At 41.4% G+C, this 72,089-nt stretch overlaps 1 protein-coding gene across 2 annotated transcripts; it reads right to left on the bottom strand.

Moving 5' to 3' along the window:
* Window positions 1-13,682: 13,682 nt before the first annotated feature.
* Btbd3 (BTB domain containing 3) lies at window positions 13,683-43,780 on the bottom strand. Of its 2 annotated transcripts, XM_087652176.1 has the most exons (5): window positions 43,653-43,780; window positions 21,825-22,110; window positions 21,249-21,339; window positions 20,594-20,712; window positions 13,683-17,669 (listed from the first exon to the last, which is right to left on the bottom strand). In XM_087652176.1, the coding sequence occupies exons 2-5, from the start codon at window positions 21,965-21,967 to the stop codon at window positions 16,637-16,639; spliced, it is 1,386 nt and encodes a 461-aa protein (XP_087508302.1). In that variant the 5' UTR covers window positions 21,968-22,110; window positions 43,653-43,780; the 3' UTR covers window positions 13,683-16,636.
* Between the last annotated feature and the right edge of the window lie 28,309 nt (window positions 43,781-72,089).

The raw sequence follows: 72,089 nt of genomic DNA, 5'->3' as shown, positions 1-72,089 counted from the left end.
TCCTGGTAGTGCCCTAAGGTTATGGACACTTCCCCCTGAACATCCTTTCAGATAAAGAATCAGATAGAGACCTGAAGAAAGGTTAAGCAAGCTTTAATGAAAGGGGAGTGCAGCAAGGGAGCAGAATATCATAGCAAGAGCAAGGCAGGTTAGACCAGGAAAAGAGTTAAAGCTTGTTATAACCAGTCTTCATCTCTTTATCCCCAGATGGTTTACTGAGGTGGACATAAAGACTGCCTACTGCCCTCGATGACATGAGGGGTGGGCACGCAAACTGTGCTTCAGCCCTTGGACCAGTCATGGAAGAAACAGTCAGATGTGTTCTATTACTGTTGGTCAGAACATTTCCATCGGTTAAGAGTTAGTGGCCACAAACTTAAGATGAATGTTTGCAATGTCCTTATCCTTATGAATTTATCTTTCGGTTTTATTTGGCTGGGACTTAGGACCGCATAGCTAGTTTGGTTTACTCTTCAACTTTGAGGCTAGTTTAGGGCCGCAAGCTACTGGTTTGCTTAGTTTTAACTAAGGAGCAATAAGCACCTGAAAGACAATTTGTCGAATTATTAGCACCTCAGAGTTTTACACTGCCTCTTTGAGAATCTGTCTTCTCTTTCAATCTTGAAAGCCGTGCTTGCCCAACACCCTCGTGTGCTTACTGGCTGTTGGCGGAGGTCTCAGCTCTGTTTACATCTTTTCATGGGAAAATTACCTCAGTCCTTTTGTGAGGAGAGCTGCTGGCTTTTCCAGAAGTGTGAATGTCCCCAAAACACAAATCACACGCTATGCTATCTTTTCTGACAGTTGGTAAAGTAACGCAGCGTCATGTTCAGGAAATCACAGAGCAGTTTGAGTCCAGTGACACAAGATTCATCCCTGCACACCCTATAGGGGGAGGGGGCTGCTAGAATATCTTACGGACGGAGGCTTGCACAGCGAACCTGAGAGCTTCGTGTTTTCTTCTATATGAGTCTCCAATATTGCCTGAAAATGCCCCAGATGTTTTATTTGGCAAACACTGCTACTCTTTGATACCTTGTTCTGGACTCTACAGATTCAGTGACTACCACAAATAAATGACAAGATTCAGACCTTTCCTTTCTTGTATTCTCTAGCATTCACTTGACTTGTCAGAGGTCGGTGTCTCCCGTTAAGCTCTTTGTAACTTCTCCATCAGCAACAGTTGCCTCTCATGCCTCACTGGCCCACATGGCTATTTCAGGATAGCCAGCATGGGCTCTTCTTTCTGATAATACTGCTTCATTGCCACCTTTATTTGTGCCCTCCCAAATGGCCAAAGGGCTCATTTGGTCAGTACCCAAGTCCGTCGTCAAACGCTGATATGAATGAAAAAAAAATTTCTTCACCCACGTGCATGTGGTGTGTGTGCATGCACGTTATTGTTATTGTTGTCATTGTTGTTGGACTTTCCTAGGAAGACTCTAATAGGAAAAAAGAAAGCATCTATTGGCCCTATGGGAAGAGCAGGAATCCATCAGTGTGGGAAGTCCTGAGTAGGTGTGTGGTTTGAACAGGAGCTAGCTATGTCAAAACCTGCCGCCAACCTGAGTGCAAATGTTGGTAGTGTGTGGTGAAAATGTCTACTGTTGTTCCCTTGTGCCTTCATATTGGCAAATTAATGTCGAAGTGCTGCTCTGCTAGAGATGTTCCCCCTACAGAGACTGCTCCCAATGAGATGACTAAAACCTTCCTCCTTGATTCAATTGTAACCCATAAACTCTGCCTCCTTCTTCAGATGTTTGAAGTAAACCCACCTCCCTGGTCAACTCAGCATATTTAATAACTAGGCTGGGCTTCTGGGTTGCCATGGCTTCTCCATCAGAGAGTTCAGTTTACTCAATTCCAGCTTTGCTGTGTCCACATTTCTTGAGGTTTTTTGTTTGTTTGTTTGTTTGCTTGCTTGCTTGCTTGCTTGGTTTTTAACATCTATCCTTTCTTTATTCCCTTGCCACCCCTAGTTAGGGTTCCCCTTGGAGCCATGCAAGACTGTGACATCACCTCAAATAGAGAAGGAGTTGGCAGATCAAAGCAAGAGTTCCTTCTCGTTCAGAGTGGCAAATAAAGAAGGCTCCTGGACTCTTTCCAGAAGCATGGGGTGACTCCAAAATGGCACTGTTGACAGGTGCCTAAGTCAGTCCCATTTCACTCTCTTAGGCACTGCAACATTTGTAAGATTTTGCATAACTAGGAAAAAGGGAGTGGTGTCTAGAATCTCGGGTGATAGGCTCAGTCTGTCTTCTCTCCATCCACAAGGAAATACCAAGTGCCATTTCCATAGTCACACACTGAACTATCTTGTATATATTGCTTATTTTGCTGTCATGACTGCAGACCAAGGTCTCCTATAAGTCATTACAGTGTCTGAACTTCAATATGGCTGCATTATATCAAGCCTAGGAGAAACATGCACTAAAATAAGTGTGTGTGTGTGTGTGTGTGTGTGTATTTGTGTATGTGTGGACATGTGTGCTCATGCATATTTGTGAGTGTGTGCCTGTGTGTGTGTGTGTGTGTTTGTGTGTGTGTGTGCTTGAGTGTGCATACTACTCCATTTTCTTTTCCTGACATACATATTTTGTATGTGATCACAGGTTTGCCGTTTTAGTTTTTCCAGTTCCGTGCATAACATTTGTTACTATTAAAGGACTGAGATGTGGAGCAATTATGTGTACACCCATTCACTGCACTGCCCTGTCCTGACCTAGGGATCCTGGTGTACATTTCTTGGGAGCTGAATGAAAAGCATTCTCTGGATGTCAGGGGAGTTGTTTCAGCTAAGACACACTGCCAAGAGAGTTTGCATTCAGGGAGAAGAGATGTGGAGAAATGCACAGACTAGAGATCTGTTTCTATTATGGAAAGAGCAGGATTTACTAATAGATTAGATATGGGCAGTGGTGAAAAAAGAGCCTTGCAACTGCATTCGGAATCATGGCATTTATTCAAAGTCTAAACAAAAGCAGGTACATTCTGATGATGGTGGTGGTTTGTTTTGTTGTTTGGTCCAGGAGTAGAAGTAATCAATAATTCCTCTGGAAATAGATTTTGAGATGACCATTTGGACACTCAAATGAAGTAGCAAGAGGCATCGGAATGCACTAAATTGAATCCAGAGTGCTGGGCTCAGCAGAAATGAAGGGGCTATTATTCGGCATTTCTCAAAATCCAGTGAATGGTGATGTCCTGGTTCTCGTCAGAATTCTGTGAATTAGTATTAACAGAGTAAAGATATATGATGATCTCTGTTTCCTGACATCTGATAACTCAGCTGGGGAGTGACTTGAATGGCTGGGGTAGGAACAGCTGGGCCTAGAGGATCCCCTTACAAGCTGTCTTCTCATTCATGCTCTAAAGGATGGACTCAGATCGCTATGCTCCAAGAATACATGTGACCACCTCCCCCATTCCCCCGGCCCGGTATATACAACTGTCTCACTGTAGTTGTCTACCCGATTGTCACTAATAGTTCTGGGAGTGTCTGAGGTCAACAGTGATCAAGACCTTTGATACAACCTTCCAAGTCATAGTGCATCACCATTACTTCTATTGGATACTGAGAACCAGCCAAGTTCAAAGGAGTAGGCAACGATCCTGCTTTATACTGACAGAACAGCAGATAATTCAAGATCATATTTAAAACTGACACATCTCCTTCATCATACTCTCTCAGTAGAAAGTAAGTTCTGTAACAAAGGGATTTTAGCCTGTCTTCATCACTGTTGTATCTCCATGCATAGACACTGTTCTTTAGATGAACAGAACATTCTAATGTTGGAATTGAACCATGTAAATTAGAGGTCAAAAAGTTTAAACTGGAGGCTGAGAAAGCTATTAGTATAATTCAGCCCAGGTCATAAGTTTTAGAACATGGGTGCACTGATATAAATACCTCATGTATTTATGAATATGCATATGAATGCATGAGGATAGTGGGAGTAAGGATGAGATGTCCATGGGTAGAGTGATCAAGGGCAGAAAATATGGGCATCTTAACTCAAGGAGAGAGTTTTTGTCCTTCCGCTTCCCTTTATTCTGTTTAGAGATTCCAGTATATTATCTGGTCTGCATTAGTGAGGGTGGATGGGTAGAGGGTCAGGTTTTGATTGCTGTTGTTTGTTTTGCTTTGTTTTACCATTTGATATTGTGGTTCAGTGATAATCCCTTCCAGAAATACTTTCACAGATATACCTAGAAATAACGTTTGACCACGTAATTGGGTATTCCTTAGCCTACTCAAGTTAATACAGGAAATTATCCACTACACTTTGGTACTAAGAAAGATGCATATCTATTGAAAAAGAGACATACAAGGGCTATAACATTGTGAATATTTATTAGGCATAAATAAGAAGTTTATAGGGCTTTAACAGTAACAAAGGAGAATGCAACAATATTTTCCTTACAGTGCCCCTAAGCCTCTTAATCAGGGAGGCAGGATCACCTAGAACCCATGTTTCAAATCTCTGCATCATGTAGTTTGTGGACTCAGCTTTCTTAGCCCAAAGGCATTAAGTTCCCTTACTCATAAGTACAGGCTATGCCACCAGGATGTTCTCACATAGATACCACAGATAGTTCTTGGGCTATAGTGGACCAATTCCAATGTATAAGTAGTGGAAACCATGAAGAAGTAAAGAGACATCTGCTTTTGTAGATAAAAGCGAGGGTGGAAACAAAATGGCTATGAGTTCGGCACATGGGCTTAGGATTCCCTGACCACATTCCTAGGTACAGAGCTCCATGGAATCAAGAGTTTGAAACTTGAACCTGACTTCTAGGCTGTTACAAAGAATGATTAACATAGAGTTTTGCTCAGCAGTTCTATTAACTTGAGTAAGACAGCCAGACGTATGATAGAGTAGTTTGTATGTTTAATTTAGAACTCATAATATTTACACATAGGGTGAACAGACAGGCATTTATATGGCTGTGCAGAGCACCGTAACTGTGAGGCACAGCTAAACAGAGTCTGTGGTGGAAGGCACAGAGCACTGCATTCAGAAAGCAGCGTATCTGAGACTCATCTCAAATGTTCATAAACCTTTGCTGCACTTGCAATTAAAATTTGCTAAAATTAGATTACGTTGCCACCAGGGGAACTGTGTGAATGCCCTAATGAAGTCATGATCTAAACTTCCAGGCTTCTCCTAAATATGATTAACAAAGATCAAGAATTTAGAATGCTTCTCTATTTAATTAGGAATTTTATGAACTGGGAACTCTCATTTAAGCAGTTGAGCATAAATATCAATCCATACATTTAGGATATTATTTAAGCTTTAAAATTCAAGAGTATGGAAATCTCGTCCACCTTACACAGTGCTGTAAATGTGGGCTTTCCTACCCATTCATAAGTTCCCCCAAGTTAATGACATCTTATACATAAATAAATGCCTAGGTCTAGCTTTCGCTCATTTCCACTAGGTCATATCTCAATTAACCCCGTAAAGTAGTCTAAGCTAAGCCATGTGACTGGTCACCTGGTCCTCAGTTTTATGTGACCATCTTCCTCTATGTCTGGGCAATTACTCTATCATCTGTGACTCAATCCCAGAATTCCTCTCTACCCTACTACTAGTCCTCCATCAGCTCATTGGCCAATCAGCATTTTATTGATAGGTCAATGCTTTTCCACAGTGCATAAAAGATTATCTCTAGATACTGCCACAGAAAAGTTGACCACAAGGCCCCTGGGTCTGCCCAAGAGTCTAAAACAAGCTAGGTTCACTCTGAAATTGTGTGTTCAGTTTAAGTGTTTAGAGCACATCCTTTTAGAATAACAAATTAAATGTAATGGACAAGTTACCTCCACCCAGGAAGTAAGTTCATCTAATTTATTAGCTCCAAGGACCTATGCCTTCCTCAATTTTAAATAATTTGTATAATGGAATTTCCAAATGCACAATGGTAGATTTTACAGGGAGGTCCATGTCCTTTTGAGGAAGTTCAGACTGTAAACCTTTGTTTGGTGGTAACACATCAGGCTTCAGGAGAATCTTCCTCTGCTATGGAAGCAAGCAGGGGGTGCATTTCTTAGTTTGTGTCTGTTTCTGTGTTTTTGTCTTGGTACCCGAATGGGAGTCATGGTTCTATCCTCCTGAATGATGGAAATGTGCTCACCTGATGGACACCTGTAGATAATAAAAAGCATTCCTCTCAGGTTTCCCAGTGCATGTTGGGTTACTTCTGTCCACTGATGACTGCACAAATGTTTTCATTGTTAACCAGAAAGAAAAGTGCTTGGGGAAGAAAGGGGACCAGAGGCATCAATTTTATACACTTTTGGGGTTAGCACAAAATGACAGGTCAGCAGACATTGGTCAAATGTGTTTCCCCCACAAAAGAATCCAAATGATTTTGGGAGCTGCTTATCATCAGGCATATGGTGCTGACAATGCAACTCTAATAATGACCAGTGAGTGACTGGATTCTGGTTATACACAGTGATATGCCTGTCTAACCAGGGCGCTGAGACAGGAGACTGGGAGACTATATGTCCCTCGTGTAATAGAAGTCATATATGACAAAACTCAGCAACTAGCCCATTCTGTTTATTTAGGTCCTAAGAAGCCATTTGATAGAGATCTGGTGACACTCACACCCTCCACAGAATAATTCTTAACCACTCTACCAACAGGGCTACTGTAGCCTTTTCGACCGATTTGACGATCTGGCCCTTCCTTATTCTTCTACCTCTGTGAAGTGGTCATCTGTTTTTGAGATATTCACGCTTTTTTACAAAAAAAAAGTTTCTTATTCTTACATTTTTGCTACTGAGTGAGGTGAGGGCCAAGCAGGACCTGGCATTAGCTGTCCAAGGTCAAAAATTAAGGCAGGCTTGAGCTGAAGTCATTGAGAAAAGAAGGAAAGTTATGATAGAAGGTGTGGGGACCCAAACGGACCTTTGGCTTCCTATGTGAAGCTGACGTCATCTAGTCTGGGGCAGAGCAAGTAAGAGTAATAAGGAGATTTCAAGTGTCTGCTGGCCTCAAGGGAGTGTCTAAGGCTGTCAGGAGCAAGACCTGGCTCTTCCTGTGAGCATGAAGCTCACGAAGCTCACGTATCTCAAGCAGTCTTCAGAGCAGGATTCTGTTGGAACCTGTCAGAAACGGCCTTATTTCTGGCCTCACCCATTGGCCCTGAATGGGTCATGGATTTGGCTTGCACTTTGGACTCCCTTGGAAGCCCAGAAGATAAAAGACACCAAGCAAATGCCCTGAAAAGGTCAACTGTAAGCAAAAGGCTTAGCAAACCCACAAGAAATCTTTACAGGCTTCGGGAGCCAGGGCAGGAAGACCTACTAGAACCATGTCCATTAATCTTCATAGTAGGGCTCTATGCCAGAGCCCTCCCTGCCCCAAGGAAGCTGAGCCTTCTCTTTCATCCTTCCAAAGGCTTCTCATTTAGGAGAAAAGTGTGCCATGCTGTCTAATCTCTCTTCCCCTCCCCCCTTTTCATTTTCCCAGTCATTTATCCTCCCCATTTTACTTTATGTTAGGATCCTGAAAACTCCCCTGTTTAGTTTTGGAACTTTGCTACATAATAGGCCAAAGAAATTTGCTTATATGGATGGATTTGAATATATGGATCTAGTCATTGTTTGGCTGTGAAGGTGGGCATTTCTTTTGAGCTCTGGGGGAGAGCTTAGTTTATTTGTATTGTCCTTTTGCACCATGCCTTCAAAATGAGACATTAAAGAATGATGAGGAAACCTACTGTAAATGTTTAATAAAATAAACAAGTAAATAAATCACACTTAAGTAGTTTTCTTGCCCGTCTAGTTAAGTTGTATATTGGAATATTAGAATAACCATTAGAGCTTAATATACTGGTCCATGCCCTTAATCCCAGCCTCTGCAGGCAGAGGTAAACCTTGTCTACATAGTGAGTTCCAGGAGAGCCAGAGATACATAGTGAGACCCTGCCTTAAGACAGACAGACAGACAAAATCCAATAAATCCTATTAGAATGGATGTAGCTTCCTCTGCTTGGCTGGATTGTTTTGAACCATTATCATTATGGGGAGGCATTTTCTTCCTATGTAGAGAAGATGGGTAAAATGGAAATGGGAGCTTTAACATTCTACAGCTAGGAAGAGATTTGACCTGGTGTTCAGCTGTAGTCCCAGTTCCTTTGTCACCAGTGAATAACTTTCAGGGGCCACTGGCTATGTAGTTCTTGTTCAGACCGAACGCTGTTGTCAACCAAACCAATACCCACAGTCCTGAACTTCTGATAAAGAGTGACAATACTAATTAAATATTAACAAGCTTTAACATCATTGTTCTATCTTGGTGTTGAACATGACCCTAAGCACTGAGCATTCCATGTTGGACACTGTGGGTCGCAGGGAGTCCTGAGGAAATCAAGACTTGAGTACGAGAAGCTGCAGATAAGCTATACAAGGCTTCTTGGTAAGTAGAGTCCCTAATGTATCCCTCCACAAGCCCACTCTTTACCCAGATCCTTCTTACAGCAACAATTGGGTGGGCTGTTAAGGAAAACAATACTTTTTTCCTTCTGACTGTCTTGAGTCAGAACTGAGGGTGTCTTCGTTATTCTGAACCTAGATGAAGCATAGGGACATCTAAGGTCTTTAGCGAGCAATGCCGTGACTAAAGATGGGCCGAGAAACACAACAAAACTCCTATGTGTCTTCACACCTTCTTATTTTGGCTTCTTGAATGAGACAGAACAGTGAGGTCCACAGGATTACAGTTGAAAGTCAAGTTGTGACTAGAAAAAAATACCTCTGAGGTGTTCATTGACTCCAGGTAAAGTAAGACTCTGAGCCTGATGGGAAACTTCACTTGGAGGGCAAGAATTGAGAAGGATCGCTTAGCAGAGCTACGTGGAGAGGAAAAGCTGCCACACTGGTATTTGGCAATTACTGTCAGGAGTGTGGTGGAGACTTCCTTTCCCCTATCATTTCTTCATGATTACATTACTGATTTCAATGCAAATAATGGCTCTGCAGGTAGAGCTATGTGAATCTAGTTCTAGGATCAGAAAGACCATAAAATTTGTTCGTAGGTCTATGTCAAAGCCAGGCAATGATGGTGCATGTTTTTAATCCCCAGTATTGGGGAGGCAGGGGCAGGTGAAACTGTGAAAGATCAGCCTGGTCTTTAGAGGGAGTTCTAGGATATACAGAAAAACCCTCCTCCTAAAACAAAGCAATACAAACAAGATGTAGATCAAATGCTGTGTCCGGTGACTGTACCCATGGCCCAACCAGTCACCCTATTCTGAATCCATGACCCTTGTCTTATATCTCTGAAGCATTCCTCAGTAAGGGGTAGGGCACTTAACTCCCCACATGTAGCTGACTGGCCTTTTGATGAGCTTTGATTAAGGGAATGCAGTAGAAGTGATGATTTCCAATGTGAGCCGAAGTCATGAGAGATAAAAAATGTGTCTTCCTGTTGTGGGTCATTTTCTTGAGCCATGAGAATTCCCTGAGACAAGAAACACAGCAGAGCTGCCTCAGCACAAGCAGCCCTCTTCAGAGGCTCTCCCCTTGTCAGGAGCTTTGCAATTCTGACCACTCCTCAGTACCATATAAATGAGACGCCCTCAGTCCACGTTCTACATACCAATCTCTGGCAAATGAATTACTTTGAGGATTCTTCTACAAGAGCAGAAATCCAATCCAAAAAAAAAAAAAGCAAAAATGTGGGGGGGGGGTAGGAGGAGGGGTGGGGAAGTAGGGGGCTCATTTCCATATGTCAGTACCCTGGGGAAAGAGGTCTTGGCACTGGCTGGCTGTAGTGTAGATGGAGAAGGAATGAACACACTCCTAGCTAAGGTAGACTTGATTTCCAACAACTGTGGGGCCAGGCTAGGGTCACCTGTGGTTACTTAAATGAATGTAACTCACCAATCAAAATTCCTGTCCCATTCATATCCCCTCAGTAAAGGTCACACCTGGTGCCAACAACAAACAATATCGATGCTGAAACCAGTTTTAGTCACAAAATACTTGCAGGAATCATATCCCAAATCCTCTAAGGCTGCAGTATAGTGAGAGGTTACTTTAACATTGAAATTAATAAAGAATTAAAAATAATACAAACCTTCAACATAGACTTGTGTTGGAAACGCCTCAAAAATCCTGAACTGCACCCCTGTCCAGCTTTTACAGTCATCCGAAGGATCCTAGCACAGAAGCCATCTGATGTGTCAGAACCATCCACACCATAATAAATCATTTCTGTATCTCATTAACATGATAAAATTAAAGTTCGTATTAGAAAGCTAATTAAAGTATGAGAATTCCTCAACAACACAGCCCACTGTAGCTTTACAAACCGGGTGGCTATGGAGTGTGAGGATTTAAAGGAACAGCACCAAGGCCTTTTCCAACTCTTCACACTTTCCTAGCTGCTTTACTCTTCATTTACATCATTCTCTCAAACCAACATTCTCCTGGCCTCCAGCCTGATCCAGTCTATCCTGCCCAGAGACCGATACCTAAAATACAAGTTTGCCTCGTCTATTCTGCAATCTTTTTGGTGTTATTACCATATTTTGTTTAAAAGTCAGATAAATGAGCCTGACACTTAGAATGCTTGCTTCCTGCTCCTGCTAGGTCAGTATCCTGTTCCAAACCCCACACAGGCTGTGGCTTTATTACATGGAGGCTTTCTGTTGGCACATTGGGATGTCTCAGTATTTTTGTTCTGGGATTTCTTCTGGACTCCACACTACAATTGACTATTTATGCTAGCAACCATCGTTTTCTTTTCCAGGCTAAAGCTGGTCTACATGCTAATGATCATCTGCTAGTTCCAGCCTTCCTCTCAGCTCTGCTGTTTTGTACTCACAAAGCCCTTTCTGGGTCAGTTATACTTGGTGCAATCTGCAGACAACGGCATTAGCATCGGGAGGAAGTTTGTTGGATATAGTCACTTGGGTTCCATTTTGGAGTGACATCAGAACTTCTGGGGAATGGGGCTCAGTCACCTATGATTCTTCTGTATCCAACATTAGACCATCCTTGACTTCAACCACAAGCTCCCAAAACGATATAGCACACATCTTCCTAGCCTGACTCCCTGTACCTCTGACTGCTTGTGATGAAGCAAAGGACCAATAAAAGATCAATGACTGAATGAGCGGTGGGTTAATCCTCTGAATGACTGCGTCTTGTTGGAGCCAGAAAGACATTGATCTCCAGTCCACTACTGTCTATATTCTTAGAAGTGGAATTTTTCTTTAAGAGTAAAGATTGATGACAACTTTCAATTTTGAATTAGTTAAGGGTTCATGCAGTTTCAACACTGTAATAAGAGATGCTGAAATGCTTTTAAGATTTATAGTTCAGGAAGCACAAAAATAAGAATTCTGTTAGATGCACAAAATGTCTCAAAAGAACATTCTCCGGCATTCTGCAGTGTAACAGAAGGTGGTACTCTCTACTTCAAGCTTTGGAATATTATTCATGTATCCTTAAATAGTCATTACCATTCTTTGATAGGAAGGAAAAATGCAAATTGTATAGCCCTAGTAAAGAGTGCCATATATCAAAATATCTCAGATTATTCTGGTTTCACACAAGTCTTCTTGTTAAAATTAACAAGACCACTCATATGATTTGTTTTTATTTAGCTTTTTTTGTCATAAGTTCTTTCTTGTAAAATAATACATGAAATAGTTGGCATAAAAGAAAGTCTATTAAATATAAAACTTCCTTCAAAGTAATAAAAACCCAAAATGTCCTAACTTATGTAATGTTTTATACCGCTATGGCCTTAGTGAAGGTTCTGCCTTACAGAAACCTTTAACAAACCACTCTGTTCATCACCAGCAGCTTAAAGAGATGTGTAATGAGTAGCTGTCCTACAGAGGGACCTAAAACACAGATGTGGCAGAGCTGTTCAACTTACCTTGATTTGGGGATTTTAGACTTAAGAGCATAAGACAGTCTGCTAGCAAAAAAAAAAAAATAAATAAAAAATAAAAAAAAAATAAAGAAAGAAAAGAAAAGAAATGCTTTCCACTGGATATTTTAGTTAACAGGCAACTAGACAGTAATCACAAAGACAGAGCCTGCATAGCCCTACCAGGAAGGTTCAGAAAAGGCAACAGAGGGGAGAAGTTGATGTGAAAGAAACAAGGACAAATGTCCTCAGATGCCCATGTCCTCAGCAGCCAGCATCCTGTGCCCAGCACTGCGGTATCCTTGATGGTGGTCTCATCTACTCTTACATTTTCACCTTACCCAGTGCTGGCAAATTTTCAACTGGGGAACTTTCCACCCGCCAATGTTAGTTATGGAAATAAATGCATAACCTGTTTTGAAAAATCATTTTCCAGAAGTGGTTTTATTGGAATATATATTCTAAAAGGTAGAGGGAAGGTTTTTTTTTTTTTTTGCTTCTTTTTTTCAGAGCTGGGGACCGAACCCAGGGCTAGGCAAGCGCTCTACCACTGAGCTAAATCCCCAACCCCATAGAGGGAAGTTTAAAACAAGAAAAACAATTGGTCTGCAAGTGGAAGAGACGCTGCGAAGACCACTGGAATGTAATACCTGGAAATCCAAAGGTGTGCTTAGCTTACTGAGCTGCTCAAAGACCCAGTAGATATTCATAGCCCACTAGCTTCTTTGGGCCCCTACATTTTAAACCATTTAGTTTACTTTCCAGTTTTCTCTCAAGTTTTGGTCCAAAGTCTTCCAAGGCAAGCAAGTCAACTTGGAGGGTGCAATTTAAGTGGCATGTTAATCTAGGGTCCCAACAATGGAGCTGGATCATTCCCAACAGTCTTGGGATAATGAAAACAAACATGCAGATTAACTTTAAATAGAAGCAAAGAAGAGATAAAAGCTGAGACTTTGGTGGATTAAAGATCTTTGCAATTCAGGTTGTAGCTGTGGTTAAGCTGATGAGGACAGGGGTGGGGGTGGGGTGTTTCCAGTTAAGACTAATTCCAGAAATCTTCTGAGCAACTAAATAGTAGAGACTGAACCTGGATAGGTGAAAGATTCATAATAAAGTCTACAGAAAAAGTATTGGAAGAGTACAAAGGAAAATACATCTATATATGCGTAACTGTATATATAATTATGAATGAGTATATGGCTGTTATGTGCAATGTATATGTGACACAGAGATATACTCCTGATTGTTATCCAAAAGTCCAAAAATAGTTGACAGTGGGAAGCAGAATGGGAAATGAACTGAGTATATAACAACTACACTAACATTCTTATTTGGCAGTTTGTTTATTTTATTTCTGGATCCAATTAAGACCTTGGCAAACAGCAATGCAGGACCCATCAGAAGCCAGATGCGGTTCAGTACAGCATTCTCTTAGTGCAGTGGGTACATAGAGAGAACTATGGTGACTATACCTGGGAATGCCAGTCAACCACGAGTTCCAAAACAGGAATATACACGCATCCATTCACTCTTATTTACTGAGCAGTCAGGTTTCAAACAATATAACTGATTAACACATGTATTGTTCTCCTATGTTTTTGCTTCAAATTTCACCTTTTTCTAGAAATGAAAGCTATTGAATGCTTTGCAAACTAATGTTCCTAGGAAACCACCATTGTAAATGCAGTGGCACTGAAAGTGACAAGTTTTTATTAATTCAAAAGTGACAAATAAGTTTTTATTAATTCAAGGGCAACAGAACTGCTGAAAAAGCAAATCTATGAACCAGTTTTACTTTATTTGCATTTAACATGATTATACACATTCATGTGTCTAACAAGATCTGCACTGTTACATTAAAAATACAGTACAATAACATTCAACATGAGGTACTTCATATTTATATGTTTTCCTTCATAAATAATGCTGTAAGCTGCTAAAATCAAGCACACTGATGCACGGTTGGCTACAGTGTCCTGAATTAGCTGAGCTTATTTAAACACCTTAAAAAAAAAAAGACAGTTCAGTGCAATAATTATGTAGAAATTAGACCATTTACTTAAATACTATCTTAAGATATGATTAAAGAATGTTGCATTAGAACTGCTAGCCTAGTTACCCTTATCCCCAGTATGAACAATGATGAAGACTGGCAGGTATGCTGGGCAAAGCATCTACAGCGTTTTCTGCTTAATGAAGTTGTGTTTATACACTAGAGCTGCCAGCCCTGTCAGAACAATGGTTTTTATTCTTACAAACTACAAAGTTCAAAATTACCAAAGAAAACCAAAGCAAGCGCATTATCTTTCATTTTGCTGAAAATGCATATAGGAGAATAGGTTCAGAACATAAACTTTCTTATTTTAGGTACAGCTGTTCAATCTTACCCACAGTTCTTGGCATAGGCCAACTCAGAAAGTGGATATATCTTTTTGGAAACATAATAATAATTAATATAAAGTTAAGTTCTTCCATCCTCAGTGAACTGCACTTGCCTAGCCACATGGAGGGCATCTCAATCACAGTAAGAGTGAGTTGGGGATAGACACTGCCCCTTTAAGGCTATCACACCCAGCTCAACTATCTCACAGGATGCAATCTGTGCTAAACAAAGTTCCTTCTCCTCTGGCTTAAAAGTAAGTGCCTTCCAGTCACTTTGCATGTACCATACCAATTTGTATGGTAGCTATGAGTTACTGAAATGTTTAACCATAATTGTAAAGCAAAAACCTTTGTTGAAGTAATTTAATCAACAATGTACCTTTATCTCATTGATGCTTTGCCAAAACTACAACCTGTCATCCCCTTTATTAGGAAGCAATTGAGAGATAATTTTGGAAAGTTGTCCTAGGAATATTCAATATTCATCTAGTCACCAATAACAGCTTTTGGTCACCTATGTTAACAGATGTATGTAATGGCAAAATGATTAAAACATTTCCCATAATCCAGTGCTCTCCTCCACCAGGGAAGCTGGCCAAAGGCCACAAGCCCATATCTGCAGGGGAAGAAATGGCCCAGAGGCCCAGTGAGTGGAAACAGTCACTCGCTGGGCCTTGCTGGCACCAACAGGGGTGTGGGGGTTATTTCTGACACACCCACTACTAGCCAGGCAGAGAGGAGGCAGTTCCTGAGTTGGCAAGCACACTTGCATGCACATACTGTGCAGGCACACACACACCCCAGGACTAGCCCCTGCTCCAGATAAGCTAACTTTGGCTCACAGAGCAGGAGAAGGAGGTGGCCAGGGACCACACTCTGGGTGGCGGGGAGCCATCTCAGGATCACGCTGAGCAGAAAAGCTGCTCAGAGACACATGGATATTTCAGTTTCAAGTGACTACACTGGATACTACCAGGGCCACAGGCACTAAGCCAACACGAGCCTTCATGGGAAAGGAGAAGTCATCTGTGAGCTTTTCCCTCTTGTCATATGTTACCATGGACAAATAAGAACTGCATGTGATGCTGATGAGGTGAATACTTGGTACGACCCAGTGTCACTCCGAACCATTTTTCAAAAACCCTGCAGTCATATATTGGCACTTTAAGATGGCCAGAGGCCAGGTTCTAGCAGTCCAGAAGCTTGTTCATAATCAACAAATAAGATCGTCTATGGTCAAAGATCAGATAAAGAATGTCTCGATTTAAAAGAAAGAGCATAAAGAGTACTTTATCACATTGACAAGTAGTGCTACAAAACCATTCCTCCATACCTCTAAAGAACTGTTTGGTCCTCTTTTAACAGGGGAGGGGGAGGAGAAACGGGAGTCCTGTGCAGTGAGACTTAAGAACAAGCCAGTAGTGCATGTGAGTGTATGTGTGTGTGTGTGGGGGGGGGGGAACTACCAGGCAAGAGTAGCTTTTCTGCACTGTGTATGCTTCTCACTGGTAAACTGAACTACTGGTTGTACAGGCATTTTCAGGCTTCCCTTTTACCCTCTGTAGAGTAAATTAACAAGTTTGCCATCTGTTTTTCTTTCTATCAACAATGACATTTTTCAGCTTCATCATTTCTGAAAGGAGGGCCTGCATCCTGGCCTCTTGTCTTCTAACCTGAAAGAGTTTAAGTCTGCTTTGTAGGAGAAGTCATGAGCTAAACAAACATCTAACTCCTTACATCAAGAGTGTGAACTGCTTAGTGGGCAGCACATATATGAACTTAAGATACAAGGACTAAAAAAGCAAGACCCAGAAGCAACAAATGTGAGAGAACAGAGTCAAACGTGATTGCTGGCCTACTGTTTACTTTCTAACCTTACTTGTTACAAAGCAAATATTCTTTCAAATTTGTACACTGAGGTTTACCTGTTTTCTGTTTTTGTCTTTATTTATTTATTGAAAGAAAAGGGTTCTGTTTAAAAATAATGATACTACTTTAGGATACATATTTTCATTCATTAAAGGAAATTCAAGTTGATCCAAAATCTTCTTCAGAGGTACGGAAGTAGGAGGTTGGTGGGCACTTGGAAAAGCACATGATCTCCCTAGGCGTACAGACGCAACTCGAAAACCACAAAGCCTGAGTAAGAACTTGGCTCTTCTAAGCATATAGTTAAAAGCGGAATGTTGCATTTTAGCCTGTACATAATTAAAAGGTTCAAAGACATAAGAAACTGCCTACTGCTTCATTCATTACAAATTACCTGTGCTGACCACATATCTGCAGATGAGCTAAGCGTCAGGCAAGGAGGGCCCATGTGGGCACCTCATGCTGCATAAGAGAAGAAAGGTTCAGGCATAGAATATGAGTTCGGGGATCTGCCCTCCCTGTACACCAGTGCCATTGGTGCTGTCTGAGGAGCACTGGAACTGGACAGTCACCTTGCCACACTGAACTTCCGTCATGCCTTCTTGTCCAAAGTAGCTGAGTTCATTGCCATCCAGCACTACACTGGCTGTGTAGAAGGTGTCTGGCTCAATCTGCACTGGATATTCAAACCACACAGGGAAGGTATTACTGGATCCATCTGAGAAGTACTTGCTCAAGTTCTGGCCCAGGACAACACCTTGCCGTTTGAGTTCAATCTTAGCGCTGTACTCTGCAGAGCCACAGCTCGAGCCGTACAGCCCAAAGCCTGCAATGAACACCCTCTTATCAACTGCAAACTGGATGCTGTCACAGCGACCCCGATAGCGCCACTGATTGCTCCGATAGGCACATGACTGGAATCGATGACATCGCTGGGGGACCAGGCCCTTGCGGGCTTTACTCACGAACTGCAGCTCTGGTTTTTTGGATGCGGTATACCAGAGGAAGATGTCATTGGTCTCATTGAGAGTTAATACCCCGGACTGTGCAGCACCATTTGCAAAGTCATCCAGGGCCATGGTGGGGATGCGGATCAAGTACAGGGCCTTTCCTAGGACCTTGCGTTTATTTTCAATGCTCAAGGCCAGATCTTGCCGCTGGCATTCTACTTCAGCCCAGTTCAGGGCTGCCTCAAAAACCACTATTTCTTTGGCATTCAGCGTTTCCCTGCGGAGGATACTTTCGAGTGTCTGGAAGTCGATGTCACAGAATCCCTCAGACTTGAGTGCTAACTCGGCTTGGGCATCAATCACCTCCCAGCAACGCTGTGTCAGGTCCGGCTCCTCAAACAGGCAGCTCTGAGAGAGGAGGACGCAGGCGTTCTTGGCGCTTAGGCTGGTCTCCAGGAAATTAACACAGGCTCTGGCAAGGTGAGGAACTATGTACTTTTTGGCAGCATACAGTGTGGCCAGCACTGTATCTGCAGCCAAGTCAATTTCATCACAATAGATGTATCTGAAAGAAAGTAGCCAACATGTAAGCGGATTTCCACAAAATGAGCATGTGAAGCAAGGAAGGAAGCCACTGCTTTTAAGCCTGTCCAAGAATATAATTTCATGTGACAGTTACCTCAAACATGTTAAAGAAGCATCTGAAATATATTCATAATATATTAATATTTCAGCTCAGCAGTAAGCTTATATAATTAAAGGGATTAACTCTCAGTTACTGTTCATCCTCTGTCCTATAAAGACAGATTCAGTTCATTTCAACAAAACAGGAGATCCTGCAATTATCTAAAAGACCACTGGATAGCAGAGGTAAGATCATGAAAACTTAGCAAAATTTTATTATACTGTATTAAATGTTAAAGAACTGATATTCCCAATCCCACAGCTTAAAGAAATTATTTATTTCTGTATGGATGTGTGCATGTTTGGACACTGGGATTACTCCTGGAGTCCAGAAGAGGGCCCTGGCTCCCTGGAAGGAGAGTTACAAGCAGTTCCGAGCCATCTGAGGATGCTGGGCCCTGAATCCTGGTCCTCTGACCCAGCTCTCTTCAGCCTCACCAAGACTTTAAAGTAAACATATAGTTTTATTCCACTTTCCATTTCAATAAAAACAAATGTCTTTTGAAACTATTAGGTCAAAATTAAAAATTCTAATGATTTGGGACTTTTCTAAAACACAAAATAAAACCTGATATTAAATATTTCTGAAGTGGTTCCAAGTTCAATAAATTACCACTTACAAACTTCAATACTACCTTTTCAGTGAATTCTACAAATCTTTTGGGTATTAAAGTTCTAAAGTTATTCCTCCTATTTTCAGAACTAAAGCAGACTTTACTTTCACTTGCCCATTAAAAGATAAAACTGAGAGCTTGTGTATCCACTGATTCTGTGCCTTAGTGAACTGCACCTATCTTAGGAGAGGAAATACTTCTTGCTGTTTGGGGGGAATGGTGGCAATTCCTCCAGACAGTCTGTGAAGGAGGAAACGACCCACTATCTTACAGGATAAAAGAGTTATCAGTGACAACTCTGCCTCTGAGCGACACTGAGAAAATTCATCTAAGCTTTTACGATAAAGCACAAAGTACTTTGTCTAATTTTTTGTAGTTTTTTTTTTAATTTCATGTTTGTAAAACAGACCTAACTTAAGAAATCAAGACTAGCTTTTGCAAGGAAAAGAAAATAAACACATAAGCACACATATACAAGCCAAAAAGTTTCCTCAGTAACAAACACTTGCTTCCAGGAAACTCTTCCCTATAGGCTAAGCCGGTTACACCGGCAAGACCACTCCACGACACAGCTGCAGTACAGTTGTGCTTTGCCTAAGGCCGGGAGCAGGAGAGCATCCAGAACATGGGTTGGATTTGTAACCTCACCCTGGAACTCAAGGGAGCTGCCACTCCTTTTCTGAGTACAGCTACTCCCCTAGGACGCAGGACGGGAGACCTCGGTTCCTACTGCTGTTAGCATAGCATACCGAAGAGGTAAATGGAACCTCACTCAAGCTCCGTTCTCTGCGCTTCACCTGATCTCGTGATTTTTAAATACTGTACTAACATGTCCTAGGTACTACATCTGTAAGAGAAGGTATTTGACAAATAATGCACCAAATGATTTGGGCAAGATGTAACATTCTGCCATTCTTGCTCCTGTTTCCTGACTAAACATGTGTCTAGGACACAACTTGACTTCAGTGAGGCCAAGATGCTAACTAGGGCTGCATTCCACCAACAACAGATGGCACTGTCACACACAGAGCTGACTTCACAGGCAGCGATGAAGGGCGAGAATCCAAGCAGGTAAAAGGGGTTCTCTCGGTGACTGTCTCTAATGGATTCTGAAGGTTAGAAAGTGGAGAAGCAGTTAATGCTGTCGTACTTCCCATGCTCCCTTGCCTTTAATCTCCCTGCTCCCCACTGGGAAAGTTCTAGTTCAATTAGGCTTCAAAGCCATTACGGGACCAAGGAATTATGTACTTAAAAACTCTGAAACTGACTATAACTTAGTTTTCGGTAAGCAGTAAATAATAAATAATAATTGTTTTAAAAATTATGAGAATATTGCCAAACTTTTTAACCCACTGGGCAAATTTTCTTCAAAAACATTTTCATTTATTCCAGTGAACTGAAATCCCCATATCAACATATAACCTTGAACAATTAAGAAAAACCTTATTAATACAACTTATAATTACTATGTTTAATCATTGTTTAGCATTAGACAGTGGTAAAGATGATTCTTGGTACCTGATTAACACGCATTAGAGTCTGCAAGGATCTATAAGATATGAAATTTTTTATGTAAGTATGTGACTGCCCTAATCTCTTTTACACTTTTATATAACTAATTTAAGAATGCTTGCATTAATCTACAGACTATAGGACACTACCACTTCAAAAATCTCTTCGTCAGCATAAGCATGTCCAATTCTGTGGGTGGAATATGTGTGCATGAAGATGGGACGGTAAGTTCCACTTCTGCGGCACTAGACAACTCAGAGGATGTGTCTTCCCAGTGTTGCTAGCTAAACAAGGTACAACATTTTATAACCATGAAGTAAAGGTTATTTCTCTGAAGACTTCTTAGCGTGTACTGCTTTCAGGAAGAGAACATCCCTATTAAATAGTGTTTATCCCAGAAAGCTATTTTTCTTTTAAAATGTCATTAAAAAGCAGTTCACTACCTGAGTTCTTCACCCCTAGGCTCTAGGCTAAGCAACGGCTCTCAATGCCTGCAGCATTCCATAGGACTTCCATAGAAAAACGAAGAGCGGTTTTCTCTAGGACCATTTCCAAGGCAAGCAGCACCCTCTCTCTTTAGAATCTTTGCTCTTACAGAAAACTTAGATCTGACTTAGAAGCCAGCAGTGCACAACTACAGCACAAGCAAACTCTTTCCGAACACACGAATAATGCTTACTTCAGCATGGCAAGGAAAGCAGCAGGCTCGACGTCTGGTATTCGGATCTCATCTTTGTCCTCAGCAAGTTCTCCATAAAACATTGCATGGAACACTGAGCTCCCAACAGCTAGGACGTACTGTGGAGAAAGGGGAATCTCATTTCATGCACTGAATTGAAAGCATTTTCAGCAGTCAATCCCCCAAAAAGCTAGCAAATCAAGGTTGGGGGGGATGCAACGTCCCTAACCCACATCTTTGAAACAGCCAGGTTATGGTGCATCCTGACAGGGGAGCCTAAGATTTTCACACAAAATGGGCTCTCTGTCAATATCCCAAAGCTTTGACATTAATATACACCCTCACCCCATTGTGAAATAAATAAAACCAGGACTATTTATCTGATTTCTATAGGAATAGTAAACAGAGGGCTTTCCAAACCTGCTACAACATTTCCTACCCCTGGAGAGTGAAGAGGGCATGTTTCTGGGTGAGACTTACAACCATGTAGAAGGAAACAAAGGCAAAATTATGTGTGGCCAAAGGCCTGCATTCTCTGTAATTGGGCGAAACATGCAGTGCCCGCCATCGGCAAGCTGCCCACAAGGAGCTCTGTGCTGACAGGGTCCCTCTATGTAAATCTCAGGACTAAACCGGTAATGCAGCTGTTGCTTACTTTGTGTCCTGGCAACCGCTGAGTCCCACCTGGTGGCCCAACCACAAAATGTACATCTGCCATCAAGTCATTATTGAACATCACCGCATTTCTACAAACAAGAGGCAATTCATTAATTCACAGCAGCCTGTATTCCTAACATCCCTTTCCCCAACACGCAAACTTACAGAAGCTAAGCAAAAACAGTCCCGTGTTCCACTTCCCAGCAAAAGAGCAAATAAAGGGTCCAGCACACCACTGTCTGAAATCACCCCAGACACACGGGGAGTGACTGAAGTTTTAAAAGTTATCTGAACTTTTCCATGGCTTAGGAGAAATGGAGGGTTTCTCGCCTCTGTGCTCCACAGATACAACCCTGCTGCTTAAATGTTACAGCTTGCAAAAATATTTATCTGAGAGGAAAACAGCTGTACTGTTTTGGAAAAGATACAAGACAGTTTTCCATTACCAGCAAAGCTTCTGGGAAAGAGGAAAGGGAGATTCGTGTTAAACTGCATTACAGGTCGCATAAAAGCAGAGACTTCAACACTGGCAAACTTTGAAAGTAAATAAGCCGGCGGCGGCAAGGGCCCTTACCTTTCTCTGATGGTGGGATAAAGACCCTGCCAGTTGGGGGCCGGGATGAGGTTGTTGTTACAGAGATTGTGCTGGTGCTGCAGCTGGACAGTGGTGCTGCTGGAGTTGGCTGGCTTCTTACGGGGGAATATATCAGCAGCCATCTTCTTCTTCTTTTTAGTCTTCAAGGTAATTATTTCATAACAAACTGGGGGCAACTTGCTGCTCCCACTGCTACCGCCGCTGCCGCCACCACTGCTGCTGTTTGCTTTCTTTGAACCTTTTTTGGACCTGTTCTTTACTGTCTCTGGAAGCATCAAGAAGAAGGTGAGACATTTCATGTTCTTTTCTTTATCATCTACCATGAGTACAGGATGTCTCTCTTTAGAGCTAGATACCGCAAATTTGCTGGAACATCAAGGCAAAGAGGCTAGCCGGAGCTAAGATGTTAACAGAAACCGACAAGCTGGTATTTTCCTGCTTTTCCCAGCCAGGCAAGGTGACCTTTTCACTATGTTGAAGAGAAACTGGCTTTTAAGTTTTATCCAGGACCGGATCTGTTAAATACATTCCCATCATGATTCCTGTTTTTCTTATTTGCGCATAAAAACGGCCGTTTTCTGGATCACCTGGAAAGCTTATGCTGAGCAAAGGAGGCAGACAGAGAACCGAGGCGCTTGCTTTCTGAATTAGGTTAGCAAGATGTGGCGAGCCCAGCGAGTCAGTGCGGCCAGCCGGCGAAGTTGTGTGGTGAATGGATCGGGAGAGGAGAGTAGGTATTACAGCCCTGCAGACGGAGTCAGACAGCCAGAGCTCCGAGCCAATAGCTGAAGCCACCAATCAGGATTGGACGAAGCCAAACAGTGACACCTATTGTAGCGTGCACAGCTCTGATATTAAAGGAGCAGCAGTTCCATTCTCTTTTCTACTGTATATTTAATTAAGATAAACAGCAAATGAAAGACATTTGCAAACAGGAAGGGAGGAGTTTATTTCTCTTTAGTACAGGAGCGTTTTCATTTCAACTAAAACAAGCAAAAGCCTTTAACAAAGAATGGGAACACATATGTCTAATCTCTTTCTGGCAAAAATCTTCCTCCTCGCAGCGTTTACTTGCAAGTGTTTTGAACAGATCTCCTAGACTATAAAGCCAAAGGGAATCAATGTTCTGAAACTGAACCAAATACTTTTAAGCATAGCTGGGGGAGGAGAGGGGTCTTGTTTCAGTCTCTCCGGACGCTTCTCTCCGGACGCTTTGCTAAGGCCCAGAATTTTGCTTGCTTCCGATGTTTTCTAGCTCTGCATTCATCTTGGACATGCGTCCCAGGTCACAAAACACTGTTAATTACAAGGAGCTTATAGCCACATGCTTAGCTGTACTGAAGCATGAGGCAAATTCTAGATATGAAAATAGCATTCAAATGAGATAAATCTGATAATCAGTTTTAGACCCTGTGATTCACTAAAGATACGTCAGACAGGACACTGCTCAGGACCTCCAAATCCAACTCAATGCCTAAGGCTAATGTAATCTTGTCATACAAATTTCACATAATCCATAAACTCTAACACAGCGCCAGCAGTAGGGCTACTTAAACCGATCAGAGCCTCCTATTAACTAGTTACAAGGCAAAAGGGTCCCCTGGCTTTAGATGAGAGTAAGGCTCCCCCAGAAGCTGCTAGTAAAACAAACAGCATGTATTGGAGCGTCCCAGTTTGTAAAGACAGACCAGTGACTAGAGTGACTCCCAACCCTGTCTATGGGCCTGCTCTGGTCTGTTCAAAGCAGAGAGGCTATCTGTTGCCCCTGGACCCCATCCCTCAGGGCCATAGCCCTGTATGCGATGTAGTCACCTGCATGGTGACTCCTCAGCAAATGAGAGCCTTGTTACTGTAACTAATGTGCAGTATTACATTCCAGGGACCAGTCTTTAAATCCATAGCACCCTAATCCTAAGGCATCCTTTGTGACGTCGTTATTAAACTCGTCTGAAAGCCACTGCAAGCACAGCATGCAAGAGAGACATGGACAAGGTTACCCATCCCCATTTCTGATGGAACCAAGTGGCTGCTTACTTATTACAAGTATTGTATTGTGAACAGCAAGGCTAAGACAGCACACACCAACACCCTTGCAGATCACCTTCAGCTGTACTTTCAGGATAATGGTAGACGTGTACAACCTGTAGGAAAGCATCTAGAAGGCTCAGGAGATGGTTTGGTTGGTAAGTAAATTACTTGCAATGCAAGAATGGAGACCTGTGTTTGGATCCCCAGCACAGGAAGGAAGGAAGGAAGGAAGGAAGGAAGGAAGGAAGGAAGGAAGGAAGGAAGGAAGGAAGGCAGGCAGGCAGGCAGGCAGGCAGGCAGGCAGGCAGGCAGGCAGGCAGGCAGGCAGGCAGGCAAACATGCACAGCACAGCACAGCACAGCACAGCACAGCACAGCACAGCACAGCACAGCACAGCACAGCACAGCACAGCACAGCACAGCACAGCACAGCACAGCACAGCACAGTACAGCACAGCAGCCTCTGCCCACAACCCTAACTCTAGCAGTAGGTAAAGAGGTTGCTAGTCAGTTAGCCTAGCTCATTGGTAAGCTACAGTTAAATCAATAGACTCTGTCTCAAAAAAATAACAGAGCAGTGGAAGACACTCAGTGTTAACCTCTGTCTCCCCACCACACACACACACACACACACACACACACACACACACACCAATATACATATATATATAAATCATTCACCACACAAACTTACACCATACAGATACAAACATCCACACCCACTATACTCACATACCACACCGCACACAAACACCCCACATATCACACACATAACGCACAAATCCCTATGCCTAACACACACACACACACACACACACACACACACACATTCACTTGCAGAGAGACAGTCTCTCACTTACACAGGACACTGAGGAAAAGGCACTAAGAAAACAAGCAGCTCCTGCATAAGCTACCCACCAGGAAGGTCAAAACAGAGGGTCTCTCTACTGGCTGCTACAGAAGGAAGTTCTCATTCATACCTGCTGCAAAGCCCTTATGATAGGAGGCATTTTTGAGCATAAATCCCAAACATATTTCTAACAAACCCAGTATCTGGGTCCTCAGGTCAGACTGATCAATTAAAATGGAAGAGGAAACCAGCTGATTTGAGGCAGTCATTATTAACTGGCAACTGAAGAAGACTAAACAAAAGAAACAGAACAAGGCTTTGAGGTCTTTATCATCTCACATACAGCACAATGCATGTCTCCAAAACTACGGCTTTCACACCACCAAGGAGAAGAGAGGAAGCGCATGGAGTAGTTTGAGAAAGGAAATTACATAAGGTTTTAGAAAACACTCTTTTGAAATTAAAGATCCCACGTATTTGGAAAAACCAAGCTTTGTAGAAAAACTTGAAAACCTCAAGGTAAGAGAAGGAGAACTAAGAACTACGGACTCCCTAGGGCAGCACTTGCTGCAGAAGGCCATTCCCTCTCATGGTCAGAGGCTGGTGAGATGGTGGTTAAAAGACCCACACACAGCTTCCTTTCCTGCTCTGGTGACAAGACAAGTCACACACTGCTGCTAAGCCTGCAGTCCCAAGGCCAGAAGCAGCCTGCCCCAGGAGCTCGTAGGGAAGTCGGACCCTAAGACTCTGGCTCACAACTGCAGTTTAACGAGAACCTGCCCACATCGTGTATGGTACTCAAGTTTGGGAAAGACTGCCCCAAAGGTACAGGTTCAGTGCCCAAGGACACAGTACATCATCAGATAGATGAGCAAACAACTTAGGATAACTTCATCTACTTTGAATCAAGAATTTAGCCTCTCCTATCTTGTTCTGAAATTCTTCTGTTCTGATTAATAGCGCCATTCTAGGATCCAGGTGAGCAGCCAGCCAAGTCAGAGAGCCTAGAGCATATGGTTCTCTGGAAAGGACGTTCTAGTCCAGATTCTCAGGGGTCAACAGCACGTTTCAAAAACACCAAGCAGATGAACCAGCCAACCCTTAACTAATCAACTCCTTAATTCCGTCTCAGAACCCTCACTGTGATTATTGGCAACACCAGCAAGCAAGAAAGTGCTCCATCTTGGCTCAGCACTTAACTGCCAGAGCATGGGAGGGGCTTCTGAAATCCACTCAGTCTTTAAGGGATCCAGTTTTCTCAGCTACACAGTGAGTTTGGGAGGGCATTTCTCCAACAGTGCTTAATCCAGTTAGAAACATATTTTATACTCTGACTTAGAGCAGAGCACACATATCAGAAGAGTTGAAAATGTTAAAGTTCAACTTGATTTTTTCTATTTTAGTCTTTATGTTTTGGTGTTGCTCTTGATATAGTCAATCCTCCTAATAACTGGTTTGAGAAACTGGATTATTTTGTGGGGTACCTAAAGCTTAATATCCAAGGCTCTTTCCACCAAAAATTTAAGACTAGAGAGTATCAAAAGGAAAAGATGGTTAGAACCCATGTCTAACAGTGTGCCTACGGAATCCACCGAACTGTATGCAAACTCACAGTGTGGGATGATGTTTCTGGAAAGACAGCAGCTTTCATCTGCCTTTCTGAGTAATACATAGGCCTGAACACAGGAAAACAGAGCCACCGCCCTTTAATACACTTCCTCATGCTGTGGTGACCCCAACCATACAAGTATTTTCATTGCTACTTCATAACTGTGATTTCCCTACTGTTGTGAATCTTCATGTAAAATCTGTGTTTTCCAATGGTCTCGGGCAACCCCTGTGAAAGGATTGCTTAATCCCCAAACGGGTCACCAGGGGCTGAGAACAACTACAGTAAAATGTCAAGGAAAAAAATAAAAAAACTAGTATGAATCTGAATATCTTGTTCTCTGCTTTTGTTTCTGCTTTGCTACATTAAATACATTACGCTTTATATAGATATAAATAGAATCTCATCTACTCATTCTCTAATCCAGAAACAGCACCAACAGTTTGGAAAACTCATTGAAAAGCCTTGTCACTACTAACATTTCCTCACTTGTTCCTATACTAAGCTTTTGGAGACATAGTTAATCTCCCTTAATGAGGCAACTAGGTCAAGAAGCCCTTCGACCTTTAAAGAAAGCATTTCCGAAATACACAGTGCAGAACCTGCACTGTACTAGATGCTGGGCACACAACAGGGAGGAGCAGAAAACCTGGGTCCAAAGGTTAGCTAATCGCAGTGGGTCTTTATTGATTTTATAATTGCTAGAAAGTAGAATCACCACTATCTATCTTCACTGGCTTGTGAATTAATGAGAAAATTATCAACAGAGCCTAGGCTCACTTACATCATCACCCTTTCTCCACAGAGGGTTCTCCTTACATGGGCATTTTGGGAAAGGGACTCTCGGAAGCCTGGAGAGCAGCAGTCTAACTGACAGGCCACTCCTCGTGTTACAGAAGTGTGACACAGACTGCAGGGCAGGTCTGCTTGCCATGTTCTGTCTGTCCCACTCAATCCGCTGTATCGCTCACAGCAACCACTCACCATACACGCTCCTGTTTGTATTTCTAATCTACTATAAAAGAAAAATATTATGTGCAGAGTTCACAAAGACAAAAGCCAAGAACATACTGGGTCCACACCCCTATTGGGGCACTTCAGGAAAGAAATGGACAGGATTGAGAAAGTCCTCTAATGGGAAGGAAGAGCCACGGGGAAGTTGCTGATATTCAGGAGGCTCTCCAGGTAAATCTAAGGTCAGAAAACCAGATACTCCAGGTTAACATGGGGTTCTGTGTCCCTCCACGACAACAACACTGGCAACTCTTGTTTAGCTTGTTCTAACTCTAGTCTCATTGTCTGGACTTGTACATGGCTTATTACAGGACATAAAATCCAAGGCAGTGTCACTCTGAACCCCGCGTCACAGGACATAACCAGAAAGCAGTTTAACCTGATGAGGTGCGCTAGAATGCTGCCTGCTATTTGCTTATTTGTCCTTTCAGTACCAAGCAAGCCTTAGGCTTGTCATATGGGAGGTTAGAGAGGTAAGTGACCAAATGCTGACAGTCCCTAAAGATGGCAGCAGCTGCCAGAAAACGTGCTATGTGCTTTCTAAATTTGGAGATAAATGAAGAGCATGTCTAGCATGTATAGTGAAAAGTAAAAGCCAGTAGCAAGTGACTTTAAGGTTGGTTACTTAGTATCTGAGAGCCCCATTCTCATCTGCCAAATAGAATAATTACACATGGCTCAGCCCTCTCACATTTACTGTGAAGTCAAAATTATATGTTTGTGAGTTAAAATGGTCTACACAAAGATAAGCTCTCACTATGAGTGGCAATTGGACTCAAGCAAAAAGCAAATTTATGATAACCTCAACCAAAACCTAAGGCTCTGGCTTCCCATCCGTGCAGCATCTCCAAGCAGCATCGCTGCTGACATTCCGTCTCTCCAGGTCTGGTCTGGACCTGTCTGTGATTCCAAGTTACTTTACAGCTTGCTCTGATTTTCAAGTGTGGGTAATCAAGATTCTGAACCATGAGTTTAGAACAGGGCCGCAGCAATTTCAGAATCCCAACTGTTATCGCCAAATCTATACTTGGAACCAACACCACAAGCCACAAACAATGAGGAGGCCAATGCTGGTTCATAGTGCCCTACTGTACCTACAACAAGGCCAGAAGCTGCAAGCAGGCATCTAGCCTCTTGATGGGCAATGCTCACACGGGCAATGCTCACACTAGCTACCTCTTACTGGACTCTCTCCATGAGCCACTCTGAACTCTAGCACAAAGTGACGATACTTAACACGAGGCTTTGGGCAAGGCATACGTCAGTGGTCTAAAGGATGAGTGAGGGAGGTGGATGGTCAGTTTTACCGTCACCTCCTTTACTGGAAAGAACTCCAGCTAACCTTGACATCAGACTGGAAGCATTCAAACTCAGAACACATCAATTTTCAGTGATAACCAATTCTTTAAAAAATCCTCTGGCTATTTTACATACCCAATAATTATAGCTGTGTAAGATACTGTCTTAGTACACACCTTGTTTAGAATGCTAAACAACTCATTTAAATCTCAAATTATTCATTCATACTTAAATGAGATGATCTTGAAAGGGTGTATTTAAGATTTATCAAGTGATACTCTATAGATAGTTATTTAAAGGAATATCATATTTTATAAAAGTTAAGATATTTTGATAAAAATATTTAGATATCTAAATATTTAGAGAAAGACATTTTATGTATTCTAAATGATCTTATAGATAATTTCCTCTCTAGGTTTCTAGGATTAAAAAAAAACAACAACCTATTTATGGGTTGGAGAAATGGTTCAGTGGCTAAGAGTACTTACTGCTCTTGAAGAGGACTGGAATTTAGTTCCCAGCACACATTTTGACTGGCTCCAGGAAATTTGATACCCTCTCTTGGCACTTATGGGCATATACATAGACATGTATTTACATACATATAGATACATCTGCACATGTAAGTAAAAATGTGACAGAAATAATTATTTACTTGCTACAGTTTCCTTTATATGTTAACGGTATGATTATGCATACATGTATATGCAATGTTTTACTAAGTTCTCCCACAAACATAAATAGATTTTAATCTGGACTGTAGTGATTCTAAGACAACACCTAACTTTTGTAACCACTAGGCCTTTCTTTCTTCTTGTACTATATAAAATAATTGTACCTTAAAGTCAGTGAAATAATTCAACTCAAATTTACACAACTCAAAAGAGAGAAAGCAATCTTTTCCTCTAGGTTGCTTAACTATTCCCTTACACAGACGAGAGGACGACGTAGAATTCTGGCTGACCTGCATTAGAACAACTGCACTTTCATCATGCAGGCATTTGATAAAGTATATCATCACAATTCTCAATCGAGAGTGCTACTATGACAACCGTTTATACGGTGGAAAATGTAGGTGGAAATCTTGAAGTGAAAACTTCCATTGCCAGCCTCGGCAAAGCAACCCACTCCCATTATTTTCCTCACTGCCCGGGTAAACATGTAAGGAAAAGAAATGAGGAGAGACCAGTAACTCTCTGGGTATAGCTGCTAGAGAGATTTATCAAATACTAACTCTAACAACCCTGTAAAGCAAAACGGGGAGGGGGTGTGTAAAACAAGTCCTGAAAAGATGTAGGAAGGATACATGGCTCAGAGGTTACGAGCACTGTCTGGTTTTCCAGAGGTACTGAGTTCAATTCCCAGCAACCACATGGTGGCTCATAACCACGAGTAATGAGATCTGGTGCCTCCCCTGGCCTGTAGGCACACATACAGGCAGAACCCTGTATACATAATATGTAAATAAATAAATCTTTAACAAAGATGCCGTGTATGGGCTGGAGAGATGGCTCAGTCTTTAAAGGCTAGGCTTCCAACCAAAGAGATATTGTGTATATTCAGACAAATAGAATAACATATTAACATGTCAATTTAAAAATGAGAAACATTATTATAATGACCATATACCCTCCCCATATGACTATTAAAATATACTTGAAAACAATGAAAGCAAAGAAAGTCTGGGCCCTGAGATCTCTTTGGAAGATCTCTGAAGGGAAGATGTTCTGAGCCAACAGGGAACTCTAATCCTACTGGGAAATGACCACAATGGAACAACTCCAGTCAACCATCACTGTGACCTTTTCCAGATTGTCGGTTTGCTTTAGATGAGAGAGAGGGAAAATTAATGTGCTTTGGTAAATTATAAAAAAAACCAAAACAACACATAAGTGTATCGTGGACTTAAGCCCTACCTGTATTATTAGAAGGAGAATCATCAAAACATCACAGTCAGATCAGATCAGGAAATCTGAAACACTCGTCAGTCACAAACTTAAACAGCAGACATCTTACTCTACTGGGAAAGTCACCCTGTTCCAGTGAGCACATGAAATGGGAAGAAAGAATCCAGATAAGTCCCAAACCACTTGATAGTTATTCTGCACCACTCTTGATTATTAGTGGGATACCAAATTTGTCAGACAAAATTCTACAGCACCCGTACCTCTTAATGAAAAACTCCTAAAAAGCAAGAACCCTAAACAAAATGCTACCCAAATACATGTTTGCTGCTCCCCTACCACTCAAGGCCTAGAAATAACCCTTCAATTTACCACTGTCTGCTCACACTAAAACACCAGATCGATAAAGATTACCAAGACCTTTTCAAGTTATTCTTTAATGTGCTTGAAGAGTATCTTAAGGATACTATAATTGGACTTGAACTTTTGTTCCAAAAACCTTATCTGCATATAGAGAGGAGCGGTTAATATTCTGTGTTTGGATTTACCACTATACACACATCCATAGGGAGTCAGCTAAGCAGTACTCAGTGAGGTTTCTTCCTTCATTTTTATAATACATATAATTAGAATGAAATACAATTTCCATCAATTGATTATGATACAAACCTGAAGGGTTGGATGCTCAGGAAAGTCTAAGAATAAGACTAGAAAAGAGCAGTAACTGAGATAACAGAGCACCTCCTCTCCTCAGCCTTTGTGCGCTCTCGCTCTCCTGTTCCCCCCCACCTCTCCTTCCCTCCCTCCCTCCCTCCCTATAATAGGGTCTTGCTACATGGGTCTGGCCAGCCGCAAACCCGAGCAATCCCTTTACCCTTTACCTCAGTCTCTGGGTACTAGGATCTGAAGTTTGCAACCCCATGCTTGGTTCTAACATTACCTTCTCTGAAAAATACACTTTCGAATGAAATTTAAAAAAAAGATATATGTTTTACCAAAATTATTAACAACATCCTCTTCCAAAAAAAAAAAAAAAAAAAAAAAAACTATGATGGGGATACAGTAAAAAATAACTTCCAGCAAAATCTCAGAGTAAAATCTCTAAATTCAAATTAAAAATGGCTTATGCTACTTTTGGTTAACTTTAAGATTTGTGTGTGTGTGTGTGTGTGTGTGTGTATGTGTGTGTGTATATGTGTGTGTGCATATGTGTGTGTATGTGTATATATGTGTGTGTATGTGTGTGTGCATGTGTGTGTATGTGTGTGTGTACATGTGTGTGTATGTGTGTGTGTGCATATGTGTGTGTATGTGTATATATGTGTGTGTATGTGTGTGTGCATATGTGTGTGCATATGTGTGTGTGTGTGTGTGTGTGTGTGTGTGTGTGTGTGTGTACACACCCATGTGTCTACATGAGTTTATGTGTACCAAATGCATGCCAGAAGACAGCACTGGATCTTCTGGCACTAGTGACAGACAGTAGTAAGCTATCATGGTGGCCAGGGGAACTGAACTCAGGTCTTCTGAAAAGGCGATGTGCACTCTCAACGGTTACAACATCTCCCCTGGCCCGGGGTTTTACTTCTGCAATGAAGACTGCAGTTCCTTAGGTGTGTTGTGAAAGCTGTTATGAAGGTACAGTGTACTGTGAATTTTTGTTTAACCTTAATGACATCAACACCAGCACCATTCAGAGAGCCTCCACTTGCCAGAGGAGATAAGGTGGCACAGGGAGAGCATTCCTCTGTCGCCCTTCTTCTTTTGCTCTTGTCAAATGAACAGATGCTGAGGAATGTCTGTATGTAACGTAGCTTATAATACTAAAACAAGAAAATAAAGTATTTGAAACAGAAGTTCAATTCCAATAATATGCTCAGAAGTTTCATTTTTGTGGTAAGGATACTTCCTAAGTGGTCAGTGTTTGTACTACCCACAGGTAAAAAAAATTAATCTAACTGCTCTTAAGATGTGTCTCTCTTTCAAAAGTGAAGACCTATTATTAAATGTGGGTTTCCCAATCTACGTCCCACAATACTCAGACACAAGCATGTGCTGTGGCCCTTCACTGCCACTGAAGTTAGCATACATCTTCTTCTGAGGGGGTGACTCTTAGCTTTTCTTAATCACACATTTTGACATAGTTTACAGCTGCACAGTCTCACAGGAGAGCCGTGTCAGTGTGGTGACAACTGGGATCAGAGCAAAGCCAACCTTAGGCTCTGAAGACAGAACAGAGTTTATGTCGAAGTCAGCTAGTTCTCTTTACACAGGCAGCTGTGGGCACGTCATGGAACCATATTTGCTTACACTCATGTCCTCTAGTAAAATTTAAAATAACATCAATCAGGGAGACAAAAAGAGAGATGTTTATTAAGTGGCAGGTGGCCAAATTTCAGCCGTACTGAGATGCTCATCATAAAAAAACTAGCACAACACGATGGGAATGGACTCTGCTGCACACCAGAGAGTACACAAATGTCTACACAGGCGAGAGAAACCCACCTCGCTTTCACAATCAGGAAAAAAGTCACAAGACTTAACAATGTGCTCTGGGTCTCTGTGAGTCCACTCTGACCCGAGTTCTTTACTTGTCCTCTTCTTTCTTCACAGTACAAATGGTCTGCGGCAACCTGTCGTTCTCGCAGCCCTCTTCCATAAGCTGATCAAAAACATCCGCCTTGGCATTTCTGCTCTCCACATCCAACTGCACGGCCTTGCTTTACGTCACCGGATTAGAGTTCATTCTCTGAGGCTGCATCTCATATCTCTATGGAGAGCTAACAAGTCACACCCACACACCTGGCCTTCTCTGGCTACATAAGAGCAAAGTTCACACTCAACACATCCACGTCCAGCTAGCAGTCTATATTAAATGTGTGCAGCGCAGCTGATCCTGAGGTGATATGGCCTGAGACTGGGGTCTAAGTGTTTCCAACTCTCTGTGGTGCAAGCTTAAACTAGGTGCAGTGGCAAAGAATCTAGAGCTATTAAATGTATCCTGAGGCTTTCCCAAACAAGTTCAAGCACACATGCAGTTTATAATACCACATTTAGCTTGTAGCTAAATGCAACTGAACATAATGAAGCCTAACCTAAAGCCAGTCCCTACATGCACTCAAAGTAGGGATCTGGATCATTACAAGCCTAACGTCTAATGCAGTGCAGACATTCACAGAGAAGTGTGGGTTAACCAGGAGCAAGATCACTTACCAGGACAAAGCTGCTTTCAACCAAACCCAATTCATGGTCGGGCATATTTATTTATAGCACTAGTAGAGAGTTTTAGTGATTTAATGGACTGGAAAGGATGATAAATTCTGTGATCCACATGAAAGCAGCAAAGCAGTCATGAATAACCCAAAAATTATAATTAAAAGGACTTTGTGGCTCTGAGATATGTTTGATCTGTATTTAACATTGAATGGGTAAATTTCCACCACATTAGACACACCCAATCTTCAAACATACAGTAAAATAGGCATGTGTGAACAGGGCAGTTGGAAAACTCATGCATGCCCAGCAGACAGCCACCTGTGCACGTCTAGGTCCAGGTCATTTCCTAACACAGGGGACAGTACACTGCTCACATGTGTCTCAGTCTGTCAGCTGTGTGAAAGGGAGTCAAGGCACACCTACACATTCCCTCACAATCCTGGGATAAAATGAACTTTATTCTGGTGAATAAAAAAAAGAAAAAAAATTCAATGGTAAATTCTCCTGGCTATAAAAACATATTTCTGGGTATAATGTCAATATATTCTGTGTGGATCTGTTTAATTAAAAGTATTATGTATCTTAAAGACTTCACTGCTTGGGGAGGTAGCTCAAAGAGACACCAGTGAGAGACTCCCAGAGCAGCAGCTGGCATTAGTGATGCAGAACTGAAAGTCTCCACAGGAGAGCTCTGTGTCACAAACAGAAAGGAAGGGGGAATTTTCTTCACAAACTCCAAAGGAGAAGATTGCTCCACAGCAGGACTCTCTTCACTATCATGCAAAGTCTGTGGAAGGTCACCCCAGTGGACACTAAAATGAAGATGGTAAGATACACAGAAGGGAGGACACAGTAAATCACTTTACCTTCCTCTTTCTCCCCAGCCACACCAACACTGGAACAGCTTGTCTGACTGAGGATTAGCCCAACACACTACACTCCTCAGCTAGCACCAAAGTAATGTAAAGTAATGATTTGTGGCATCTAAGAGAAGCCACAGTGAAAACATTCAACTTAGTAAGTGCAAAGCTTGAGCACAAACCTTCTAATACTGTACTATGAAACAAGATGCCTGCACAAGGCTTTTCTGACAAAACTGAAAAGAAAATGGTTGCCTCAAGTGAAGCTTTTGTGGAATCTGTGTGAGTCAAACCTGCAGCATTGTAAGCCATTGTTACCTCAGAGAATTAGCAAGGTGTGCTTATCAAGACTGATAGACAGTTTCTCAAAAGAAGTTAAGCCTGGCATTTCAAGAAAAACTGACAATGTTTATTGCTGCTGGTGAATTTCAGGCCTCTTGGCAAAAGTCAAAAATTTTGGAAACCATGGTTATGAAGTCAGGAAACTTCCCAGGACCTAATTAACACTGTTATGATGAAATAGGCTATAGTATTATCTGGCTTCTTGATACTGTATAATGAAATGTGTCAGCATCTGAAAGGTTTACATAACTCAGCGAACCGGTGTTTTCTAACCACAATGCACAGAATCACACACCAGTTAAAAATGGGACATAGATCAACAAAACTTAAAAAATATCCAAAGTACAAGAAGAGCTTTAAAAAAAAAAAAAGACCCTTTCACATAGTCGGGTACATCCTGCCTGATGGTGACTCGGGGCCATGCCAGAGCCATTTGCTAACAGGAGCTCAGAACTGATGCAAGCTCTGTGGAGACGTTCAAGACAATGATGAAAAGAATCAGCTAAAGATGTCAGGGGACACATGAACGGATCTCAGGGAGACACCAAGTGAGAAGGGTAAGCAGTAAATTAACTGGAACTTCTATTCAATAAAGAAACTGTATGCGTTCACTAATTATGTAGTGATGTCACGTGGAGGACATGTGGGGATGGCTCGACTGCACACCCTTCTCTCCTTGCTGGCCACACTCACAGCAGCCCACTCTCCAAAAGACACGCTCCAGCTCCAAGAACTCAAGAGTCTCATGGCCCTAAGCCAGGGAGGTGAGGGAAAGAGGCGGCACTCATCCTAGTCTACACAGCAGGACAGGAAGCAGGGGGAAGGGCACTGGATGAGATCTGGCCGGCTGCCAGCAGCTCCTTGAAGCTTGAACCCTCCTCCTTAAAAGGTGCTTCTGGGGACCTTCTCAGCATTTGTAATGTGGATAGTAAGATTAAGAACTTAATGCATTTCTAGGCTTTTTAGTCATGTAGATCAGCCTAAGTCACATTAAAAGCAATGTGACTTCAAACTACTTATATTTTCCTTTAACAAACATTAGAAAAGGTGGGGGTGGTTGTTATTAGAAGCCCTTCTCTATGCAGAGATTTAAAATATAATAGCAGCCAAGGACCAAAGTTAGTCACTCAGAAATGAACCGGAATATGACATAAAAACAAACAAACAAACAGAAAAACAGAACAAAAACAGCCTATAAGAGAAGCCTATACAAATCAAAACAGACAAAATAAAATAAATAAGTAGATTAAAAAAATAAAACCAAAAATTTCATAGGGCTTAGTTAAAAGCGAACTAACTACCTTCAGGAGACCCTCAACAAGGCAGACCCGTTAACAGGTGTATTTTCCGAGGAATACCCATTAATGGCTGAACCTACCGAAAACATCATTCACCATGGAAGAGGTCAAGCCTTTCTTTCCTTTCGGTTTTAGACAACAGTACTTACTATTAAGGACTCAATATAAAATGAGTGGTAACTGTGCCATTAAGTTTTCCTAATGACAGAACGTAGATCTAATCAGTTTCAAAGACAAGGCAAATTCACCAGAACAGTGCTTCTCTAGCATGCGGTTTGTGTAGATCACTATCTAACTGGATATGCAGATAAATAACTCTTACCTATAAAATGCATACACACAAGGAACTAAATATATCTAGAGAGGAAAAATAATAGAACAAAACCTTAATTTTGGATTTAGATAACAGAGCTACTCATGTATGTCTAGAGAGCACCACCCTAATTTAAAATCACCCCCCCCCGTGTGTGTGTGTGTGTGTGTGTGTGTGTGTGTGTGTGTGTGTGTGTGTGTTTCACAATATGAATCTGAAGGCCAAAAGACAATGTCTTGCCACGGGAAAAAAAGGGGGGGGGGATGAGTTTTTATTGTATTCTTAGAGTTGAAGGACTGGAACAGGGGCTACAAACTAAGCAAACTAAAATGACAACTAGTGACTAAAGCAGGAAGGAGAGCAATGCCCCTTTCTCAGGGAAACTCAAGGTAAAGAATCGAGACCCTCTGTTTTTGTGCATTTAATATCACATCTAATAATGGCTCTGAACCTCTCTGTAGTGTCAAAATCATGTCACTGAAGAGATTTCAGGGAGAGCACCAGAAGAAAATAGACTTAAGGACCACATAAAAGCGGCCAAAATCTCGTGGGGGGGGGGGGAGGGAAGCGACAAAAGGATCTATCTTAACTTTAGAAGCAGACACAGATGGGTAAAGAACCAAGGAGAGGGACAGAACACCACTGAGAGCCACCGAGGAAGCATGTTTTAAAGATATCTCAGGCAGTGCTACTGCGTATCCTACTATGCTAACAACCAAAGATTTTAGAATCTACATAACTTAGATGGGAATAGGAAGACTGAGGCAGCTTTCCTGACAGCTAAATGACCTGGTCACACAGCTGTATAATTTAGTACTTCACAGGTAATAATCCCACTTAATCCTCAGAGCAAGTCACTCTGCCTTATGTTCATCATAAGCTATACAGACATTCTGCAACCTCATCCTTGCTGGTAGGATGATCAATCATCAGTGTTAGGACCACAAGTGCCAAAGGTTATGAATATACTATTTTCTTAGAAATGCACTGGAGAAAAGGGGAGTAAAGAGACTATGTTCACTCACAAAAATATTTAACTGTACCTCCTCTATATGGTAAACATTTGGGACGCTCAACAAACATCTATTTCATGCCCTCCAGAACCCCAAGAATATAACAGGAGTGGAGGAGAGAAGCAATTCACAAAGCCAAAATAATAACATCTTATACATAATTTAGAAGGTAAGTTATGCTGTGAAAAGAGGAAAGGCACACACAGCCAAGGACAGAGTGTAACTCTTACCGTTCATTATGTGTGGGTTGAAACTCATTTGGATTAGCTCTCACTAAGGAAGGTGGAAGGGTGTGAAGGCCCGAAGGAGGTGAGGAGCTCATGGAGGGATCTGGATGATGGGAGCGTGTAATATCACAGAGGGACTGTCCAGCACAAGACTTAACGTGGGAGTGTGGCTCCTGTGTTCAGGGTGAGCAGGGAAGGACGCCCAGCTGGGGTGGAGAGTGGGAGGGGAGAAATGGGAGGTGAGGTTGGAGTTAGTAGGACAGGGTTGTGTAGGTCAGGTGAGTAGTGAGGAACAGAGGGCTCCAGAGAGTTTTAAGCCTATACCGATTTAAAATTTGAAAGCACCATTTTGATGTGGAGGACACAGATTGGTGGCAGAGAAAGCAGTTTCCTGGTATGAGCAAAGCCCTCAGAACAACAACCAGGAAAAGCAGAAGAGGTGAGGGCAGAGACAAAACAGGAGAGGGGAGGAGAAAGATGCCGTTCTGGTAGTTATGGCCATAGGTACAAGTTAGCGAAAGGAAACTAGTTTTCCCTCGGAAAGCCACTGTAATAGAGGCAGTAGGAAGTGATAGGAAAGAGAAGATGCTAATAGGAGAGGTGAGGAAAGGCGCTACTTCCTGGTTCAGGTTGGCGGCACAGCTCTGAAGAAGCCCAGATGTAGGGTAGAAGAGAAGAGTCGATGGTTTTAGAATGAACAGCCCTAGAAAGGAAGTGGGCTGCTCACACACCACGTTAACAGAGAAGGATCATTTCAATGCTGGGCTTGTTAACATTGTCTTATTTAAGGCAATTAAATCAAAAGAAAAGGTATTTGGAGCTGTCTGAACAGGTAATGGCATACATTTGGAAACTGCATGGCGGTACATTGTACTACATTAAAATATTCTGAGTACTGCATTGAGGCTGGTAGGCAGTAAGCTTTAGTCTATTTCAAAGTAGCAAGTTAGAGAGAGAGAGAGAGAGAGAGAGAGAGAGAGAGAGACAGAGACAGAGACAGAGAGACAGAGAGAGAGACAGAGAGAGAGACAGAGAGAGAGACAGAGAGAGAGAGAGAAAGTGAGCATACATTAAGAAAATCTGAATAAAAAACCCAAAAGACCAATGGTGTAGGAGGAAGAGGTAGAATAACTACAGGAGCCAACTACAGAAGTGACTCAAGGAGAGACTGCCAATTATGTCCAAAGCTGTCAACAAAGGAGGTAAGAATTTAGTAGCCAGGAATATTTTCTCCCAAATAACCCACAGTAAGTGACTCGTACCTCAAAATCAAAGAAAACATGATTGTAATTGAATACGCTGCATTTCAGTCTTCTGGTGAATTTAACTTTCTAAAAAATTATGCAGAGAGGGGATTGATCCAAACTGATAACTGAGACTCAAACCAGTTCGATATTTTAAGAAGTACCAGTGATAAGTGACAGATGCCAATGGCCATTTGCTAACACTCAACTACCATCCTTCCAAATATTTAAAAAAAAAAATCTTAAATGTAAACGAAATGGAAGGATAACTTCCCTTGTCCTGACATGAAACCATGACAACCCGAGAGCCAAATTGTTCTATCAAAATAAAACACAAGTTCATACATTAACAGTTACCAATCGTGTCCCAGAAGCATTTTATAAGATTACAAAATGCTAGTGCACCTTCCATAAGGCCAAATTTTAAAATGTTATTATTACAAAATAGAAAACACAAGTGTCATTATCTGCACCCAAGAGAACAAGATGCAAAGCTTTTAGAGTAGCAGGCAATCATAAAATAAATGCACAAAACCACCATCCTCCATACGGGCAAGTCAGTCTGATAAACAAAGTACAAACGGAACAAAATGAAGAGCTCAGGAGAAAAAAGTTCAGGCCTTCTTCCTGAAGAAAGTGGATTCTGCTGAGCCAGATGGGGGTCTAGATTAGAGCCACCTTTCCTGTCTCCCAACAGGAGCACTGACCACTCTACAAGGGCACGGTGCTTGCCAAAAGCAGCAGTGATGTCTAGTTCTCAAGATACACCTTCACGGTCTTTAAGGACCCTGATTTAACATCCAGTCATGCCGTTTCCATATGCTCCGCTAAAGTAACAGCGCAGAGACCTTTCTCTAACGCACACCTTCTCATTGTGTGACACTGGCAGCTCCAGAGCCCAAGACTAAAGATGTGTTCTTCAACAAGTAAATTAAACACCTTCGTGACACTATGCAAAGAGGATGTGGGGAGCCAAATCCCTCCATAAATTCTAGAGGAGGGCACTGACACATAGCCAAGTAGAGTCTGGGAAATATGCAGGAAAAAGCAACAGCCCAAACTGGTTGCTGTTAGGTCTCAAAAAACCTGGACAAGTCTCACTCAGTATGGGGCAGTTCCCAGCTCTTCTTCCCCTGTCCCTACCCTAAACCTCAGATCCTGTGCCACACGGTTTCTTGGCTCCCCTCTTGGTTCCCATGTGCTCAGCTCTCCCTCTTGCTTTCTCCCCATCTCTCCTCTCAGTTCAGTCTGGACCCTTCCAGATGCTTCTTGGCTATGCTCTCCCTCATATCCACAATACACCCTTCTCCTTAACCACACATGGGAGGAGTCACATCCTTATTTTTATTTAGTTACCACTTGAGAGACAGACTAACAGACTGGGATAGAAGGCCACTGATACTACAAGTATGGGAGACCTTTACAACTCTACAGACTAATTTAAATCTAGCATCTTTATCTGAACGGACAGGTAAATAAACGGCTTCTTTAAAATCATATGACCTAATCTATCAGATTTCTCTGTATTCTAAATTTAAGATTTTGGCATAAAGATGTAGACTGGTGTACAGATGGAAAAAGGCCTAAAAGATTCAAATCTCCAAAGGTTTTGCTTAGTTCACGTTACCCCTGGACTTACCAAGCACGACTGTTTATCAGGAAAAATCATGAAGGACCAAAGAGACAACTGGAGTTTATACATGGAAGTATACAGTTGTGACAATAATGTCCAGTGTATTATATTATAAAATGGGTTGAATATTTTGTTAAAGAAATGGAAGCATTTTATTGTCTGGAAAACACCACAATGCAGATTACCAAGGAGTAATTTACAGACTCTTCTGGGAGGAGGCCACATTTATACCTCCAAATAGGCCTTTCTTCTTAAGTACCATTCCTTCTCTTAAAACACTGTTCTTAAAATCTATATGCAGTTTTCAATAAATCTCAACTCCACTATCAAAAAGCCGAAAGACAAAACAAGAAATGAATATCTATCTATCTATCTATCTATCTATCTATCTATCTATCTATATATATATATTTAACTCACTTAAAAACAAATCACCATTTACAAGTAAAGTAGAACTGTTACCAGCAGAGACAACTCCCACCAGCAATAAATCATCAACTCCAACAGTTATGAAGTATATTAAAACAAAATCCATCTTTACAGAAATCCAGGATGAAGTAAACACTCGAGTGCTGGAACACCTGACCACGGTGTGGGTAAAGAAGGGACAGGTCACTGTACATTAACAAGCCTCAGGAACCATAAAAAAGCTCACCTGATTCCTGGGCTGTAAATCTTGCCCAACAAATCACAGATGCTAAGCCTTTCACACAGGGCACTGACCTAAGCTGCACCTGTTTCCCTGGCCTGCACTGAGCCCGTGTGCTCTGTCACCATGCAACATTTCCTTGCCACCGCGCAAGGCTTTGGTTGATAGCAAGTTAACAGAAACTGTATTAGCACACAAAGACAAGAGAAGAGGCCCAAAACAGGCTCAAAACCTCTGCAGCCTTAAGGATGCACTCGAATTCACAACACTCATTACCTACAGTGAAGTCTGAAACACATAGGCAACATATGTCTATTCTGCTTTATTGGGGGTTTGTCTGTTTTGGGTTTGGGTTTTATGGGGTTTTTTGGGTTGTGTTGTATTGTTTTTGACCTTTGAATGTGTATTGCTAGAAGGAAGGAGTTCCAAGCCTCTCTCTCTCTCTCTCTTTCCCTTTGTCATTTTTTAAGTATTATATTACTCAAATGGTTTTGAGTTTTGTAACTAATCTTAGAAAACACCTTCTAGGAATGAAACAATGTAAAAATGCTGACAGTGGCATTTTCCCTCAAAAATTGTTAGAGTCACTTTCCTTTTTTTTTCCTCCCGTTTCCTTTTTTGCTTTGCCTGGCTGTAAGATATTTCATGTTTATAAACTGGTAAAACATAAAGTCTTTTAGTGCTTTAAAAAACATTGTTCACAATCCACAGGTTTGTGCGTGTGGAAGGAAAAGTGTTAGGAACATGGAACCTTGCTAAACAAATTGAGCAGTATCTTACCCTTGAAAACTCTATCTCAGAAACAAAACGTGGAATCAGAGGACCTCACCTTTACCAGTAATGAGGCCGAAGAACTTAAAAGGGAGAATGAAAAGGAAGAGTCCTGCTTAGAACCCAATGGTAACAGGTCCCGCCCACTTCCCCTGGAGGACCCGTTGCTATGGAAACCACAGTAACCCTTTAGATTCAAGAAGCCTAAGAAGGGATATTCTCCCAGAGACTGAGGTACATTAAAGAGGAGGCCGTGTTAGAGGGTTGGGAAGAAAGGTTAAAATGAGATAGACAGCCTCATGGCTGTAACAGGGGGCCAAGGGGGAGAACGTTAGTTCCAACAGGAATGCAAAACGCCAGAGTCATACAGTTAAGCTCAACTTTTAACTTTGACTGTTAGGAAGTTTTCTCCCTCCTCTGCGGGGAAACAAACCACTTTTGTGCATTTAGAGACGTTTCCCGCCGCCCCCCCACCCCCAATGGGAAACAAACCGCTGTTCTGTGTTCCGGACTAGGAGGAGTGAACTGGAGTTTCATCCCAGCAATTATAAACCGAATGCTACTACTTTGTAAAGCCTAAAAGTCCCGACTTTCTCTTACCGAACCAGTGTTTCTGAACTTAGAATTACATGTGGCTCTTTTTTTTTTTTAAACAAATAAATGCCTTGGGTTTGAATTAGTCAATACGAACACGTGAGATTTAAAACTACCCGGCGAATCTCCCCCACAGACAAGTTTAGGAACTATCTTAGGCAGGATTTACAGAGGTGGCGGGAGTATTTCAAAAAGAAAAAGTCCACTTATCTCCACCGGCCTTCTTTAAAAATAAAAACAAATAGAATTTGCTAGCCTTCTGCACACGCACATGGGACAATAGGTTCCTTGACACACAGTCTATGTAGCACGCCCTAACAACAATACTTTCTTTGAGATAAAGGCAGTACGAGTCTTTCCTTCCCGAGGCAGCGAACAACCATGAACAACCAAGCTACCAAAGTTCAACCTCTAGGTTAGTGCGAACCGGACCTGCAAGGCACCAGGAACTTGGAGGATGCACTTCTGCAGCAACAGGACCTAGGCTAGGGCGCACCTGCAGGGATCCGGGCGAAAAGGCAGGGCGTGGGTCCTCAGAATCCCCAGCCCCCGACCCCGTCGGCCACGCCCCAATAAGTTTCTTGGGAGAAGTTTGCTCGGGCCCCTAGGTGCTCTCGGTGCGCTCGGTACCGACTCGGCTGTGCACCGTGCAGGTGGCCGCCACCCTGTCCCGGACCTCCGCCCCGACCAAGGTGGTTTGGCCCACGTCCTCCGCCCAGTCGCGGCCAGGCTTGCATCGTCTTGTGGGGTCCCATCGGCCGCCCAGCTCTGCGCCCTCGGCCCCGCACGAAGCCCCGGTACCTCGTCGCCCCCCACCCACCCTCCTCCCCTCTCCTGCCGCCGCCCGAGCCCCCTCGTTCGGCCACTCCCGCCTCCGGGCGCGCGCCCCCGCCAGGGCCCACACCGCGCACGCGCGCAGCTGCCCGCCACTTGCCCCCACTCACCGTCAGCGTTCGGCGTGGCTATGGACGCTCTCGCCGCTCGCAGCTCCGACCAGGTGCCCGCTCCGCTGGCCCGGTCCGGGAACTCAGGGATCCAGAGCCCGGCGGGCGAGGCGGGCACCCGCACGCAGGGCACGCTCCCCGGGACCGTGAACGCACGCCCGAGCGCCAGGAGGGGCCGGGAGGCGCTCCCGGAGGCTGCCCTGGATACGGGGCATGCGCAGAGCCCTCCCCTTCCCGGGCCCTGCGAGTAGTGGGCGGAGACTCTGGAAGACTGGCTGGAAAGATTGGAGGAAAGCTCAAGGGTTAGAGTCTCACTGGAGACCTCTGTGTCCTTGTCCCACAAACTGCCACTTCCTTCTCTAGTTCACTCATTACATCAGATATTAAATAATTGTGGAGCATCTATTTTGCAGACACCAGAGTAGTCTTCCCGAGTAGTAGATATGTTGGCTTTTGATTTTGGAACTCCCTTGAGGTTGATGAGAGGAGTGTATGAACAAGAGATCACTCAGCGTTTGAAAGAACAAACATTACCTACACTCTTCAATAGTAGAAGGAAGGAGAATGGCCCTGGCCGGAGTGCTAAAGAAAGCTTAGTTGAGAGACGGAAAACAGGCAGAAGTGAAGTGAGAAGACAAGCTCACCTGTTGGGGAATTATACACCCAAGGGCACAACATTTTGGAAGGGATCTATGAGCTTCTGAACGCTCAGAGGCAAGAATACCCTGGGTGCTGCTTAGACGGTTAAAGTGGCAGCTGAAAATGTAGTTGGGACTCCTCTGGAAATAATCTTTAATGCTTACCCCGAGATTCCTATAGTGAATAAATGGGAATTGCTTAAAACAGGAATCCTGTGTTGGCCTTTTGAGGTACAATGTCCGAAATGCTTTGCTATCTCCTGTGTAAGAAGTAGTGGGATCCTAAGTTCAAGAATATTAAGACAGCTTGGGGTGAACCAGCTCTAGTGAGTTACTGGTCAGCAAACTCCCTGGAGCCCATAAAGCAAGACAGACCAGTGTTACCGTTGCTCGCTCACTGGGAAACTATTGCTGAAGAAACTATACCTGGTTTGGTTACAAAACTTAAAGAGACCAAGCTGTACTCTACCAGAATGTGCTGTACAGGCTGCTGAGGGAGAACTGTCGTGAACAGTCTTAGTTGTGGAGCTGCATGCTACATTACTAACTGCCCAGGCAAGATGAGCTCATTGGTGCAGTAGTGGGAAATCTGCTATGGAGATAACCAACCCCTTCTGGTCTTTTGTTTCTTTTTTTGTTTTTGTTTTTTTTAATTTGAGTCTTGCTTCCCAGAAAGAAATCTTCAACTGCTATCATAGACTTGGTCAAAAACCTGTGGCCAGAAGATCATGGGCCCTAGTGGAAACACTGCTGTTGTCATTTTACTAACTGGATATCACGTGTCATACCTATCTGTCAAGTTGCTTCCTGAATATTTTTTGTGTTCATAGATTGATGATACTGTCAGCTTTGGTCCAAAGGCTTGATGGGTTCAGTAGGCAGCAGTTACTGCAGACCCTCATTTCTGTTCAAAGTCCTGAGAATAACTGTGGAAAGCTGAATTCTAAACGGAACATCTATATCACCCCCCAAAGGGCTTAGAGAACACTGAAGTAACTCCAGAAAGGATAGAAGAGAGGGGGAAGGGGTCACTTACTATAGAGTGTGGCATGGTCTTATATCCTTGAGTTGTTCGTTACTCTGGTTATCAGCTCAAGGCCAGCTCAAGGTAGGAGCCATCAACATTCTGTCACAGAGCAGAAAAGAACTCAGCAGGCCGTACTCCTCCCTGAGGGAATGAATTCAGCTCTGGTTCTGAGCGGAGGGAAAGACCCTTCCTTCAGTGACGGGTACAAGGCTGTTCCAGAAAATAACCCCTTACCCATGCCCCTGTGAACAAGTCTAAGTAAACTTCAGGGATCGTAAGAAAAACAAAACAAAACAAAATGGCATAAAATGGAAAAAAGGACATAGATGAGTGTGTCAAAGGGAGCAATTACCCAAGAAAGGATTTTGGTTGCTAAATAGGATCAAAATGCATTACGTATGTATGTATGTATGTATGTATGTATGTATGTATGTATGTATGTATGTATGTGAAAATGTCATGCCTATTAGTATGTATAATTACTACAGGATAAAGAATAAAGAGAAAGAATATAAAGAACAGATAGAGAAGGTCCAGAGATTATAAAACACAGAATATTTCCTAGCTTTGATTAATTCCCCTTTGAAGTAGTGACACGTTTATCCTGGAAGGTACCTTCCATATAGCATCGGACCATCATCCTTGGTAAGGATAAATCAGTGGACAAATGACACCGGTAGAACATACAGGCATAGGCGCTAAAGACTTATGTTAGTGTGACTTTGGCCCTGTGAGGGTGTCTTTTTGTTTATATGAAAAACAATATGAAAAATGATGTGTATTAGAAAGACAGTCGGGCTTTCCAAATCAAAGCCCCTTAAATAGAAGGCACTTGACATAATAAAAGGCTTGTTGAAGCCCCAATGACTTAATGACTCTGAGCCTTACCATGCCCATCTGTGATGTGGAATCATAATAGTTGTCTGGACAGTGCTTAGTTTTGTGGTGGACAAAATAAATTCTATATTGTAGTTGTTATTCTAGATGGTTCAGGTACTGTGTGTTTGAGATATCATTAACACATCTGTAGCTCCGAGAAAAGCACTTTAGTATTCACTGTTGTGAATCTCATCCAGTCAGCTGAAAAGCTCAATACAAAAACTGACTTTTCATAATCCAAATGAATTTTACCAGCAGTCAGCCTTAGGCAGCTCTTCCCAGGGTCTCTGGTACTCCTGCTTAATCAATTTTTCTCTCTCTCTCTCTCTCTCTCTCTCTCTCTCTCTCTCTCTCTCTCTGTGTGTGTGTGTGTATGTGTGTGTTGCTGTCTCTATCTCTCTCTTTCTCTCCTCTTGCTCTATATCATACTGTATGTGTGTGTCCATATGCGCGTATTGTTTAGTATTCACATATGTAAGCTGCATAGCTAACATGGACAAATACATGTAAATTAAAGAAAAACAGAAATACAAAGTTCAGTGATTCATTAACAAGTTCCACATCCCCAAATCAAAATGAGACAGAGCTCTTTACAAGTAAGATCGGATCCTTTGACAAATAGGGATAGACATGATGACCACATCCTTGTAAACTAGCAAACTAACAAATCTGTGCTACGTCTTTATAATGAAAATGACCTTGAAGCGCACAAAACCTCTATTTGTTTCTTGGCCCATCTTTCCTCAATCTCTTAGGCCTGTAAAATTTGCCCTCTCTGTTTAATTCACAGGAACAACTTTCATACTTTGATACTACTTGGTTCATGGACCACTGACAAAAGCCAAAAGTCAAGCCAACGGAACCACTTTAAGTTTTGTGCTGACATAAGTAATACACATACATGCATACACATACACATACATACACACATGCACACACACATACACACATGCACACATATATACACATATGCACACATACACACACGCATAATGTTCATCCTATTGGTTCTGTTGCTTGAGACAACTCTGGCTAATACAATTTATAACTTTCTCTCAAATGCTATGTAAATTAATTGTAGTTAAAAACCAAACATTCCTTCAACAGAGGAATGGATATAGAAAATACGGTACATCTACACAATGGAATACTACTCAGCTATCAAAAACAATGACTTTATGAAATTCATAGGCAAATGGAGGGAACTGGAAAATATCATCCTGAGTGAGGTAACCCAATCACAGAAAAACACACATGGTATGTACTCATTGACAAGTGGATATTAGCCCAAATGTTCGAATTACCCGAGATGCACAGAACACATGAAACTCAAGAAGGATGACCAAAATGTGAATGCCTCACTCCTTCTTTAAAAGGGGAACAAGAATACCCTTGGCAGGGAATAGGGAGGCAAAGTTTAGAATAGAGGCTGAAGGACCACCCATTCAGAGCCTGCCCCACATATGGCCCATAAATATACAGCCACCAAATCAGATAAGATGGATGAAGCAAAGAAGTGCAGGCTGACAGGAACCAGGTGTTGATCTCTCTTGAAAGACACAGCCAGAATACAACAAATACATAGGCGAATGCCAGCAGCAAACTACGGAACTGAGAACGGGACCCCAGTTGAAGGAACAAGAGAAAGGACTGAAAGAGCTTGAAGGGGCTTGAGACCCCATATGAACAACAATGCCAACCAACCAGAGCTTCCAGGGACTAAGCCACTACCCAAAGACTATACATGGACTGACCCTGGGCTCCAACTGCAACGAATAGCCTAGTAAGAGCACCAGTGGAAGGGGAAGCCCTTGGTCCTGTCAAGACTGAACCCCCAGTGAACGTGATTTTTGGGAGGAGGGTGGTAATGGGGGGAGGATGGGGAGGGGAACACACATATAGAAGGGGAGGGGAAGGGGTTAGGGGGATGTTGGCCCAGAAACTGGGAAAGGGAATAACAATTGAAATGTAAATAAGAAATACCCAAGTTAATAAAGATGGAGGAAGCTTCCTGGTTGCTGCCGCTGCAGAGAGCCCCTGGGCAGCACCCCACGAGCGAACCTGAGCCTCGGGACCACAGGTAAGACCAAAATTTCTGCTGCACGAAAGCTGCCTGGTGAGCTTGGGACACACGGAAGCAGAATTTCTCTAGGACCGGGCACGTTCTGTGTTTAGCGGAAGTCCCACACCCGCGGATCCCGGCCCGCAGCAGCTCTCTGCTCCCAGACCCGGTGAGAGAGAGACCCAACCGCCTGGTCAGGTGGGCACTCCTGAGGCTGCAGAGCGGAAGAGACCACCAACACTGCTCACCCCTGCCCACATCCCTGGCCCAAGAGGAAACTGTATAAGGCCTCTGGGCTCCCGTGGGGGAGGGCCCAGGAGCGGCAGGACCCCTGCGCCTGAGACACCGCCGGAACCTGAAAGAAACAGACCGGATAAACAGTTCTCTGCACCCAAATCCCATGGGAGGGAGAGCTAAACCTTCAGAGAGGCAGACAAGCCTGGGAAACCAGAAGAGACTGCTCCCTGCACACACATCTCGGACGCCAGAGGAAAAAGCCAAAGACCATCTGGAACCCTGGTGCACTGAAGCTCCCGGAAGGGGCGGCACAGGTCTTCCTGATTGCTGCCGCTGCAGAGAGCCCGTGGGCAGCACCCCATGAGCGAACTTGAGCCTCAGGACCACAGGTAAGACCAAATTTTCTGCTGCAAGAAAGCTGCCTGGTGAACTCAAGACACAGGCCCACAGGAACAGCTGAAGACCTGTAGAGAGGAAAAACTACACGCCAGAAAGCAGAACACTCTGTCCCCATAACTGACTGAAAGAGAGGAAACAGGTCTACAGCACTCCTGACACACAGGCTTATAGGACAGTCTAGCCACTGTCAGAAATAGCAGAACAAAGTAACACTAGAGATAATCTGATGGCGAGAGGCAAGCGCAGGAACCCAAGCAACAGAAACCAAGACTACATGGCATCATCGGAGCCCAATTCTCCCACCAAAGCAAACACGGAATATCCAAACACACCAGAAAAGCAAGATCTAGTTTCAAAATCATATTTGATCATGATGCTGGAGGACTTCAAGAAAGACATGAACACACTTAGGGAAGCACAGGAAAACATTAATAAACAAGTAAAAGCCTACAGAGAGGAATCGCAAAAATCCCTGAAAGAATTCCAGGAAAACACAAACAAACAGTTGAAGGAATTAAAAATGGAAATAGAAGCAATCAAGAAAGAACACATGGAAACAACCCTGGATATAGAAAACCAAAAGAAGAGACAAGGAGCTGTAGATACAAGCTTCACCAACAGAATACAAGAGATGGAAGAGAGAATCTCAGGAGCAGAAGATTCCATAGAAATCATTGACTCAACTGTCAAAGATAATGTAAAGCGGAAAAAGCTACTGGTCCAAAACATACAGGAAATCCAGGACTCAATGAGAAGATCAAACCTAAGGATAATAGGTATAGAAGAGAGTGAAGACTCCCAGCTCAAAGGAACAGTAAATATCTTCAACAAAATCATAGAAGAAAACTTCCCTAACCTAAAAAAAGAGATACCCATAGACATACAAGAAGCCTACAGAACTCCAAATAGATTGGACCAGAAAAGAAACACCTCCCGTCACATAATTGTCAAAACACCAAACGCACAAAATAAAGAAAGAATATTAAAAGCAGTAAGGGAAAAAGGTCAAGTAACATATAAAGGGAGACCTATCAGAATCACACCAGACTTCTCGCCAGAAACTATGAAGGCCAGAAGATCCTGGACTGATGTCATACAGACCCTAAGAGAACACAAATGCCAGCCCAGGTTACTGTATCCAGCAAAACTCTCAATTAACATTGATGGAGAAACCAAGATATTCCATGACAAAACCAAATTTACACAATATCTTTCTACAAATCCAGCACTACAAAGGATAATAAATGGTAAAGCCCAACATAAGGAGGCAAGCTATACCCTAGAAGAAGCAAGAAACTAATCGTCTTGGCAACAAAACAAAGAGAATGAAAGCACACAAACATAACCTCACATCCAAATATGAATATAACGGGAAGCAATAATCACTATTCCTTAATATCTCTCAATATCAATGGCCTCAACTCCCCAATAAAAAGACATAGATTAACAAACTGGATACGCAACGAGGACCCTGCATTCTGCTGCCTACAGGAAACACACCTCAGAGACAAAGACAGACACTACCTCAGAGTGAAAGGCTGGAAAACAACTTTCCAAGCAAATGGTCAGAAGAAGCAAGCTGGAGTAGCCATTCTAATATCAAATAAAATCAATTTCCAACTAAAAGTCATCAAAAAAGATAAGGAGGGACACTTCATATTCATCAAAGGAAAAATCAACCAAGATGAACTCTCAATCCTAAATATCTATGCCCCAAATACAAGGGCACCTACATACGTAAAAGAAACCTTACTAAAGCTCAAAACACACATTGCACCTCACACAATAATAGTGGGAGATTTCAACACCCCACTCTCATCAATGGACAGATCATGGAAACAGAAATTAAACAGTGATGTCGACAGACTAAGAGAAGTCATGAGCCAAATGGACTTAACGGATATTTATAGAACATTCTATCCTAAAGCAAAAGGATATACCTTCTTCTCAGCTCCTCATGGTACTTTCTCCAAAATTGACCATATAATTGGTCAAAAAACGGGCCTCAACAGGTACAGAAAGATAGAAATAATCTCATGCGTGCTATCGGACCACCACGGCCTAAAACTGGTCTTCAATAACAATAAGGGAAGAATGCCCACATATACGTGGAAATTGAACAATGCTCTACTCAATGATAACCTGGTCAAGGAAGAAATAAAGAAAGAAATTAAAAACTTTTTAGAATTTAATGAAAATGAAGATACAACATACTCAAACTTATGGGACACAATGAAAGCTGTGCTAAGAGGAAAACTCATAGCGCTGAGTGCCTGCAGAAAGAAACAGGAAAGAGCATATGTAAGCAGCTTGACAGCACACCTAAAAGCTCTAGAACAAAAAGAAGCAAATACACCCAGGAGGAGTAGAAGGCAGGAAATAATCAAACTCAGAGCTGAAATCAACCAAGTAGAAACAAAAAGGACCATAGAAAGAATCAACAGAACCAAAAGTTGGTTCTTTGAGAAAATCAACAGGATAGATAAACCCTTAGCCAGACTAACGAGAGGACACAGAGAGTGCGTCCAAATTAACAAAATCAGAAATGAAAAGGGAGACATAACTACAGATTCAGAGGAAATTCAAAAAATCATCAGATCTTACTATAAAAACCTATATTCAACAAAATTTGAAAATCTTCAGGAAATGGACAATATCCTAGACAGATACCAGGTATCGAAGTTAAATCAGGAACAGATAAACCAGTTAAACATCCCCATAACTCCTAAGGAAATAGAAGAAGTCATTAAAGGTCTCCCAACCAAAAAGAGCCCAGGTCCAGACGGGTTTAGTGCAGAATTCTATCAAACCTTCATAGAAGACCTCATACCAATATTATCCAAAGTATTCCACAAAATTGAAACAGATGGAGCCCTACCGAATTGCTTCTACGAAGCCACAATTACTCTTATACCTAAACCACACAAAGACACAACAAAGAAAGAGAACTTCAGACCAATTTCCCTTATGAATATCGACGCAAAAATACTCAATAAAATTCTGGCAAACCGAATTCAAGAGCACATCAAAACAATCATCCACCATGATCAAGTAGGCTTCATCCCAGGCATGCAGGGATGGTTTAATATACGGAAAACCATCAACGTGATCCATTATATAAACAAACTGAAAGAACAGAACCACATGATCATTTCATTAGATGCTGAGAAAGCATTTGACAAAATTCAACACCCCTTCATGATAAAAGTCCTGGAAAGAATAGGAATTCAAGGCCCATACCTAAACATAGTAAAAGCCATATACAGCAAACCAGTTGCTAACATTAAACTAAATGGAGAGAAACTTGAAGCAATCCCACTAAAATCAGGGACTAGACAAGGCTGCCCACTCTCTCCCTACTTATTCAATATAGTTCTTGAAGTTCTAGCCAGAGCAATCAGACAACAAAAGGAGATCAAGGGGATACAGATCGGAAAAGAAGAGGTCAAAATATCACTATTTGCAGATGACATGATAGTATATTTAAGTGACCCCAAAAGTTCCACCAGAGAACTACTAAAGCTGATAAACAACTTCAGCAAAGTGGCTGGGTATAAAATTAACTCAAATAAATCAGTTGCCTTCCTCTATACAAAAGAGAAACAAGCCGAGAAAGAAATTAGGGAAACGACACCCTTCATAATAGACCCAAATAATATAAAGTACCTCGGTGTGACTTTAACCAAGCAAGTAAAAGATCTGTACAATAAGAACTTCAAGACACTGAGGAAAGAAATTGAAGAAGACCTCAGAAGATGGAAAGATCTCCCATGCTCATGGATTGGCAGGATTAATATAGTAAAAATGGCCATTTTACCAAAAGCAATCTACAGATTCAATGCAATCCCCATCAAAATACCAATCCAATTCTTCACAGAGTTAGACAGAACAATTTGCAAATTCATCTGGAATAACAAAAAACCCAGGATAGCTAAAGCTATCCTCAACAATAAAAGGACTTCAGGGGGAATCACTATCCCTGAACTCAAGCAGTATTACAGAGCAATAGTGATAAAAACTGCATGGTATTGGTACAGAGACAGATAGATAGACCAATGGAATAGAATTGAAGACCCAGAAATGAACCCACACACCTATGGTCACTTGATTTTTGACAAAGGAGACAAAACCATCCAATGGAAAAAAGATAGCATTTTCAGCAAATGGTGCTGGTTCAACTGGAGGGCAACATGTAGAAGAATGCAGATCGATCCATGCTTATCACCCTGTACAAAGCTTAAGTCCAAGTGGATCAAGGACCTCCACATCAAACCAGACACACTCAAACTAATAGAAGAAAAACTAGGGAAGCATCTGGAACACATGGGCACTGGAAAAAATTTCCTGAACAAAACACCAATGGCTTATGCTCTAAGATCAAGAATCGACAAATGGGATCTCATAAAACTGCAATGCTTCTGTAAGGCAAAGGACACTGTGGTTAGGACAAAACGGCAACCAACAGATTGGGAAAAGATCTTTACCAATCCTACAACAGATAGAGGCCTTATATCCAAAATATACAAAGAACTCAAGAAGTTAGACCGCAGGGAAACAAATAACCCTATTAAAAAATGGGGTTCAGAGCTAAACAAAGAATTCACAGCTGAGGAATGCCGAATGGCCGAGAAACACCTAAAGAAATGTTCAACATCTTTAGTCATAAGGGAAATGCAAATCAAAACAACCCTGAGATTTCACCTCACACCAGTGAGAATGGCTAAGATCAAAAACTCAGGTGACAGCAGATGCTGGCGAGGATGTGGAGAAAGAGGAACACTCCTCCATTGTTGGTGGGATTGCAGACTGGTAAAACCATTCTGGAAATCAGTCTGGAGGTTCCTCAGAAAATTGGACATTGAACTGCCTGAGGATCCAGCTATACCTCTCTTGGGCATATACCCAAAAGATGCCTCAACATATAAAAGAGACACGTGCTCCACTATGTTCATCGCAGCCTTATTTATAATAGCCAGAAAATGGAAAGAACCCAGATGTCCTTCAACAGAGGAATGGATACAGAAATTGTGGTACATCTACACAATGGAATATTACTCAGCTATCAAAAACAACGAGTTTATGAAATTCGTAGGCAAATGGTTGGAACTGGAAAATATCATCCTGAGTGAGCTAACCCAATCACAGAAAGACATACATGGTATGCACTCATTGATAAGTGGCTATTAGCCCAAATGCTTGAATTACCCTAGATCCCTAGAACAAACGAAACTCAAAACGGATGATCAAAATGTGAATGCTTCACTCCTTCTTTAAATGAGGAAAAAGAATACCCTTGGCAGGGAAGGGAGAGGCAAAGATTAAAACAGAGACTGAAGGAACACCCCGTCAGAGCCTGCCCCACATGTGGCCCATACATATACAGCCACCCAATTAGACAAGATGGATGAAGCAAAGAAGTGCAGACCGACAGGAGCCGGATGTAGATCTCTCCTGAGAGACACAGCCAGAATACAGCAAATACAGAGGCGAATGCCAGCAGCAAACCACTGAACTGAGAATAGGTCCCCTATTGAAGGAATCAGAGAAAGAACTGGAAGAGCTTGAAGGGGCTCGAGACCCCAAAAGTACAACAATGCCAAGCAATCAGAGCTTCCAGGGACTAAGCCACTACCTAAAGACTATACATGGACTGACCCTGGACTCTGACCCCATAGGTAGCAATGAATATCCTAGTAAGAGCACCAGTGGAAGGGGAAGCCCTGGGTCCTGCTAAGACTGAACCCCCAGTGAACTAGTCTATGGGGGGAGGGCGGCAATGGGGGGAGGGTTGGGAGGGGAACACCCATAAGGAAGGGGAGGGGGGAGGGGGATGTTTGCCCGGAAACCGGGAAAGGGAATAACACTCGAAATGTATATAAGAAATACTCAAGTTAATAAAAAAAAAAAAAGATGGAGGAAAAAAATTTAAAAACCAAATATTACTATCTTTAACTTGTTACCTTATGAAAAATCAAATTCAGGTATGTTAAATCCAATGCATAGTAGAAGATGATTAAATGACAAATGTTATCATCTGTAAATGAATATCAAAGATATTTGCACCTTGAAAATACTTTTCTCAATTCACTGGCTCATAAACACTTAAAACCCAGATTTATGAGGTGAAAGAAATAGAAAAGATTGGTATCCAACACAGGAAAGATGACATATGTATAAATGTTTATAAATAAATTTCCTAAATAGATACTAATAAGAAATACATGCTAGGTATATGATAAGACACTGGACTTAAAAAGAAAGACATAGAAGACCACACTGGCATATTTTATTCTAATTTCTATTCTGGTTCTGTTTTTTCTGTTTTCTGCCAGGATGGGAAAAACCGAGGAGCTTACATCTGACGAAATTCCCAACTTCCCAGAGTGGCTGCTGCTGTAAAGCTCAATCTTTATCAGCATTTTTATTGATTTTTTTTTCTGTAGAGTCCAATAGCTGAGGCAGCGTGCAAAAATGATTAAAATATTCCATTTAGTCTACAAATACCACAAATTGTTATTCTAGGCAATGCCTCTATCTTGAGGGAATTTATTAAATAGTCCAAGAAAAAGAATCCTGACTATAATTTAGAAGAATGTGACAGGTACCTTAAGAGGAAATGAATGATTTGGCCAATTATACTTCATCAGATAGTTAATGCCAGGGGCTTTCTTTCCTCATGCTGGCCTCACTATGGTTCCTAACTTTCTATTTTGGTTTGGTAAAAGTCAATGAGGTATGACAGAATATTTTAAATAGGTTTCATTTGAGGCTGATAAGTCTTAGATACCTTAATATTCTCATTTCACTGATTCTCAGCTTCTCAGATGACAGGACACAGGAAGGTGGGGTGAGTCAGAAGTACAGCTTATTTAGGTCTAAAATTCCCTTTTTCTTTTATCTTTTCTTGCTGTCTTATTTTATTTAAAGGAGAATTTATGTGTAAAGTATAAAATAATAATTTTCCTGACATAATGGAAATTTGTAACCCAAGTACATGACAAAACCATAACAAAAGATGTGGTCTGGGCTGCTAATGGGACAATGGCAAAGCATAAAATACTGCTCTATAAAGTACTTCAATACCAGAACTCACAAAAACAAATGATCAGGTGGGGGCGGGGGGATGTTTAAATCATCAGGATATGTTCTTATGAGAATTTCTGAATACCTTCATTTTGTGATTGTGTCACAGCAATTGGAAATAAACTATTCTGAACAATCTATCCTAGAAATGGAGGAGTTTTAATAAAATTGATGGGACTGGTCTCAAACCATAAATGAGAATTATCATTTGATGAATGGTAGTGGTGATAATAGAAGTTGCAATATATATCATGAGCAAGATTGTTCAAAGATTTTTAAACCTTGGAATGATGTCTCACAAAGTTACGTAATATGCTACCTCCTAATTCTTTAAAATTAAACTCAACTATCCTGCCTTGATTTTCATGCAGTTCTCTCCCATGATCTTTCTTTATACTAATTCTTTTCAAAACACTTTATCCAGGTTCATATTTCAGTAGAATGTTGTCTCTTTACTTAGCAGGCAATGTCACTCTAGAGGCTTCTTAATGTCAGTGCATTTGATCTTGAAATGATTAAAATCTAACAAAGAGGTCAGCAAACAAGGCAGTAATAATTAATTTCAAATTTTACTTTCCTCTTATTTTTTTAAAAAAGACTTTATCGTATAGACAAATGTTGAAGCAGTATTTAACACGATGACATCAGGTTGGGTGCTACATGCCTATAATCCCACCACCTGGGAGGCTGAGACAAGAAGAACCAGAGTTAAAGTCAAGCCTTGACTACATAATGAGACCCTCATCTCAAAAGAACCAAAGTCCAAAATCCCCTAAAATAAAGCAGACAAACAAACAAAAACCCCCAAGATAAAAAGACGTTTATACTTCTTAATGATTCCTGTATCTCCAATCCCTTGTAACTTTACGTGGTAGTTTGAATGAAAATGGCCCCCATAAATTCTTAGGGGTAGCATTATTATTGGAAGTGTGGCCTCACTGGGAGGAAATGTGTCACTGGGAGTGGGCTTTGAACTTTCAGAAACTCAAGCCAGGCCCAGGGTCACTCTCTCTTCTTGCTGCTTGTCGATTCTGATGTAGAGCTCTCAGCCCTGTCTCCAGTACAGTGTCTGTCTGCGCAGTGTCGTGCTTTCCTTCATGATAACAATGGACTAAGTCTCTGAACTGTAAGTTACTCCCAATTAAAGACTTTGCTTTATAGGAGTTACTGTGATATCGCTTCACAGTAACAGAAACCTGAATTGAGACACTTTGTATCAGTGTTAGGGGGTTTGTTGAGGAGAAACCGGGAAAGGGGGTAACATTTGAAATGCAAATAAATAGAAAATGCAATAGCAATAAAAGAAATAAAAAATTAAAAAGAGAAAACTAAATTCTTGTAAACTACTTTATATGAACAATAATAAAAGGTAAAAGCTATACATCAAGCTTTAGTTGCCCTTTTAAAAAATTAAACTCTAAGGGAAATTTACACTATTTTCTTGACTGTGAGCATACTCTCTATTGAGTCAGTTTCTCTAAGATCCCATGTAAATATTAACATACTTATTTCCATGACACATTTCATTGTAGGGCAGGCAGTCTAGACCAGTGCTGATTAATACAAAGACATTTCTATAGTTAAATTTTAAAAATGAATAAGGACAAACACTTTTTGGGTCAGACCTCATTTTCTGTACATATTGGCCTGGAATTGTTACATAGCCCAAGATAGATAGCTTGGAGCTAGCTGCCTATCTGACCTAACCTCCCAAGTACTGGGATTACAGGCATGTAGCACCAGAGTAGGCCAACATGGATAAATTAATGTTCATGCTGATTGCAATTTACTATAGTAAATACTTTTTTAACATGTAATGCATAAAATATTTTTAAAACACATTTTTACTTCTTTTCATGTATGTCTTTGTAATTGTGTATGTTCTTTCCCTTCAAAGTTGAGCTCAATTCAGACTAGTCTTATCGCGAGTGTGTCCTACTTATTTGTGGTTAACATATTGCACAACATGGCTCTAAGACTATAAGTTCTTTGTTTCCATTCCTAGGAGTATGTTGCCATCAGCTGAGAAATTGGAAATTTTTCTTATGTCTGTGTCATAATCATATACATATATATATATACATATATATATATATATAAATCTTATATGCATTTTAAATCATCCTCAAGTGCTGGCAAGAAAGGCATAGCAATAGTGTAGTCATATGTATTCACTTGCATCAGCTTATAAAATTATGCTGAAATATATTAACAACACAGTATATTTAATACCCATTGTAAATGAGTATCACTAGTATATCTTAAGATTACTTTCTAATAAAAATCTGATGCTTTGGTTAATATGCAACATAGCTCATTCCATATTGAAACTTAACCCTATATTTGTTATAAAACTATGCTATTTCTGTAGAAGATTTGGCTGGAATAAAATTCTCCTTCTCAGTACTCTTAGTGTCCATGGTTGGAACACTTGAATTAAAGTCATGTTCAAAGGCGAATGGGTAAATATAATTTACCTATATGCATGTAGAAATACGTGGAAAACAATAATTAAGTGTCTGAAGATGGTGTTATAAGCAACATTTTATGAAAAGGTGGGAAGAAAATGATTTTCAAGTGGAACCAGGGAAACAGCATAGTTTCTTCTTAATGCAATTTTAATAAGTTTATTTAATTATCGAGACAGTATGCTTCTGTTTTCCAGGCAATATCCTAACTCCCAGGTTCAAGTGAACTCTTGCCTCAGCTTCTCAAATAGTTGGGATAGCAGTTTTGTGTCACTGTGCCTGGCCATTAAAAGATGCAGATTCACGATGCTGTTTTGTCCACCAAGTTTAAAATGGTCTTTTCCATACCTTCAAGATGGTAAAACTCTTCTGTTTTAAATCAATCACTGTGGACCTAACATGAAAGTTGAGACACACCAAGATATCAAGTCTAAGAACAAAGAGTTTATTCATGCCAGAATGCAGAATGCCATCAGGGAGAAAATAATAATTCTAATTGTCTAGAATAAGTGTTTCCAAGATGACTTTTGGGTTTTATAGATTAAAAAAGAAAGGAAAAGGAGGAGGAGAAGGAGGAGGAGGAGGAGGAGGAAGAAGAAGAGAAGAAGAAGAAGAAGAAGAAGAAGAAGAAGAAGAAGAAGAAGAAGAAGAAGAAGAAGAAGAAGAAGAAGAAGAAGAAGAAGAAGAAGAAGGTTACAGCAAACCATTTTTGTGCAGTGAGAAGTACTGGTGAGCATGACAATCTGAACAGCAAGAACAGCACAGGACATCCTTGGTCACTTACGCCACACATTCCAGGTTAGAAATGTAACAAACAGGAAAAGAGCTTCGCATGGAAGTTCTTTATTATCTTTATGGCATCACTGAGTTCACAGAGGCATGCTCTGTTGGGTCAGGATGACCTGAATGACCATGACCCCACGTTTCACATGTATCCCACATTTATCCTAAGGCTAAAGAATGCATGACCTCACTGCTGGATCATTTGAAGTCTTTTCTCATCTTTTACTAACTTCCTAGTCTATGGGTCTGTTGGGTGAATCTGCTCTTAGGAAGGCTGCCAGGAAATTCTCTTGGACTTTTTCCAACAACTCCTCTTGGATGGTGGTTTGTTGGAAGCCAGAGATTCTAGCACAGCCTTATATGAGACCACTTAGTTCTGCTCCTGGTCTCTCTTAAATCCAGCCACAGAATCAACAGCAAATCTAGGCTACAGTGCTGTCAATAAAAGACAAAGTGGGATAAAGCATGAGCACGTTTTTGAGAACCTGTATCTAGCTGCTCCTGTGTAAGTGGCCAAAGCCTGTTCTGTGGGTGAGACCAGCATCACTTGAGAGGCTCTGCAGAGGGTGTGGACTCAGGCATCATCCAGACTACAAGCTCCGTGTATATGAACAGCATATATGTAATTAATTCTGTCATGGTTTACTGTGTTCCTTTCCAACGCTCTCACTCTGCAATGTTACCATAATTATCGTAATGCCAATTATTTAAAGTTAGATGGCTCCTTCAAATTTTATTTGTGTCCCCTTTAAAGGAGATTTTTCTTTTTATGTCAGTCATCTTTATACTGTTAAAAACCTCTTTCTAAAATGACTATGTGGATAACTAATAAAAATGAATATAATCTTTGATCAGGAAACTATAAAAATATGAAATAGGACAAAAAGGCTTCATAAATTTTCTTGAGTTCTAAAAAAGCCTATAAAGCTGTATGTTTTGTCAAAAGTCTGAATCTGATTTCAAAAAATTAAATAAATGTTCATTTGTATACACTAATGACAACACACCCTTTCTGGCTGCTCACTGATGATTTGAACCTTTGTTTTTCTCTGTACTCCTTTACAATTGATAGATTGGATTGATCCATTATGTAAAACCTTTTCTGCTTGTGTTTTGAAGCAAACATACACAGATCCAAGCACTACAGTAAAAGTCATGTTATTTTACCAATTGGCAACATGATTAAGTTTACGACTGAAGACAGGTGTGTTTTCTTCTGTAGGAGTACTTATTTGTGGCCTGTCCAGCTTCAAACGGAATCCTCCAGATTCAGAAGAAAATATATGAAGAATATATATTCTTTTTAATGCCTTTAAGCAGGTATTGTAAATTATTTGTTACTGGATTATAATACACAAGTAAACTGCACTCCATGCAGCTTTGAATTACCATGCAATATTTAATGCCACCATGAGTAAATGACCAAAAAAATAGATAAACAAAAACAAAAAAAAATAAAAAGCCACAAAACGCCACCTGGATATGCTCTGTCGTTTGTCCTTTGGAAAGCTTTCGCACCCTATGCCTGTTCATGAGGAAGGGAAAAGTCTCAATGGTCTTGTGTGTAGCTGGAGACGGTGTCCTTCCCCAGCAGATGATAACTTGAACTAGACTCCCCATGGCTCCGGTACCTCCCAGGCTAGCTTCCTGGGACCCAACATGACAGCAAAACAAGCGCATGCCACCAGACCTCCTTGCTTTGGCTTTCTTCAGAAACAAACAGAGTTCACAAATAGAATTCAAAGGAAAGTGGTGTGCTTGGCAGTGGTCCGTGGGAAAGCTGGTGGTAAGGGAGGGAAGTGAAACAATCAGGGAGAAGCAGCCAAGTAAGGCTGCAGGCAGCTGGAGCTGCAGTGTGCTGGGGACACTGGGAGCTGGCAGAGAGTACACACACGCACGCACACACACACACACACACACACACACACACAAGCACACACACACACACAAGCACACACACACACAAGCACACACACACACACACACACACACACACACAAGCACACACACGCACACACACAGTTATATCCCAATGAAGGGCCAGAAATTAAAAGATCATTACTCACTACCTCCTGCTGCTCAAGTCACGAGAGTAGAATCATTAGCCAGCAGGTGTCATCCATCAATGATTTGGGGTGTTCTCAGAGAAACTAATGCCCTAGCTCTTTCCTTCATCAGTTCCTGTTCATAAGCTGAAAAGAGTTCTGTGGCCAGAAAGAAAGGAGACGAGATTCAGTAGCTCACCATTGAAGTCTAGCAATCTTGCTCTTCTATTAACCGAATGGGGACCAGGATGTCCTAAACAGGGAGACACCACAACATCACACAGTCCTTTCCAAAGCATATCTGAACATGATATTCATTCCCCTGAAGGCTTATCGTTTTTCCCATCTTTAGTTCTGCTGCCTTCTTCATTTCTCTTACAAGTCAAAATCCTTCTCACAGCCATGTTCTAATGACGCACACGGCAGACAGCGACTCTCCTGCCTTCGTGACAGCAAGCCCAAATTGCCAGGTGGCAGCTGCATACTCTGTGAAGAAAACTTTTGCACCCGAGCTTTTTTCCTGTAAAGCCTAAGAAGTTGTTTGGTGATGGTACAGATGTCTTGAAGGAGTCCTGAAGGCAGAATAGCAAACAGCTCTCCAATCATCTGCCTCAGGAGGAAAATCTACACCATTTCACTCTCTTCCTACTTTCCAGTTCATATTTGGCTCTGGCTGAAGGCAAATTGAGTTTTGATTGTCACAGGTGATCTAGTCACAGGCTAGAACCTCCAAAATTGGGAACTAAAGCAAGCCTTTTCTTCTAGGAAGTTGGTTGTCATCGGTGTCTGTTATAAGGGTACAGAGACAACCAACCTATAGTTAGTCATCTTATAATACACCAGGTATTGTTCTTCATTCCACCAATAACTATACATTCTCAAAGTTCTATGGAGACCCTACGAAAGAACTGAGACACAGGGGGAATCGTATTAATGAGAGAGGAGGACAATCCAGCCTATACGTCCCAATTTTCTTTGCTAACCTGTGCTTTCAATTTTTAATCTAACAAGCAAGTTCCCATTGGTTTCTGAAGGTAATTCTAAGAATGTCAGCAGGCACAAGGAAACTCGTTAGGAACTTTGAAACTTTACTAGATTGACTAAGGGAGTAGCAACCTGACCTTTCCAAATGTTTCCAGATGCTGAGCACTGGATTGAAATGCTAAACCAAAAGAACCGACTATTACTGATTAGCAGAGCTACAGCAAAAGAACCAGTTTTCATTTGATGCAGTGAGTCATGCGGGATGGAAAGACTCTGACACTCAGTGATTAATTTCTAAAAATGTGGTTGAGCGATTCAAATTATGTATCATTTGATGCTATTAAATGTGAGTTCCTGCACTGTATGCAGACCTTTCGCTTTGCAAGCATTGCCAGCCTGTGAAATTAACTGTGCCATTTACAAGCTATCATGCAATTTTCTGTTTTCCGAAACAAAAGCAACAATCTGGGTACATTAAAGATCGTTATGTAATTGACAAACCTGCTTTTATAAAACTTGATCTAAAACACTTACATGGCTATCATTTGCAAAGGGAGCTACTCATTAACAGTGCAGAATCATTTAAAAATTAGAATGAAAACCACACTTATTTTTGTCCCCCTAGGATACTTCCAAATCTACATTTTTATAGTTTACAAAGTTTCCTTCCTTCCGGTCAATCACCTTACCTGATTACTTAACTCATTCATGTAAGGAGACATGAAATGTACCCATGTCCCTATTTTTAAATACAACTAGAGGATAATTTTCTAGTAACAATACTTTTCTACTTCAGCAACTGGAAGACAGCTACATTTCCATCAAATCACAATAGTTTGATTTGGAGTGCAAATTCAGTTCTTAAAATACATATTGGAGTAGGCATATATGGAAGGGTGCACACAAATTTCAAGTATAAAGCTCAGGGACTCTTCACAACCTAATGATACCGATGAAGCTAGTGATTAATTCAACAAATGAAGTAAGGCCATTGCCTGTCAAGCCCTGATCCCACTGCCTCTTTCCACAGGAGAACCAATACTATCCCTGCTCATCCTGTATTCACTTGACCTGCATTTGAATTGGATACAGGGAAAATCTCATGGGATGCACTCCTTTTGGCCGTCTTAGTTTGTGAGCATAATGTACACTTTAGATTATCAATGCATACTGTTTCACATGTTACATTTAAAAACAATTATCAATTTGATTATTGATAGAGACAGTTTATTTCCAGTTTTTCTATTATAAATATTGATACTGTGAACCTCCCTCTACGCAGTAAATGCAAGTAAATTTCTGTTGAATTTAAACCCAGGATTAGTAGTGACATAAGCTCCCTTGGTTGACATTCTCTAATAGTGGTTATGTGGACTTACGGTCCTATAGTTTTGTCAGAGAGTTATTATTCCTAATTCTTGTCTATTCTTGGTATTATCTGTCACTTCTTCAAGACCATTATGTATTGTATGATATCATTAGTAATATTTTGCTCCAATTTTAATTTTAACATTGGGAAGCTAAGTCTCTTATTGTCATTAACCTGTAAGTTAAACAGTGGTTCAGAAAACAAATACTAAAATTTTCCGTTTGTAGCTCCCACTTACATAAGTGCAGTGATTAAAGTCTGTCTTATTGAAGCCACCTGTTTATTTCAGAATATCCATGGAGACTACAGAAACATGAAGATCATCTCTGTTTACTTCAGTAGAGTTTGGTGCCCACGAAACAGAAGAGCACATGGTTATATTAGAATCATAAGTGTAAAGCCCACTGAGTCCATATTATCCTAACAAAAGAGATTCTGAGCAATGCACCAAAGTCCTGACAAAGTGCAAGACCACTAAGGAGCACAGCAAGGATTCAGCCTGACACAACCATAGCCATCCCGAGCCATCACTACCAGTGACTCTGTAAGTAAACAAAGCAATTAGAGAGGTGTGTGCAGCTTTACGACCTTACCTTGGTGCTAGGAATGTGCTTGACCCTGACAGCAGCTTGCAATAAATCAGATTCATACTAGAGAAGATGAGCTAATTTTTTCCTGCCCAGTTTATAGGTCTCTAGCACTCTGACCCATCTAATCTTGGCATCGCCAAGGACTACACTTTATCTGTCGGACCCCATCAATTTGCATTCCATGCAACCTGTATCTTTTTTTTTTTCTGGTCCCTTTCTTCGACCTCACAGCACCAAGGAGATCATTGTCCTATCCTGAAACTAGCTTGCTCCAGGACGAACATTGTATTCTCATGTCCTGGGAGCCATATTTCTGCTGTTAGGATTTTTCTTTGTTACTTAAGCTATAAAATAATATGTCTTCCTCTTCTCCTATCTTCACACCCTGATTCTGTTGGACAATCTCTACCCAGTTCTGTATTTTAGTTCATGCCTCTGGCCTTGTGACCATTTTGGGGTGACTAATCATTTTTAATTGCTTCTGACTTCTCTGTCCAGCTTTTTCTCTCCTGCCATTTCTGACCCAGGAAGTCCCACCTAACCTCCCTTGAGAAGTTACTTTCATCTATCTAATGAACAGTATGGACATTCCTGTGCTGTAAAATAATAGTCATTTCAGATGGTCAATCTACAGAAAAAAATGAATAAAAGAGCAATTTCAGTTGGCTATGTCATTTAGCATTGCATACCTCTTCTTTATAACCAATATCTACAGAAAATAATTCAACAAGAAGACTTTGTTCTTTATGTTCCTTACCTTTAGCTTTTGATTTTGTACACTGGTGGATTATTGAAATAACACTTTATAAACCACAGCCTCCAAATATAGTGGCTTAAGACAACAAAGGTATAGTTACTTCCTGTGTCTGAGGAATGGCAATTTAGTCAGCTTTTCAGTCTTAGTTGGATTTTTCTACATGTTTGCTTCCTTCCTACGAAGCCTTGGTTGGGATGACAGAGGTTACTGGTATCTATTCTAGTGTTTCTTTCTTTCTCCTGCTTCTGGGGTAGCAGGCTAGCCTAGACAGGTCCTGTCCATGGAGTGGTGAAGGCAGGAGAGCAAGTGTGAGCAAGTCCTCTTGTATGAAGGCTTGTCCTGCCTCTGAATGCTTGTTCCCTCTCATATCCCATTAACCAAGACAAGTCATGAGGCTGCTGTGTCAGTCAGACTGGGAGGTGCAGCAAAGTGTATGGCTAGAGGCATGGAACAGGCAAGGGTAAGGAGCAGAGTGTTTTTGCACTCTATCATGGCAGGTCATCTCAGGCAGGTTACTTAATCTTCTTAAACCTCAGTTCTGTTGTCAATAATTAAGGGATGATTATAACCCAGGAGACTCTCCCAAATTTTTATATGATTTAAAAATATGATATATGTATTGTACAATGATAAGTGCTTCAAAAGTGGTTACGTTATAAAGGTGTGAGATGATATTGTTATTGTTTTTATTATGTTTACATCATTGCCTTTAAGCAGAATGCTGAGGTGAGTGAGCTTGGCTTTCAGCATGCCTCGGTCACAGGTGGCTTCAGGTCTTACTAGGCTTCCCGCCCCACTAGCTCATTATAGTAGTCTACCTATATTCAAAAAGAATGTAGTCAGTGAATGAGGGGGTGGATTAATTTGTCAAGGACATGGGTATTTGATTTTCATCTTACCTTGTGTTCAACCGAAATGAACCAATGGCTTACCTGTACAAAGCTTCCTCCACCTGTTATAATCAAGTTTCAGCAATGTAAAGAACAGATACGGCGACAGAGAAATTCCATTCCAGAGAAATTCACAGTTTAGAGGTAAAGAAATACTAGATGAAATGCTGTTCCAACTTCAAAGCCAACATACATTGGCAGTTGAAGTGGGGTGATAAACTAAGACTGTGAGGGAGGCTTTAGAGGAAACATTCTGAGGCTAGGAGATAAGTAGGAGTTTCTTAGACACTCTGGCATTTGTGAGAGGGACATTCCAGAAAGAGGCGGGTGATTATGTAAAGAAACCGAGAACTGTCATGTTCAGTCATTGCTTATTCATGCTGAAACATACAGTGTGAGAGGAAATGAACTTAGGGAAGTGTGAAGGTGAACGCCAAGATCTGAGGGAGTGGAATGCTCAGGCTTGAGTATTAGAAAGACCAGAGTTGGGAGAACAGATGGACATTGGAAATCATCAGTGGTAGACACGAGATTCGAATTGTAAAAGTTTAAGCAAGGGCTGGAGAGATGGCTCAGCGGTTAAGAGCACTGACTGCTCTTCCCGAGGACCTGAGTTCAAATCCCAGTAACCACATGGTGGCTCACAACCATCTGTAATGGGATCCGATGCCCTCTTCTGGTGTGCCTGAAGACAGCTACAGTGTACTTATATATAATAAATAAACCTTAAAAAAAAAGTTTAAGCAAGAGAGGCTGTGTCCTTTATCCTGGGCTATACAGGAGAGCTAAGGAGGAAAGGATGGATATGACATATGCTCACGGGGGTTCTCAGGCTTCGTGATTACTGATGGATGAGAGAGGCGTGCCCTCCGACTCTGAGAACATAAGCAGGAGATCCAATTCATCACTGTACAAATCGATCAACAGAAGATCATTCACTGAGAGGCTACCTTGATCAGACCAATGCAAGGTGATGAGCCCACAGTACTATGACAATTAGTGAACAAGTGGCGGAAGTAAGTCAACAAATTAGAACAAAAGCCTCTGTCAAGGAATATATGATGCACTTTGAGATGATTGAGAAGGAGTAACAACTTGATTAATAAACTTTCTTGTCATGAAGTTGAGAGATGTTCTAAGCCTAGATTGTTCTTGTCTTTAGTAATTGTCATAATAGATTCAGTTTCCTTTAGAGGAGGGAGGCCTCATGCTGTTCATTCTGTTTTGCTAATCTTTGTAACATGAGTAAAACTCAAAAACAGAACTCTAGGGCTGGAGAGATGTTTCAAGGGTCAGGAGTACTGACTGCTTTTCCAGAAGTAGTGAGTTTAATTCCCAGCAACCGCATGGTGGTTCATAATCATCTGTAATGGGATCTGATGTCATCTTCTGGTATGTCTGAAGACGGCCACAGTGTACTCATATACATAAAATAAATAAATCTTTTAAAAATAGATGAGAGTTCTTTTGGAATTTTCTTACAAAATGCCCGGGCCAGAGTCACACAAATATTGGTCTTTGCTCAGTGATAGTTTGTCTCTCTGTTCTAGCTTGGTTTCTGATGTTATAAGAAAACATGAAACAAAGACAACTTACAGCAGACAGTTTACTTCAGCTTACACTTCAGGCTAACCATCCATCACTGAAGGAAATCAGAGTAGGAAGTAAAGGAGGGACTAAGATCTGGGGCCTATGGAGATTTCTACTTACATACTGGCTCACGTTCAAGTATGCCTCCGAGGACAAGCTGCCCCAGAGTGCAACCCCACCATGGGCTGGGTCTTCCCTCATCCATCAACAATCAAGAAAATGCCACACAGACGTGCCTGTAGGCTAATTTGATGATGGCATTTATTCCCTTGAAGTTCCCTCCTTTCTTATGACGCCAGTTTGTGTTCACATGACGAAACCCAATTATCATACACCCAATGGCTCTTCCATCAAGATTGCTATATACCTTATATTGTGCAGCCATCTCTAGGGAATTATGAAATGAGAATTCAGCTGCTCACCCTTAGTTTTATACAGAACCATTCCTCAAAAAGCTTGCAAGGATAGTGGGTCTGGAAACCCTTCCTCACAGTCTTATCACCATGTGTGCAGAAATAAGTGTTTGTTTTACTTTTCCTACAACTTATTTTGGCTACTACAAGAAGCAGACTCTACAATGAGTAACCACATACAAGTGATAAAGAGGGAGTGTTATTATTTTGGAGATAGCAAAGCAAGTAGGGAAGAAAAGAAAATTTGGTTCTAGTTACTCTTCAAACTGCTGAAACAAAATAACCAACAGAAGCAACTCATGGAAAGTGGAGTTTGGCTTAAGAGTTTAGAAATTTCGCTTTATGATAATATGGACGGTGTAAATGTTTATGACATGGTGACCCTGCTTGCATTAGTGGGATCCATGAAGCTCACATGTGAGACCAGGGAACAACTTCAAAGGTCAGCCAATCCCCACATCACGTGGGCTCTACATCCTTCTAAATAGCACCATAAACCGAAAATGGAGTACCCTATATGTGTGCATGTGGGGTGGGGATGGGCGGCGGTGGAATTCAGTAAACCCATGCCATTCTGTCCCCCCAAACCTGAAGAGCACGGGCAGAATGTAGCCAGACATTGCTTAATTGTTTTAAACTTAACAATGTTTTAGAATTCTAAGCATAATTATTATATTTATATTATTCCAAACCCTGTCCCAATCCACCCATGTCTCTCCTCCACTCCCCCTCAGGTTCATGACTGCTTCTGTAATTACTGTTGTATATTGGGGTGGAGCATTGTGGAATTCCCCCTATCAGGGTTGGAATGTTGACAGGCGTGGTGATTATTGGGTCTTGTTTAAGCAACCATATTGTTAAGATTTCACACATGCAACTTCCCTGGCACATATAGGAGACACTACCTAAAAGCAGGTGACTAGATCCTCTGGTTTTACAATCTTTTCGCCACTCTTTTCCATAATGTTCCCTGAGCCATATGTATACAGGTTGCTTTGTAGATGTACCAGTTAGGTTAGAGAACCCACAGTCGGCTAGTCTCTGCATTTTTAACTAATTGTGGGTAGGAATAATCACTACATTGATAGAAGAAGAGTTGTAACTTTGATAAGGGAAATTTCACAGCGCTCTTCCCCAACATATAACAATAACAATTATAGAAGAGGTCATGAATTTGAAAGGGATTGGGAAGAGACATGGAAGTAGTCGGGAGAGGGTTTGAAATACTGCAAATGCAGTACTTGTGTTTGGAATTCTAAAACATTTTTAAAATTAAATTTTATAATAGTCTTTATATGCTACAAAATGAAGCCTTTTTTGTTTTTGGTGAGGGATGAGAGACCCACTCACTTATAGGTGTAAAAATAAGCATTTAGAATGCAGTTAGGAAAATATTGCTTTAGGGAAAAGGCAGTTTTAGGTTCTCCTCTAGGGTCTATGACTTCTGTTGCTATGGGGAGTTGGCTGGATTCACAGTGCCAGGTATTGACTCCTCCCTATTGATGGAACTTAAGTTCGATTAGATAACTCTCCATTTCCCAGAGATGCAGTGCTGCCATTGCTCCACTGAGAAATCGCTTGCCAAGCAGATCACACCTGTGATTCGTAAGCATTACAGCCAGCTATATCTGATAATTGATAGTGTTTCTTCCTTGGAAACATTAGCCAGATCCTTTGTCAGACTGCAGCACAGAAGACCTCTAGTCCTGTTTCCTATAGGAGCCTAATATCCTGTGAAAACACATGAGCAGAGTATTCACTGTCAGGCTCCTATCAGAGCTTTAGTCTCCACTCACTCCATTGTCACCTATCAAGCTCTGATGACAGAATTCTAGGGCTTCTAGTCTACATCTCTAAAGTCTCCTACATTCTTCCTGAAAACTAACCCAAAGGTTTCATACAAATGTGGGAAAGCTTAATCATTGCAATGGTCCCACTCTTGCTACCCATTTACCATACCAGTTAATTTGTTTATTGCTATGCTGAAATACCTGAATGAGGCAGGTATTTATTTTAGCTCCTGGTTCCAGATGTTTTAGTCCATCACAGTGCAGAACGCATGACAAATTAGCTCACGGTGGTTCTGTGGTGATAGGTTCTTGATTCAGACCAGAGGGCAGAGAAAGCAGATTAAAATGAGTAGGGTAGTTTAACCCTCAAAGGTCCATCTCAAGTGACATTTCTGCTTGTAGTAATTTCTACGAGTGGTATTTGTACAAAAAAAATTTATGATTTTAAATTCTTGGAGTGTGTGTATATGTGCACGTGTGTGTGTGCGTGTGTGTGTGTGTGTGTGTGCACGCACGTGTGCCTATCTCTGTGTGAGCTTGTGGGTATCTGTGTGTGTGCACTTGTGCGTGCATGCATGCATACTTATATGTGTGTATGTGTGTGTAGATACAGGAATTAACTTATGCTGTCTTTATTTCACTAGGAAAGATAAGAAGAAGAGCATAAAGGACAAAAAGAATGGAAGAAAAGCAAGGGAGAAATGGAAAGTACATGAAAGCTGAAGGGTATGGGAGGATCCTGGGAAATCAGGCATCGTTCCAACATTATTTTTTACGCTTGGGAATTTCGGTGTCCTATCTTAGCAAGATTAAGGTGAATAGCTGGAGGACAATGATTCTCCCAACATTATGTTGTATAAATATAAATAATGCAAATATATTTTAATCATCGTTGGATGAATCCAGGCCCTTATGCTAGGATAGTGTCTTTATCACAAAATGATATAAACAACCTGGCTGTGTATGCTTGCACCCTGGTTTTTTTCCTTTCTTTTTTTTTCCTTTCTTTAGAGATTTCATAGATGCTTCTTGAGTAAAAGGGAATGAAGTGCATACGTTTACTCACTTTTGTCCACTTGTGTAAAGCATACATTTAAAGATTGCAATTGGAGATAAGTCAATTCTGAGGCAGGGACTTTAGAATTAGAGTTGAAAGGCAGACTCTTCTCTGAAGAAGTTGATATTGAGAGTGGTCGTAGATAGAGGGTCAACTTTCTTAGCAAAATGTGAACTGATACTTGCCCGGTTGACAAAGGGACTGCTTTTCGTTCTAAAGCTATTCCTGCCAATCATATCTGTTGAATTGTTTTTTCAGGATTATGGAAAACTCTGCGGAAATCTACACTATCTTTACATTATACTGAATGGCTCAGCATTGCATCATATTTGGGGCAGGTGGTTGGAAAGAATGAGGTAGAACATTCCTGAGAATGAGAAAGATAGGGAACAAAAAATCATTCCCTGAAATAGAATGTCCAAATACCACAGTAGACTTAGTTGCTGTCCCTTTGAAGTATAATTGATGTACTAATCAGGTTTATAATTCATTCCCATTTCTTTCACCTTGTAATATAAAATTTAAGGGAATTCCAGATTGATTTATTTTCTTAAGCGCAGAGCAGGCAGGCCAGAATGGATGAAGGAGATGAGGCGCCCGTGATGTTTGCCTTTTGTAAAGGAAACAATTAGTGCGCTGTGCCTTTCTGTAGCTGCCTTGTGGGAATGGAAGATTGAAGTTTATCAGACCTTTTGAAGACCTGGAAAAATTGAAAGTTTAACGCTTTCTCCGTATTAAAATTTTATCAAATTAAAAAATTAAAAGTCATGCCACCCAAATCCCATACATAGTCAAATGTCATTTCAAAATAAAATTAACTGCAAAGTTTGTCCTAAGCTTTGAAGTTATTATTGAGTTAAAACAATGACTTTCAACTCTGATTTTTGGAATAAGGTTGATAAGTTGTTACTTTAAATTATGTTAAGTTGGGTTTTACATTTCATCCCCTGTTTCCATTCTCAGTAATGATATATACATGTACTATAAATTCTACCCATTAATCAATATTTCATAGTCCCTACTTTGTCTTCTGGGTTGTCAGTGTTGAAGGCACATTCAGCACAGAGCTTATTATGAGCAACTGAACATCTATGGCAAAACAGAAACAGAATTTAAAACCTTTGCCCTACTTTTGGTATAACCCCTGCTTTCTATTCTATAAGACTCCAGTAGCACTTATTTCTATAAAAACAATATCTCTAAGCTAGATAACCTTAATTTTGCTATGGTCTTTTACTGTTCCAGGACAAATTCTGTTCAGTTCAGTGATTCAATTAAAAATACAAAACTTTACTTATTAGATTAGCCAAAAGTAAATGTATTAAAAATGCCCCAATCTAATATAAATTCTGAGCACCGGGATCTCTTTAGTCACA

Source organism: Rattus norvegicus, chromosome 3, assembly GCF_021556685.1.
Source record: "Rattus norvegicus strain SHRSP/BbbUtx chromosome 3, alternate assembly SHRSP_T2T, whole genome shotgun sequence".
Classification (NCBI taxonomy): Eukaryota; Metazoa; Chordata; class Mammalia; order Rodentia; family Muridae; genus Rattus; species Rattus norvegicus.
The sequence above is the reverse complement of the archived record's forward strand: the minus strand, read 5'-3'. Positions and strand labels throughout refer to the sequence as shown.

Coding starts and splice junctions, on each gene's coding strand:
- Btbd3 (XM_087652176.1), bottom strand. CDS start 21,967: ATGGCTGCTGATATATTCCCCCGTAAGAAGCCAGCCAACTCCAGCAGC. Junction 21,340..21,824: donor TATCCCACCATCAGAGAAAG/GTAAGGGCCCTT, acceptor TCTTGTTTGTAG/AAATGCGGTGATGTTCAATA. Junction 17,670..20,593: donor GCTTTCCTTGCCATGCTGAA/GTAAGCATTATT, acceptor ACTTTCTTTCAG/ATACATCTATTGTGATGAAA.